Source organism: Papaver somniferum, chromosome 9 (genome assembly GCF_003573695.1).
Source record: "Papaver somniferum cultivar HN1 chromosome 9, ASM357369v1, whole genome shotgun sequence".
NCBI lineage: Eukaryota > Viridiplantae > Streptophyta > Magnoliopsida > Ranunculales > Papaveraceae > Papaver > Papaver somniferum.
Genome location: NC_039366.1, coordinates 52255721 through 52327809, shown reverse-complemented (window position 1 = coordinate 52327809; position 72089 = coordinate 52255721). Strand labels below are relative to the sequence as shown.

Genomic DNA, 72089 nt, shown 5'->3' with positions numbered 1-72089 from the left:
CAACGTGTGCTGAGGAATAGAAAAATCCCAACACAAGATCTGAAACAATATCAAATAAATTCAAAGAGGATTAAGAAGACAGCTAATGAAGAAGAAATGGCCGCAGTTCCAGAAGTAGAAGAAGATAGAATGGCTGAGGTTGCTGAAGAAGATGATGGAACAATGAGAAACGATGTGAAAGGTTCAGAAGTTATCGAAAGGATGGAAGGAGAGAAAAAGAATAAAGTGCTTGAATATTTCAATACTCATCCGAAAACGTAAGTAGCTTGACTCCAAGTAGGCTTGATTCTGTTATTGATTGTTGTATTTTACTACTTGATTCTGTTATCTTGATTGATAATAGTTTACTTATTTGTAATGCAGAGACATTACTTGGATGGAACGCAAAGAAGATGGTAGCGAGCTGTTTGATATATCTGGAGAACTAATGATACAACTTACAAAGAAAGAATCCTTCTTGGAGTCAGAATTCATCGCCTTCTCTAACAGCAAGTATGACAAGGCGATATTCCTGTCGCCAAAAGCATACGTAAGTACTTCGATATATTTAAAATCTTATTGCATTTATAATGTGTAGTATATGTTGTAAGATTATGATAACATACTCAAGATTTTTTTTCCAGTGTAAAACCCAAGGACCTATGTGTAACTTCTGTTTACATAATCACTTGTTCATTTGTAACTTTTGATTAAAAATGTGAGTTTGACATTCCAAATGGTTTTTGCAGATCTCTTACTTGAAGGATTACAAAGAATTCAAGAAATTTTGGATTCCGAAGCTTGCGAAGGAGTATGTCAAGTACAAGAACGATGCAGTCAGACTTTTCGCCCCAATGTGCAACAACAACACACACTACAAACTGCTGGAGTATGACTTGAGGAGCTCTAATCCTTGTTCCTACATGAACTCGTCAAACGTTAAGGAACTCAAGGGTGAACACCTTCTTCAAGCCAAGAAATATGCATTTGCAATTACTACAGAACTGAGACTCCGCTGTCCTTTTGCTCTTGGGATGAATGAAAATGCCAAGAATCTCAATGCGCCCCCACAAGGAACAATTCCTGACTGTCTTCCATGTGTATGCAATTACATGAAGATCAGGATGAAGAATAAACCACTTGACAAAAAATTAACCTCAACTATGATGTTATGGTGGACTGGCAAGCTGAACCGCATGAGAGGAAGCATGCTATACAAGATTCTTTCGGATCCATCTAGAGATGTGTAAAGCAGTCATTAGGATTAGAAAAAATTCTATACTCGCAAATATGTTGTTAGCCACAAACAGATGTTAGACTTGGAAAATATGTTGTTAGAAACTTTTAAATTTCGTCAGTTAGTAGATTTTAGCAGTTCTTAGTTTTGCAAAATATTTTTGGGTTGAAATTCTTTGAATTAAAAACTTTTATCTTGTTAGAACTACTACTGCTCTGTGTACAGGTTTCAGAAAGTATGCAACAGGTTAAGTAACTACACATCTTAATTTGATGCAGAAAGTGTAACCTGAGTTTACATATACATTTATCATGTGTAAGCTAATGTTACACATCCATATATTTGAGTGTAAACTGAAGTTACACAAGCCATTGATCGGATTGCCCAATAAATCAAAATAAAGTTACACCAGCATTTATCATGTGTAAGCTAATGTTACACATGCATTCACAGCAGTGTAACTTCCGGTTACACATCCATATATTTGAGTGTAAACAAAAGTTACAGAAAGCATTTGACCACTGATCAGACGTATACAATAAATCAAAAATAGAATAAAATGCATTTCAACTGTGAACTGACAAAATATAAAATCTGAATGAATCATCCTTACACATAATCAACGTTGAAGAAAAATAAAAACGTTTGGTCCATGAAAACCAACATGAAGAAAACTAAAAAAACAAATAATCAAAGATAAATAACAATCAAAATATTAGTTGCAGAAATGAATTTTGTTAGGCTCAAGCTAGTGGGGTGTGAACTTCCGAGGATTCCTGCAACCTGCCTTGTTGTGACCTGTTTCCTTGCAGTTGCTGCAATGAACTTTCCTCTTCACCTTCTTCTCGTGTTTACTTATAATCATTTTCCCTGGTGGTCTACCTGGTTGCTTCTTCACGGTAGGTGGGTTGACGGTGTCGTCTGGATGATATTCAACAGGCCTGTTGTAGTTGGGAATCGGCTAGATGGCATGCATATAAGTCTTCCTAAAATAGTCGCTTGTAAAATACGGTGAAATGAAATCAATAGCCTCACGTTTAATCTTGCGTATGGCTGCAAGAGCATGAGCACAAGGAAAACCATATACGCGCCACCTGGAAGAAAACAAAAAACAAATCAAAAATCAGTTAGTTGCACATACAAATCATAAAACACTCAAAATTAGCTAGCTACAGGTGCATGTACAGGATGTGTATCTTTAAGTTACACTTGCAAAATAAATTTGTAACTATTATTAACACATGCATATATCTAATGTAAAGTGGATATACACATTCTTAAAAAAAAGAACATACAAAGAGAAGAAAAAAGCATAAGAAACCAAACCTTTGACAGGTGCAAGTCTCGTGTTCGAGGTCCACCATGTGAGACCTTTCACTAATAACTTCAAACACGGTAGGACTAGCAACCAATACTTCCCAAGCCAAACCTTCATCTTGAAGAGCCACAAGCTTTTCTTCATACTCAGGGGTTAATGGAGTCATCATATTAGCACCAATTTCACGACGCTCCGCCATCAAACACATTATTTTCCTCCTAATCTGAAAAGGAGAAAAAAACTCATCAATGCATAAAGTGACAAAATATGAAATAAAAAGACAACAAAACAACAAAACACACACACACTCAATTAACATGATCAAGAAGAGCAGATGCAGGCATCTTCTTGTGAACCAGAACCCAGCTATTGACTGATTCTGCTAGAGTACTAGATGTTCGTCCATACCGACAACCTTTGAAATAGGCATTCGCATATGCTTCAGGTGGGATTGTCTCGATGTAATCATCCACCCAATCGCAGTTCAAATCTTTAATCTTTTGTATGGCTTTCGCATGGTTTTCAGGTGAGAGTGCGTATGTCGCCTCTCGGAAATGGTCCATCACAAGTGAGTACCTAGGATCTGTTGCAGTGATGGGTATATTCTTCGTCAAATGATAGTAGCAGAAGCTGTGGAACCCATCTGGATAAACAAGTGGAACACCTTGCAAGAGTCTTTCATGGCGATCCGAAAGGAAGGTGATTGGCCTCCCATCACCAACAACTTCTTTCAAATTCCTTAAAAACCACTCCCAGTTGTCGATCGTCTCAGAATCGACTAGTGCAAAAGCAAGGGGGAAAAATCCTACAAAACAAATTGTGCAGAATCGAAAGAATAATAAGTTTCACACATGCTAAAACAAATATGTAACTTAAGGTTACACATGCTAAAACAAATATGTAACTTAAGGTTACAGATGCTGTTTTCTTAGTTACACACTGAGTAAAGTAATGTGTAACTGTTAGTTATTTGTCAACTGAAGTTGTTCATAAAAAAAACACATAGAAAAAACATACCTTTACCACCATTGATCCCAGTAGCTGCCATCAAGCAACCTTTGAATGTACCAGTAAGGAAAGTAGTATCCAAGTATACCATTGGACGACAAAACCGGTACCCTTTGATGCATGCAGCAAATGCGATGAAAATCCGTTGGAACTGTTTATTTTCACGTTCAAACTTTATCACACTACCAGGGTTGGTTTCCCTTATAGCATCAATATACCATACCAAGTGCGAGTAGGACTTGACATCGTCGCCATAAATCGTATCATAAACCTTTTCCCTAGCATTATATGCCTGGTAGTACTCCATGTTGATCCCATAGTTGGTCTGGAAATCAGCAGCAATTTTCTTGGGCTTCTTGTGAGGATTTTTGCGAACTTCTTCCTCAATCAAACTAGACGAGAAGCTGGTGGAGTAAGTTTGGTTCAAGTTGCGTCCACCAGCACCACAAATGTGCTCAGGGTTATAAGACCTGACCTGAAGAGATTCATACAAAATATAAACAATTCAACCAAAACACAATATGGTGCCAAAAACATCATGTGTAAACCAAAGTTACACATACTGTAACAAAACATAACATATGCTAAGCATTAGAAAACATAACATAATATAAACAAAACATAACATATGCTAAGAAAACCTACCTGAAACATTTCGTTCCTTTCATCGATAGAAGCTGCATGGAATTTCCAGCCGCATTTTTCATCTGCACACTTAGCCGTGAACCTAGAACGCTCATTGTGAGTTACAATCATTTGGAAACCAGTGCGAAGACGATACTTGGTAAAAGCAACCCTGACTTGCTTAACTCCTTCAACAACATAAAATTCTTACCTAGATTTGTTGTTTTCTTTCTTCTGAAACAATGTTTATCTTGTTCCTCTTCTCAGTATCAAACAAACATGTGTAAGCATCAACAAAAACATGTGTAAGTATCAAAAGTGACAAAAATATATCGAAATGGTAAAATCAAAATCAATTGAATTTGAAAACTAAATCGAAATCACAATTCGTACCTATTTTGATTTATGTATTCCCAACTGTCTTCTTCCTCTTCTCAGACTCAACAAATTCGAAACAGAACAAAAATCGTAATCAGTAGAAGATCGAGATTCAAAAAATCGATGAGAAAACTAGTGAATCAAGCAACAGAAAAGCTAAAATCGAACAAACTTATTTGTTGTTCATCAATGCAGCTTCACTATCTCGTCAGATCTGAAAAACAGACGAATACACCTCAACGAATTGAGAGAAAATTCGTTTTCTTCTTCTTCTCGTTTATGTTGTTCTTCTTCTCGTTTTCTTCCTATCAAATTAACGAAAATCAGTATGAAACTATCAAAATTCACGAATTCGTCTGAAGAAAAATCTCCAATTTTGTTTCTGAACGAGAGCGGAGAGAAGAAAGAGCTGAATCTGATTTGGTTTTCAGTTTCTGGTAGGTATAAAACGTCTATAAATAGGGAAGATTAATTTCGGTATTTTTACTTTTATTAAAAATCCTGATGACGTCAGCAATCCGAGAAAATTGAAAACCAGGCCCCAAAAAAAAAAATCTGGGCCTAGAAATATCAAAAACGGAAAGTGTGGAGTTGAGGGTGTAAGATCCATTTTGTGGGGCTTGTATATGGTTGAACCCATATAGTAGGGGGTTCTAGTATTTTTCACTTTTATATACTCTGCAATTTTTCAAACTGCATAAGCCGACTGTTGCTTCCGAAGGAACCCAAAGTCAAGCCCACACATCAGAGCCCAAGTCTAAACTCCTGGATCGGTGAATCAGCTGAGTTAACTCGCCTGGGGTGAAATTCAGGCAGAGTTTCCCCTTTGGCTGTATCCCGGCCATAATTTCAGGCCATTTCTTTGCTTCCCTGCACAACCTAGCATTCATCTATTCAAAGTCATTCATTCTGCATCATTACAGCATACTCAAACCTGCCAATCCTATCTCACCTGCAGCTCAATGCACTCTGATTGCAAACCAACAACTCCACAATCTCCATAACCAGCTTCTGCAACAACACAATGTGAACCTCAAAGCTGTAGCTTCTCATCTTTCGCACCAACTAACGAGAATACAAACCACTGCCTTGTACACAACCAACCATCGGCAAAGACCCACTGGTGCGTTGTTCTCTTACATGTGCAACTACAATATCAAGTGAAAACCAATACCACCTGTAACTTCACAATTCAAGCCATACAGCCCATCCATCAACACAAATTGAGCCATTCTATTTGCAATTTATTCATTGATTCACTACTGCAACAACAGGCATTGTAACAGCATCGCCAGCTTACAGCTTTAACTCCAGCCGCTAACTCAAATAACGTCAAAACCACCATTTCAGTTCAGCTCAATTGCTGCAATTCATACATTTCACAACCACACAAGTCATCAGCTGCAACCAATTCCAGTTTCTCAATCTTTCTTGTTCACCTGCAATTTGAGCAGCAGCACAGTTCCTTGCAGCTCAACCATTGCTTCTGCAAGACTCATGTACTGCTGTGGTGCATAACTTGCACAACTCACTGTCTGCAACTCAGCTCAAACCATCAACCTTACTGCCACTTTCTACAGATCCTTATAACTTCATTGCTTGCCTCTGCAACACCAACACTCCTTATAACTTCTTTCTGTAGCTTCTGCAACAGCTGCAAGTCTGTAGCTTCCACATTTTCAACTCCACAGCACGAACATACACAGCTTCTCATTCATTGCCTCGAACTGAGCCTGCAATCTCCTGCCCTAACATGCATCTAATCCCAGCACCATCTCCTGCATTGCTTCGATTCAGCTGAGCCATTACCTAGTCATCTGCACTTCCATTTGTTGTAGCTTCTGCACCTGCAATTCCATTCAAGTACCATCTGTAGCTTCCCTGTAACAATTTCAACTGCAATACTGCCACCATAAACTGCAGATGCGACTACTGCTGCAATTTCAGTTCTTTCCTAACTTGTATCAGACCATATCCGCAGCACCTGCATTTTCGCACACAGCACACAAACAGTCCATTGCACATGAACTCAATTCAAACACCACTTGTAGCTTCATCCATGTAGTCTCAGCAGCTGTAACTTCATTCACCTGCCATAGCTTCTTATCTGCAGCCGTACACAATTCCACCATCATAATCTCTGCATCTCACACAGCCATTGCCCCTGCGAACAATGGCAGCAACATCTCACCTGACCCACAACTCCATCCTGCTCAGATAACCAACAGCAAATTCTTCTCTTTCACCATCTCAATCAAGCCACCAGGTCCTATGAGCATCAGCATCATGTCTTCTTCATTCTTACTGCAGAGACAACTCACAACTCCATTAGCAACAGAATCAGCATACTCGTGCTACAATTCATCTACACAGATTAATTCAAGCTCAATATGTCATAACCATTCATCAGTTGCACCTCAAAACCAAGCCAAACTCTCCAGATTTGAGTACACATTCTTCATGTCCTTCTCAAGCTTCTGTGTCGACAAAGCCTGACTAGTGACTGCAACACACTGCTTCTCCTCAAAACCCTTTATCTCTGCCATTTCTGGTTCTTCTTAGCTTCTCAAGCCATCTTCAAGTGCTAACCCTATAAACACAACCCACATAAACAGCTCCAATTTCGAGTCGTCACTCTGCCAAATAAAATTCAGCTCAAACCCAACTTTCCTTATCTTCGAATTCTTCTCTAAACCCTTCAATCTTCATTATTTCTGATGGCTGTAATATCACCATTTCCTCCAAATTCCTAATTCAACACAGACTCTCAATACCCATGACTTTCTTCATCACCTCCTCCATTTCCTTAACCTAAATCGACGACAGTAGCTTCACCAGATCTCCTTCAATATCCCGTAAACAACAAGTCCAGAAACCCCTCTCAATTCCCTCTCTAATTCTCTCCATCTTCGTTAACAACAGCAGCCACTGTCTCGCCCTCTTTCTTACATTAAGTTCCATTGTAATGATTTGGGAAGAGAAGAAATCTTCTCGATTTAGGGTTAAATGATTGGAATAGTTATCACCACCCCATGGGTTAGGATAAGGGCTGCCCAGTACCATTTGGCCTGTCAGTTCCACAGAACTGACTGCCTATTCTCTTCCTTTGATTAATTCTTCAAGGACTCCAGTTAGGTTGTCCCTTAACTTCGGCTTGGCTCCTAGTGTCACTTGCTTACAAAATGACGAATCTGCACTTTATGCTCAAAACGGATGATTTCTCCTTCTTTCGCTTCAAATGGCTCCATTGCACCTAATAAACTCAAAAGCAAACATAAGATACATAATTCACACGAAAAATAGCAAAGAAAGCATAAACAATAGATAATAAAATAAGGTGTTTACGACACCTATCACGACCATCCTCGGCAACCTTAGCAGCATTATTAGCTCTCTCAAGAGCCAATAAACAAGCTTCCAGAGACCTCTGAGTTTTCCTCAGATCATCCTCCAGCGAATATATCTTAGCAGCAGAAGTAGCATCACCCGACGAAGGCTACTGAGCAACAGCAAGAGCATACTCTTGACGAGCATGTTCCAACAGGGCACTCAAATGAGTACACTTAGCCCTATAAACCTTGAATAAGGTATAACCAACATCGATCTGCTTGCAAAGCTGCAAACAAAGGAGTATAAGGACGGACGAAGGATCAAATTAAGAAGAAAAACGATAAGGTAAGAATCACTTACTGAGAACGCTGAAAGACAAGGGAGGAAGTTGGCGTAGGTATCCATGAAAGCCTCCATCTCTTGGATGCTACCCCTACGGATCTCACCAAAGCTCTGACTGGAGCGGAGACAATCAGGGTCAAAGAACAAGTCTTTGGCAGCACGATACTGGGCAGATAACACGTCCAGCTGCGAAGCTATCTCGAAAGAACTACCAAGATGATGATGATAAACTCCAACAGAAAAGGGACCCTTGGAATCCCACATGATGGCCTCAAGAATAGCATCATCAGAACTACCTAAGCTCAAGATCTCCGGCAACCTACCTTGGCTAGATTCAGCGGAAACTCCCTCGTTTGTTTGAACACGAGCAAGGGGCACGACTGCTGAACCCTCACCATGACGAAGAGATGGCATGGTGGATGAGCTAGGAACAGAAAGAGGAGCTTGAGAGCCTCCCAAATCCATGTCACCGGCAGAAGAAAGTTTACCCAGTACGGTCCAATCTGGTGACGAAGGTGGGGGTCCAGCATCTTTGCTAACGGGGGAAGTAGAGACAGACTGAGCACTCCCTAGTGAAGCAGGAGCAACATTGAAGGAGAAGCTGGCTAGTGAAATCACAACCTTTTTCTTCTGCTGCGAATCTGAGCTACCAACCCTCACCGTGGGGGTAACAACCTTAGCAAACGAACCACTTGATTGAAGGAAGGTAGCAGGAGACGAAAGCAGACTTTTAGAAGCCCAACAGCATCTCTAGCAGCGAAGGAAGTAACGGGAAAAGCCTTGCTAGGAGCAGAAAACGAATGCATCTTCAAGGACAGCGTAGGTGCAGGGGCTTGAACACTAACAGGCTCTACCAACTGAGCACCAGCCCAACAAGAAGGTTCTCACCCTCAACTGAGGCATCTCGGACGGGACTAGGGTTATCTATGGCAAAATCCTCCTCGATATCATCCAAATGAGGGTTGAGGCCAGTATCCTCGATATCCTCCATGTCTTCGTCACCTGGTACCTCACCGACAGCCTTAGGATCATCATCCAAAGCATCAAGATCAATGACGGTCTTCAACTTACCCTTCCTCTGGGAAGACTATAAAAAAACACATGCGTCAGCTAAGAATCAGGGGCAAGGTACTAAGGAACTTACAAGCACAAAGGTATGATAATGATCCTTACCTCCGCAGGCGTTTCAACCAAAGTCTTTCTCTTCCTAGTCCTTGTGGCCACAGAATTACCAGCAGAAGAAGCAGGGGCAGACTGCAAAAAAAACCGTCAGAACAAAGGTATCAAAGCAGACAAAGATATTAAAGCGAATGAAGATATCAAAAACGAAGGTACCTCATGGGAAGGGGCAGGATTAAAAATCCAAGGCCGATACCCATCATACTTCTCGGGCAAAGAACGAGCTGAACGAGGAACTGAGGGATCCGCGGTGGTAAAACCATAAGCCCAAGGAACAACCACACGAAGAGGAGTACGATCCCGACGATCATCGTGATCAAGACGAATGCGATCAGACTTTGGTAAAGGCAGCCTAGCAGAATAGGGAATGGTAGTCAAACCATTCTTATCAATCCCCTCCAGCAAGCGAAGGATATTACCTTCCCTAATCTGCCTGATGGTAACATAGATACGACGAGGACCAACACTCCAAGGAAGAAGATTACTCTTCTGAATAGCATCAGCATAGGTAGCATTGAAGTTGGCAGGGGTATAATCCTCCCGCTTAGATCTCCCCTCAGAAAAGGGGTCATAAGACTTCAGGGTTGTTTTTCCCTTGCTACGGTACCAGCCTTCGCGAAGGGAACGCCAGTAATTACTAGTATATTGCATAACTCCTCTAACCTGAGTCTTGTTTGTCGGGTCATCCCTCGAAGACAAAACATCATAGTAGAAGGGATCCTTTCTACTAAACAAAGGGAGGAGCATACCTGCGGCCAATTGGCCAACGCTAATGAGGAGGTTATTCTCATCATAAGGAAAATCCCGGATGAGAGACTCAGTGAGAACATCAGGTCCATTGACGAAGGAAATCTCGAATTTAGGGAGGCGAAAAGACTTGGTAATCTCAGCAATATACAGATGAACAAAGTTGTCCTTGTCACGCAGTTGGAGCCTCTGAAGCTCATAGTGAGGAGGAGGAGGCGGAAGGTCTTCAACAGCAACTTCTTCAACATCAGGGTCCGCAACCCCCTCAGCAACCGTAGCCACCTCAGTACCAGTAGGAACCCAAAGTCCTCAGGAGGAGGAGATGGCGTAGCATCAGGATGATCCATTCTTGGAGGGGGATCAGTCGACGAAGATATATTCGGACCCTTACGCGTAGGTTTCTTTGGAAGCCTCATGATACCTAACACCATCAGGAAGAACATCTCCATCAACAATGGCGGAGGAAAATCACAGTTCATTTCAAAAGCAGAAAGGGGCAAAAACCGACATACTTTGGGCATGAGTTTCACTAAACCAACCAAATGAACGGTTTGAACACACCATAGGGAAAAAAATGAATATCATACATCACGAAAAGAAAAATTGCATGCAAGGAACGATCATGGCAGAATTATCTTCAAAAATCAAAATGGTTACAGCGCAAGCAATTAATAGAGATCAAAAACTCTCACATGCAGATAATAATCGCAACATCAGTAATACCTACTCAAAGAAGAAGACACAGGGCACGATATGAAGAGAATCAACACTAAAGAGACGAACATCACTTACTTGCACGATCAACTGTGAAGCCAAAGCACTCGGAAGATTGAAGGAGATAAAGAGCAGTTGGCAGCGGAAGAATCTCAATGAAATAGATAGAGGGCGACAGTTCGAAGAAGAAGGAGAAGGAGAATTAATAAAAACTCCTTCTCTTTGTTCCCTTCTTATAGGCGGCTGGAGAACAAAAATTTGGATGCCCCGAAATTCAAGGGGAAGTTAGTGCATGAAAGGACATGTGGGGACCACCAATCGATACGTGCAAAAATGGCGGCGTAATGGAATTTTTATTCCACTTCTACCAAACGGTAGAATATGAAAGAAAAGGGGAAAACTGTGATACCAATATTCTATGGATCACATGTCACGATCTTAGTGGCCGCACATATATTCAACTGTGTAGCCTTCGCTGAACTGAGAAGCCTAAGTAGCAAAGGATACCTCCGCAGATCTACTTTATCTCATCCCAAGAAAGAAGGCCTAAACGGTCAAGATAAGAATGGTAAAAGCCTAGTCTACAAAGAGGCAGATGGCGAGGGGGCAGAGGTAGATGACACATCTAATCATCATTAAATGCTCAAATCTCTCATCTACATGCATGAATCGAGGCACGTGGATAGAGAAGGCGTGGCAGAACCCGATTGGCGGAAGCTGGCGGTGAACGAAGGTACAACCTGTACTAAGGTTGGGTAGTTCCCGAAGGAACGTGGGCTAGCTGAGGTGGCGAAATACCACTGGAGAAGGTACGCGGTGGACGAAGTTACCATTGATACGAAAGGTATATCAGCAGACGATGGACCCAGAGGAAGCAAAGATATACCTGGAGCAAGAGGGGCTATATACCAAGCCTCACCAACAAACTAAGAGCATTCAATATCTAGGAGAGAAGATCTTGTCTTAAGCTTATACCTCTTTAATGTTTAGAACTTAAGTATTTACTTCCACTTGAGTTCTCTCTATTAATTTGGGAAGCATTTAAGATCTTTGTAACCACCTCAAACTTAATACAAAACAATCACTCATTACCCCGTGGACGTAGACAAATGTCGAACCACGTAATCTCTTGTGTCTCATGATAACTTAGAAGCTTTTACATTATATTTGTGTTCTTTGTTATTATTGTGATCTTAGATATCATTATTACTTAACATTATCAGTTCAACAGAGGTATCAATACTGCATAGTATCAGATCCTCAGAGCTGTATACATTATGTAGACTACGGGAAAACGAGTAGTCACAACAACCTAGAAATATCAATCACCTCACAATAATCTTAATCGTATGGTAGCGAAACAAGATATTGCGGAATCACAAACGATGAGACGAAGATGTTTGTGACTACTTTATATCTTGCATATCGGAGATTAAATCTCGAGCCAATCTCAGAGAACATAGTACTCAATCACAATGGAAACCAGCAAGATCAGAACACACAACTACAGAGAAAATAGTTGGGTCTGGCTTCAGAATCCCAATGAAGTCTTCAAGTCGTTAACCTACAGGGTTTTGGAAAAACCTAAGGTTAAAGGAGAATCGACTCTAGTCGCAACTAGTATCACACAAGGGGTGTGGGGATTAGGTTTCCCAGTTCCTAGAGTTATCCCTTATATAGTCTTCAAATCAGGGTTTGCAATCAATGCTACCTTGGTAACAAAGCATTCAATATTCACTGTTAGATAAAAACCTGATTAGAATCAAGCTAATATCTTTCAAATATTGTATCGAACTTAAATTGTTACACACAAATGAAAAGTGACTTCATATAAGTTATGAGTAACCGTACCTAAACGTGTGCACCTTTGTTGGCTCAACAATAGTTAACCAAAGTTAGCCATATGAACACTTTCATATCAACCATATTCATCTTAACCATAACTAGTTCAAATGACTCAAATGAAACTAGTTTTAGAGTTGTTCAATTGTTTATATTCTCATAGAAGTATACAAGACACAATTGAAGCAAAATCGATTTTGATTCGCTCGAATCAATTCATGAACTTTATAGCCACGGTTTGCAAAAGATCGCATTCCTTGATATATAAATTAGTTCATGAAAAAACCGATTTTAGAACATGACCTACTCAAGTATGCAAACGGGTACGCATACCTAAGTAGCCGGACTTGGAATGTGTTCGCCAATATGCAGAAGGGTACGCGTACTGTCGTTCACATCCGAACTCAGTTGAATATAGTGCGCGTACGGGTACGAATACTAAATTCCTAGACTTCAAATGACTTCGCCAGTACGCATACGGGTATGCATACTATAGCTCCCGGACTTCACCTGACCAACCAGTACGCACACGGGTGTGCATACTAGATTGTCGGTCTTCGACTACACATATGCAAGTACGCATACTGTGTTTATATCCAATCATGGTTAATCGTTCTAAACTCCCATTTCAAACATTGAAACATTCTCGAAAGACGAAAATAGCTGTTTCACACAAACTATTAGCTTCAAAGCAATTTTCAAGTGATCGAATGATCAATCCGAAACATTCCGAGTCTACATCAAATGACTGTCTCACTTAAATCATGTAAGATGTTACAAGGCGATTTTCACATGGTCATCTTTTGACTTTCGTCAAGAATATAAGATGAACTCGGTTAAAGCAAAAGCTTACCAACACATATTTCGAGAAATATGTAAGCGAGTTAAACTCAGCTTGAAATATCAAATGTGTATAATCGAAGTCTATGTAGCTATACGACTTTTGTCTCAAATAGGAGATAGAGTAGATAGACTTTTGAGTGATAGATGACTTCAAGTCTCCACATACCTTTTGTTGATGAAGTTCCACAAGCTCCCATTAGTAGTTCTTCGTCTTCAATCGATAAACGCCGTGAAGTCTAATGCTCAACTACACTTTCTATCCTAATCCGAGACTTAGCTATAAGTAGACTAGAAATAAAGACTTATAGTTTTGACAACTAAACTTGACAAACAAGCTTGAGATAGCAACGTTTGCGAGTTCGACCGAGAAGTGCTCTAATAATCTCCCCCTTTGCCAATTTTATTGACAAAACTATCAATACATATGGATTACAAAATAAATAAACTTTGTAACTTCTCATCCAAATGCTTGATTTCCTTGGTTCTTCAACATTACTCGAAATCTTCGTCACTTCCAAGTACTCCAGTGATTCTGAACGTGTTCAACTCAGCATCATAGTTGTTGAAGATCCGTAGCTATGACAATGAGAAAACGGTTGCTCTCAATCATTGTTATACAGTGCCATAGTATTATTATACAACATCAAAGTCCAATTGTATCACAACTTTGACAATAATATTATGGTGATACGTATCACTCCCTCTTAGTCAATACTTCATCTCACATGAAAACCACTCCCCCTTATATAATGATCCGTAAACCATATGTATTTGTAGTGTGAACTGCACATTAATTCTCCTCCTTTTTGTCAATATAAATTGGCAAAGGTACGAAAACTAGTGGGATCCTAATGAAATTCTCATGGAGATACTTCATGACCAAAATAAAACATATCAACTTTGTTTAGATGCAATCATATAGTCGAAACTAAACGCATTAATTAAGGAGTTAATAAAGATACAAAAAAACTCCTACAATATTCCACAACCGCACTCCCCACAAAGATTTGGCAATTAAGCAAAATTTCAATTAAGAACTCTCCCCCATTAAATGCCGTTACCGAAAGAACAACAAGAGCGACCTTACTTTTACAATAAAAGAAGGATTTCTTTGGACATTAACAAATCACATGAAACATAAATTTCTATCCAGAAAACTCAATTAAATTAACCACAAGAAAACCCGTGATTAATTTACTCGGATATGCTCACATAAGAGAACTTATGGAGCCGCACAGAATTTAGACAAAGATGTGGATCAAGAAAAGACCAATACTGCGGAATATTCAAACATTCATTCTATTTTTCATCAATATTTGCATAAAGACGTATAATTGACTTAATCTTTGCAGACAAAAGTTCATCATATCTTCATCAATATTTGAATAATGACATAATAAGCTTAACTTTTGTTGTCAAAAGTTCATTCTATCTTTTATCAATAAAGACATATGATAGACTTAACTTTTAAGCAAAATATGGGACAATCACAGTTCACGGACGCAAACACACATATCCCATAACAAGTTGCAATATATTAATATTGCAAAATCATCTTCCAAATAAATTTTAGAATTTAAATAAATAAATCTAAAAACATTGCAAGATAAAAATTGTTGGCAATAGCTATGTGTACTCACAATAATTGTTATTCCAAACCCTAGTTATCCTTCTTAAAACACAAGAATAATTTCTCATAGGAAGTTTCCTAGACATTGAGACCTCTGAAAAATTCTTTATCGTCCCCGAACTCCTTGTCATCAACAACTATTGGAACATAAGGTTCATGAAGATAGGAGTCAATTCCAACTTGATTGATGCCGAACTAGGGCCTTCTGAATTTCCAGAGTTCTAAAAACAATAGCCTTTATTTGCAAAATCTCCTTTCTTGTTTCCTTCAACTCTTCAAGAATACCAGGAAACTTCTGTGAATTTGAAGGAACAGGTCTTGGCTTCCTCACATTCCTTCTTTTTCTTTTCAAAGTTTGAGGTAAAGGAGATTTATCTTTTTCCTTCATGATTGATGGCTTAACAATCATATTAACATCTTTTCCATCAGAAGACATAATGCTTGGAGTCTCCATACAAGTATGAGATTGTGGGAGGAAATCACAAATCAATCTCAACAAGCAATCTTATGATAAAAAAGAGTTTATAGAGAAGTAAAAATGAATGTAGGGTTATGGAACCTTTAAACAACAAAAAGTCCACGTACGCACAACTCACAACCCTAGAGAGGGCAGAATTATCGATATTAACCCTCTTTCATGAATCAAACAGGGAAACCCTTTTCAATATCAATTAGATATGAAAATATGGAATAATTCCAAACCGTCGAAGACGAAACCAAAAAGAAAAAAAAAAAACAAAACAAGAAAATCTTTTCTCTTTTCCTAAAGCCTGAGGTGTGCAAACCCTTGTCTCTTTTGAACCAGTCACATGAGACAAGATACACAATCAACACAATTAAGTTATGCTGGGGTGAATAATAATATGTCCACCGTAACCTTCTTGAACGGAATTCCAAGAATCTTGTTTAACAGACTGTTTAGACCGTATTCTTTTCTCTAGGGTCTAATTTTTTCTTCGGAGAAGAGATAAGTTTGCATACCTCGGACGATTTCTGAACAAATTTGAGTTTGTTTGCTGATCGATTTGCTCTTCGTTGAAGTTTATTGACATATCTTATCTTATGTTTTTACTTGAAACAATTGGAGAGTTCATGACCCTTGAGAGTACAATAAGAACATGTCAATATAGAGGATGGTTTAGACGCCATAGTTGTGCAAGCTGCTAGACATACGGTAGAACCTGAAAAATTATAAATATAATTTCCAATAGACAAAGAGAAATCCATTTTATCCTCCAAAGTGGTTGAAGTTTCTCTCGGAAGAATATCGAGATTGATGTACGTATTACTACAATTATCAAAATCAATATTTTCACAAAGGAGTGCAACACTTGATTTTCCGTCTTCATTAGAATCATAGAGATCAAACATTTCATTAAGAGTTGCAGCAAGACCTTTGTTTCGAGTGTATTTTATACGATTTGGACAGTCATTTGCAAAATGACCAAAACCTTTACACTTGAAGCACTGTGGCATATCCTCGTCATCAGTATCGTCAGTATCCCTGTTTTTAGGAGGAACACGATTATGAGTTTTAACTGATGACTTAGGTTTATCTCTGGTGAACCGTTTACTTCTCTTCAAAAGAAGATCTCTAAACCGTTTTGTGATCAAAGAGACTGACTTGTCAAGATCTTCATCTGATGAATCAGTCTAAGAGGAATCATCTTCAGAGATGCCAACACTTTTACTTTTATCAAGTAATTTAATGTTCTCTTGTGCTTTGAAAGCAATATACTTTCCAGATCTGGATACATGCTCATGATCAAAGATCTTTAACTTCCCAACCAGAGTATTTCTGGATAAAGTATTAAGGTTATTTCCTTTAACGATGGCATGTTTCTTAGAGTCGTATTTGGCTGGTAGTGATCTGAGAATTTTCATCACAATGTTCTTTTCAGGAATAGTCTTACCCAACGCAAAAGATGCATTAACAATTTCAGGCACTTTGTGATTAAACTCATCAAATGAATCCTCATCATCCATACGAAGGTTTTCTCATTCAGAGCATTGGTTTTGAAGCATATCTTTTTTCTCAGAGGAATTTCCTTCGAATACAGTTTTTAATATATCTCAGGCATCTTTAGACTTAGTGCACGTAGTCACATGGTGCTGAAGATCTGAGGTAATGGCATGTATGATAGCATTTAAACCATCAGAATTTTGCTTTGCAGCAAGAATCTCGTTAGGTTCATATCTACCAATATCCTTTGAAATAGAGACACCGTCTATTGTAACCATTGGAGGATCATAGCCATTAACAACATAAACCCATGTTTGAAAATTACACACTTGAAGAAAGGCACGCATAGAAATTTTCCACCATGAGTAATTTGAGCCATCGAAGACTGGTGGTACGTTTATAGAGATAGCGCCTTTGTCCATAGAGTCAAATCGTTATAAACACAGACTTGTAAGATCTTAAACGTGTTTGCCTTCTCTCTGATACCAATTGAAAAACGGGGGTCTAACAACCACACCCAATATTTCGCTTAGCAATTTGTATTGACTAACTCCAACATACTTTCAAGAGAATCAACTAGACAGTCAGACTCAATCTTAAGAAAAGTATATCAAAGAGTTATATCTCAATTTCTATATTCAATATACAATCAAACAAATAGGATTTGCGAGCCCGATTGAATATAAGAAATAACTTGGACGGTATCAAAAACCAATATCCAATTGTAAATCAATTTAATCAACAACCAAAGGTTGGATTCAAAATTGATTTAACTTACGCACAACCTGTGATATTTCAATTATATAAACAAATATAATGCGAAAAAGAAATAACACAGACACCAGAAATTTTGTTAATGAGGAAACCGCAAATGCAGAAAAACCCCGGGACTTAGTCCAGATTTGAACATCACACTGTATTACGTCTCCGAATCCCAGCAGGACTTTACCCACTTTAGCTGATATCACCCACAACAAAGAGTTGTTACGACCCAAAGTCGAAGACTTGATAAACCAATCTGTATCACACAGAAAAGTCTATTGAATAGATAAATCTATCTCCCACGGATATACCTATGAGTTTTTGTTCCGTATTTTGATAAATCAAGGTGAACAAGAACCAATTGATATACCGGACTTATATTCCTGAAGAACGGCCTAGAAATATCAGTCACTTCACAATAATCTTAATCGTATGGTAGCGAAACAAGATACTGTGGGATCACAAACGATTAGACGTAGATGTTTGTGACTACTTTTTATCTTTCCTATCAGAGATTAAATCTCGAGCCAATCTTAGAGAAGATAATACTCAATCACGATAAAAACCATCAAGATTAGATCAGAGAAAATATTTGGGTTTGGATTCACAATCCCAATGAAGTCTTCAAGTCGTTAACCTACAGGGTTTTGGAAAAACCTAAGGTTAAAGGAGAATCGACTCTAGTCGCAACTGTGTTCGCCAGTATGCAAACGGGTACGCATACTGTCGTTCACATCCGAACTCAGTTGAATAAAGTGGGCGTACGGGTACACATACTAAAGTTCCCGGACTTCAACTGACTTCGCCAGTACGCATACGGGTATGCATACTATAGCTCCCGGACAACACCTGACCAACCAGTACGGGTATGCATACTAGATTTCCGGTCTTTGACTACACATATGCAAGTACGCATACTGTGTTTATATCCAATCATGGTTAATCGTTCTAAACTCCTATTTCAATCATTGAAACATTTTCGGAAAACGACAATAGTTGTCTCACACAAACTATTAGCTTCAAAGCAATTTTCAAGTGATCGAATGATCAATACGAAATATTCCGAGTCTACATCAAATGACCGTCTCACACAAATCATGTATGATGTTACAAGGATATTTTCACATGATCATCTTTTGATTTTCGTCAAGAATATAAGATGAACTTGGTTAAAGCGAAAGCTTACCAACACATATTTCGAGAAATATGTAAGTGGGTTAAACTCAGCTCGAAATATCAAATGTATATAATAGAAGTCTGTATATCTATATGACTTTTGTCTCAAACAGGAGATAGAGTAGATATACTTTTGAGCGATAGACGTGTTCAAGTGTCCACATACCTTTTGTTGATGAAGTTTCACATGCTCCCCTTAGTAGTTCTTCGTCTTCAATCGATGAACGTCGTGAAGTCTAATGCTCAACTACACTTTCTATCCTAATCTGAAACTTATCTATAAGTAGACTAGAAATCAAAACTTATAAGTAGACTAGAAATCAAGACTTATAATAACAATCTTGAGATAACAACGTTTGCGAGTTCGACCGAGCAGTGCTCTAACAAGATGTTAAACTTCTTTTAAACTCTTTCAGTTGCCAGAGTGTTAATCATGTTAAGAGGGGTAGCAATATCTTAGCTGATGTTATTGCTAAAAAGGTGAGAATATAGAAATTATTTATTGAGGAACTTCATAATATTCCTGGTTGTTTAGAAACTCTTATAGGTAGGCATATTGCGCCTACGATTAATTAATAAAATTACTCATGTCATCCAAAAAAAAACACAACTAGGCATCAAGTTCTACAAGTAATATGAACAACCGAGTTATTTTAATAATTCCCTAGCTCTTCTCATATAATCCAATTTTAACCTTGTCTTATACAGAAATATGAAAACAACATATCGTCTCTTTGTCGAACTTTCGAGCTCGTTTTAGTCTATTTTTCACATAAATCAATTTTAGGTTAAAACTTAAGAATCTTAGAGGACCTTTTCTAGTTTCCAGAATTGTATCATTTGCACGATTTGGGGTGGTATAATCACGGATATGTGGTCACCGAATGATATATCTTGAATCTGAAAAATATATTGAATGTTTGCCGAGACATATATATGTTCGGCATATGTAAATGTTAAAAATTCGCGTAGCAGTGGTTTTATATGTTAACATTCACATAAGGGTGGTTATATATGTTAACATTTCATGTGGTTATATTACACGAATTAAAATTTCTCTAAAGCTCAAAAACCTTATTTGTTTTTATTTTTCCTGACTTAGAGTTTGTTGTATGTGTGATCTTGATTAAATTTGGATGTTTGGTCTTAATTTATTTTTTTTGCTCGGTAAGGATTCAATTTATGTATTTGGTGTTGATTTTAGTTTGTGTTTTATTTTGATTCAAGTTATTTTTAATATAGAAAAAAAATATTAGGGAGTGCTAATTTATGAGGTTTAACTTTTGTAAACTAAGTATGGTTTTTATATTGACTGTACGAGTCACTTTAAGAACTCTAAAGTGGAGTTGACTCGCATGGGTGAATTTTTTCCTAAAACTAGGAAATTTTATAATGAATTTGTTGAGTGTAGATATATGGGTTTAGTTTTTTTATGAGACTCAACCTAAACATATATGTAAAAGATTTTTTTGTTATAGATCAGAAACAAGAGTTCTGCAACTAGGTTGAAGATCATTTATGGATCAGTTTGGGTTTATTTCTCTGGAAAATCAACTAAAAAAATTATATTAGAGCTCTCAAAAAATAATCTTTTTATAAAATGAATTCACTTTTATCTTGATCATGTTGCTCATAGTTATGATGCTATGAAAAGTATGGATATTTTTTCAAAAGACAAAAATATGCAATTGGTGAGTAATTTTGAAGTGGGTTATGGTTTGAAAGCGGGCAAAGACTGATGAGCAGAATGAAAGAAAAAGTGTTCACAATTTGGATTCTAATAACATTGAAAATCCCCAATTCACTTTCAGTTCAACTTAAAGTCCTATTTTCATACGTAATTCGGTTGATGAAGAACTATCAACAACGAATGTGATCCTGATAACGAGAGTGTAAATGCTAGACATGCAACCTTAATATTATCGAAAAAGGAGAAGATGGATGAAACTCAACAAGAATAATACAGACAAGAAAATCTTAGCTAAGCAGGATTCCTATCGAATTCTTGTTGGTAAGGAATTATTAGCCAAGATCGGGTATTCTAAAAACCCAATTTAATCTTTATTTTTATTAATCATTCCCACAAATTCAATCTTCAAAATTTTCTTTGTGATTCACATTACTTGCATTGTAATGGTTTTTCCAATAGAATTACTAGGGATCACATTAAGGATCTTAACATGCTACATAATCCTGAAATCATTTTATTATCAGAAACTAAGATTGATTGTGATAAAATTCTAAATATCATTCGGTACCAAATGAGAAGTTTTCTAATGCTGGTAGAATATAATAGTCATTTCAAGTATTAAGTTTCACCAATAAAATGCGGAAAATAAGTTGCGGGTGATGAGCGCCTCAGCTCGCGAAATAACTATCAAGATGAGATCCTGTGTCTTTCTAATCATCTCATGAGAGATATAAGTGTCCCGACGACGTATCCAGGAGAGGGGTCTTTCCGATGATTGTGGATGGCGGGTGCATATCCACACTCGAGAATTGAAATGGTGAGTATGATGTTGCATCTTTGGAAGAACGCACCCATTGGGATCACCAGCCCTTAAGCTCAATTTACTTAAAATAGAAGCCAGAATGCCAGCATTGATTTCAAAATCATGTTGTTTCACAAGATCCTTCATTTTTCTGTTCAAAGAAAAACGGTTAGAGCATTGCTCGGTCGAACTCGCAAGCGTTGCTATCTGAAGCTTGTTTGTCAAGTTTAGTTGATCAAAACTATAAGTCTTGATTTCTAGTCTACTTATAGCTATGTCTCGGATTATGATAGAATATGTAGTTGAGCTTTAGACTTCACGATGTTCATCGATTGAAGACGAAGATCTACTGAGGAGATCTTGGAGGAACTTCATCAACAAAAGGTATGTGGATACTAAACCTTATCTATCACTTAGAATTTTATTTTATTTTATCTCCTAATGATACTAAGTCGTATAGCAATATAGACTTTTATATTATATACATTTGATATTTCGAGCTGAGTTTAACTCGTTTATCTATTTCTCGATATATGTGTTGGAAGATTTTTGCTTTAGCTACGTTCATCATATTCTTGATGAGTTTAGTTGGAAACAAATTATTTGTTGGAAACTAAATAATAAGTCAAAATATGATCATGTGAAAATTGCCTTTAAACATCTTACATGATTTGTGTGAGACAATCATTTGATGTCGACTCGGAAAGTTTCGTATTGATCATTGATCACTTGAAAATTACTTATAAGCTAATAGTTTGCTATTGTCGTCTTCTAATGATGTTTCAATGATTGAAATGAGAGTTTATAAAAATTAACCTTTGTCTGGATACAACACAGTATGCAAACTGTTGTGGTATGATTCAGGTCCGGAAACCTTAAATAGAAGTATGCGAATGGTTTTAACTGTTAAAGTCCGGAACCAAGTTTGCATACCAGTATGCGAACGGTTCTACCTGAGTTAAGATCCGGGACAGCAGTATGCATACCCGTTTGCAAACTGCTGGACAAGACCAAAGTCTAGAAGCTATAGTTTGTGTATCTGCGCAAACTTAGTGGTTAAAGTTCTAAAATCGGTTAAGTATGTTTTCATACTCATGAACAAATAAATTTATGAAATAAGGAATTCAATCTTTTCAAACCGTGGCTTAATGTTCACGAATTGATTCTCATGAATCAATCCATTTTCGATTCAATTGGTTCATATATATTTCGGTGAAATACTGAACAATTGAACAACTCTATTTGAAACACAATTAGATTCATGTGATTATCTTTCATCATTGATTGATCATCATAGTTGATCTAGAAGTGCTAAATGAATGTGGTTAAGACAAAAGTGTTCATATGGCTAACTTCGGTTAACTATTATTGAGCCAACTCAATATACATATTTAGGTATGGTTACCCATATCTAAATGAAAGTATATTTCATTTGTGTGTAACAAGCTAAGACCATATAACGGCGGAGAGATATTGATTTGGTTTTAAGCAGACTTAACTAAAATCTTAAATCAGGTTTTCATCTAACAGTGAATATTGAATGCTTTGTTAGGAAGTTATCTTAGCTTTGATTGAAAGCAAAACCTGATCTGAAAGACTATATAATGGAGAACTCTAGCAACTGGAAAACCTAATCCTGGCACTTTCTTGTGTCCTAGTTGCGACTAGAGTCGATTCTCCTTTAACCTAGGTTTTTCCAAAACCATTATAGGTTAACGACTTGAAGACTTCATTTGGGATTCGTGAAGCTAGACCCAACTATTTTCTATGTTGTTACGTGATCTGGTCTTACTTGTTCTATCATATTGAGTACTATCTTCTCTAAGATTAACTCGAGATTTATCTTTGATAGGTAAGATATAAAAATTAATCACAAAGCTCTTCGTCTCATTCTTTGTGATTCCAAGATAACTTCTTCTACCACCATATAGTTAAGTTATTATGAGGTGATTGATATTTCTAGGATGCTCTTAGGAAGTATAAGACCGGATTATCAATTGGTTCATGTTAACCTTGATTTATCAAAAGACGGAACAAAACTTCATAGGTACTTCTGTGGGAGACAGATTTACCTATCAGAATAGACTTATCTGTGGGAGACAGATTTATTTATAGTTCTTAGACTTTGGGTCGTAGAAACTCTTAGTTGTGGGTGAGATCATCTAAGGGAATCAAGTGCGCAGAATCCGACGTGGTTCAAGAGGCGTAAGGAACGCGACTGTACCTTAATCGGTGTGAGACTTGGTTAGGGATCAACTACATTCCAGTCTGAAGTTAACTTGTGGTAGGCTAGTGTTTTTAACGGCTTAATACAGTGTAGTGTTCAAATATGGACTAGGTCCCGGGGGTTTTCTGTATTTGCGGTTTCTTCGTTAACAAAACTACTGGTGTCTGTGTTATTTCTTTTCCGCATTATACTTGTTAATATAATTGAAATATCACAGGTTGTGCGTAGTTCAATCAATTGGAAAATCCGACCTTGGTTGTTGGATAGTAATTGACTGGCACTTGGACATTGGTCTTTGGTACCGTCCAAGTTATTTCTCATATCAATCGGGCTCACAGATTTTTATCCATTCGATTGCAGATTGTATTGAGAAATTGAGATATAACTCTTTAGTATATTTATGGATTGAGCTCGCTTTTTAAGTTGGTGCTCTCGGAATTATATTGGAGTTAGTCCATACAGGTTGTCGAACCAATTATTGGGTGTGGTTGTTATACCCACGCTTTTTCAATTGGTATCAGAGCAGGCAAACACGTTAAATACCTCATAAGTCTGTATTTCTAGCAATCTGACTCTATGGACAATAAAGTCTCTATAAATGATTCACCTGGTTTGGATCTACTCAACTCCGAGTGTGTTCTAGAAACCATCGATGAGGTTAAGTGTCTTGATCTAGAGAAAATCATCAAAAATCTTTGTCGAGAAAAACAACGATTGATAAGGAAAATTGATGGTCTTCATTGCGAAATTTATATCAAAAACTCTGACCTTCGAGAATGTTCTGAAGAGGTAGTTAATCTCCAGAAGAAGTTGGATGAATAAATCCGGATCAATACTGATCTTGCTATAGAAATTGCAAAAAGTAAGGATTTGAAGCCTGTCAAAGTATCTTCAATGGATTTGAGAAGCTCCTTTAATCCTTCCCTAAAGGATTGTCGTAAGTCAGGAGATATGCGAGGTTTAGGCTTTGTGAAACCTGATGCGACTCAGAATTTCTCAGATGAGTTTAAAGATGTTGGTACATGTATGTTTTGTGGTTCTCGTGATCATTTTCAACATACTTGTATGCCTTTCAAGAGAAGTTTAAAGGTTGCTAGTGATCTTCACAAGAAAGCTGAACAACTGCTTACTGATCTAAAAAGGTGTACAATACTAACAAGAAAACCCAAATGGGATAGTAGTGTTAGCATGGGAGCTTTTGCTCTAAAATCAACATCACATTTTCAATGTTTCCTTGATAGTGGATGTAGCCGACATATGACTGGAGATCTTTCTTGGTTTGTGAATTACATCGATTTTTAAGGAGGGCTAGTAACATTCAGAGATGGAAGTTGTTGCTACATAAGCAAGAAGGAACAATCAAACTACCAGGTGTTTCCTGAAATCCATGATGTCATATACGTTAAAGGTATGACTGCTAATCTTCTTTATGTGAGTCAAATTTGTGACAAAGGCCATAAAGTTGTCTTCAATGCAAATGGATGTGACATTGTAGACAAAACTGGAAAAGTAATTGGGTTATTTGGTTTTTGGTACTTACATTTTGTCCAAAGTTAGTGTGTTTGGTCTAACATTTGTCCAACTTAGGGTTTGGTACTTGGAAATAACGTTGACTTTCGTTGACTTTGCTAAATTAAATTATTATCTAAATATTTAGGAATTTATTATTTTACCCCTGCACATACATTTTTTACTCGCTTCAAAAAAAACTTGACCTAACCCCATCTCATTTTCTTCCGCGTTTCTGCTTTATTCCATCTGCCGACCAGACTTTCACCATCCCCAGTCCCACCACCACCATCCTCCTCCAACAACAACCTTGATTAAATCAACCGAAAAACAGTCGGAAAAAAATCAATTTTCAAAAACACATATTCATGAATCGAAAAAATTATCAAAAAATCAATCCACACCTATCACCATCATTTCAATTTCTTCATGTCTTAACTAAAACATCAAACTAGTTTGGGAATTTTCTGTGTACGTACAAGCTTCACTCTTGAAATTAGTTATTTTCTCGTTTATTACTCCATCAACTGCAAATATCAGTATAGAAAGATTACCATTTATTTTTATTCACTAACTGATATTTACAATTCCTTCATTTTGTTTCGATCTTCTTCAAAAACCCTAACCTAAATTGGATCTTGAGTTCTTCAATTTCAGATTAAAATCAAATTCGGATCATAACCAATTGTGATTCGATCAAAACCTATTTACCAATTTCAAGAAAACTCTTCAACATCAATCTATTCCTCATTGTGAGTCTTATTCATATGAAACCTGCTTTTAAATTAATTCATTATGCACTTCACAATTCTGAAAACTCAATCCAAATCAGTGCCACGTCGTTACTGTTTTAGAATCATGAATAGGAAGCTAATTTAAAATTTAATCTTGATTAATCATCGCATTTAATTTATGAAATTGGGAAACTAATAACAGAAATTTCATCTTATTAAGAATATTAGGGTTTGGAGAAGGGATAGAAGATGGGTTGGCAATAGAAAAGAAACAGAGAAAGAGAGCAGGTGATTGTGATGGTTTTACAGTGGTAGTTATATATCATAAAAAGAAAGTGATTGTGGTGCGGCGGTGAAGGGTTTGGGGAAGGAAAAATTGGGCTTTCTTTCTTTTGAAAGAATCAGGGTCAATGAATGATAAGGGTGTACTGGTAAATGTATTTGGTTATTATATTTTATAAAAGAAATTTAATAAATTCTTAATGGAAGTCGATATTTAAGCGGTCAACACAGGTCAAACGTTATTTCCAAGTACCAAACCTAAGCTGGACAAAAGTTAGACCAAACCCTAACTGTGGACAAAATATAAGTACTAAAAACTAAATAACCCAAAGTAATTTTTCAGGGAACTCGTGGTAAAAATAACTGTTATCTCTTAGATACCAGTTTAATAATTGTTGCAATTTGACTAAGGTGGAATCTACACATCTTTGGCATGAGCATTTTGGTCACATCAATTATCGCCTTCTAACTAAGATCATTAACAAAGAACTTGTTAGAGGTGTTCCCAAAATCAATGCTAAGATTGAAGGTGTCTGTGGTGCCTGTCAAAAGGGTAAACAATCAAAGGTTCCACATAAATCATCTCGAGATATTCTTACTAAAGCTCCAGTTGATTTGATTCACATGGATATCTTCGGTCATATTCAACAACCTACTGTTGTTAGGAAGAAGTATGCTTTATTTATGGTAGATGATTACACCAGATTCACTTTGGTAGCTTTCTTAGCTCATAAGAATGAAACCCTTGGTGAATTCAAGATTATTGTTAATAGAATCCAGAACCAACAGGGTCGCAAGCCAAAGAAAATTAGAAGCGACAGTGAAACTGAATTCAAAGACACTAAGGTGTTTGAATTTTGTGCTAAACTGGGGATTATTCAACAATACTCATGATGAGTGCCAAATATTGTATATTTTTATCCCTTTTTGTTGGCAATTAACTCATCTTTTGTGCATTAATTCTACATTTTATCCCATATTCTGTATTTTCATTGTTTTCAAGAATAAATATTTTTCTTAATTAATTTTGCATTTTTAGGTACCAAATAAAGTCTGGATGATTTGTGGAGCAGAAAAGTAGTGAAAAGCCGGAAGAAATTACGCAAGGAAGCCGCAAAGAATGGAGCACACGTCCAAAAAGCTAGGAATGGGCTCAAGAAGGAAGAATTGTTCTTAAAGAAGATATGGGCTTGGCATACCCAAGGCCCAAAACCCTTACCCAAACCCATTTTCTATATCCATAACCGCCTCCATTCTCAGCCGTTAGATGGGACTACATAGAAATCCTACGGTCGCTCCTTCGTAGATCATCAAAATCTGAAGTCTCTGCAAAACACCACAGCGCTTAAATTCCAAGCCTTCAGATTAGATTGTAGTTGAATCCAACGATCGCTTCTTTGCCTGCGCATCAAACCTCGATACTTCCGCTTAACACTACAACACCTAACTCCATCTGGTGTCGTTAATTTTGTTGTATTGTATAATCCAACGGTCGCTTCAGGATCCACTTCATCTCACCGTCAGATTGATCTTTCATCTGCCATCTAATCCTTGCTGTGCTGCCATCTTGTGTTAACTGTTTTAGTTCTTTGTATCTGCCTTCATCCATCACTGCTTACTGCCATAGTGCTTTGCACCCATTGATAGCTTAGGAAAATTCTTGTATGCTCCCGCTCCCTGTGGACTAACTCTTTCTTATCCCTATATTATAAAGCTTGACCTTGTATACTTGCAAGTTTTGTGTGTTTTCCATTTCCACACCAAGTTTTTGGCGCCGTTGCCGGGGATTGGTGCTGTGTTTTTCTTGTAGTTTTATTAGCTATTTTTGCATTTCACTGCATAGCATTTGCATCTGCATCTGCTTCACTTCATTTGCTGTTGGACCTGCTGTTCTGAACCTGTTTTTCCTCTGCTGGGACGCCACCAAGGAAAAGAACCAAAGCCCAACTGGGTTTTTGCAACAATATCAGAGCAGCTGGGATGTGCTTAAAAGGTAACCCATTTAAGAGAACCCGAATTGTGGGCTTCCAATTTTTAATTGTGGGCTTGTAATAATTAACCCAATTTTTGGGCTTTTTATTTTCTGTTGGGTTTGTAATTAATTTTTGTGGGCTTGTTTGTTTAATTTGTGGGCTTGTTTAAATTCTTTCATTGGACTTGTATTTTGGACTCTGGGTTTAAACCCAGCTGAGCTTGTAACCGATTGTGGGCTTGTTTCCACTCAAGAGTGGACCTCGAAACCAAAGTTTTAAAACAAACGTCGGGCCTTAACCAACTGGGCCAAATTAAACTTTCAAAATTAAAACTTAGTGTTTCGTGGGCCGCAGCCTTCCTCCCATTCCATTAGAGGACCAACAGTGGGCTTGCTCCCAATTTCAAAAACCAAAAATTTCTCCCATAAAAACCAAAGTTTTCCAAATGTTTCCCTAAAAAACCAAAATTTTTCTTTTTCCCATCAAAGCCAAATGTCTCCCGACAAAACCAAATTTTTCCCAAAAAGTCCAATCCCATTAAAAACCAAATTTTCTTGTAGATAATGTGTTAGTTCAATTTCCTTTTGTATATATTTTGTGCTCATCCATTGTGACTCCGAATATGTTGGAGTTTTGCCTTGGATAACGGAGTTTTAATTCTGCTTTCGCCGAAATCGGGTATTCTCTTTCCTTTTTCTCTACTCAACATGATCCTCTTCATATATTGTTTTATAATTCTTTCCATATTTTGAAACATTGAGGACAATGTTTAGTTTAGGTTTGGGGGTATAGAGTAGATACCACGATAATATGCTATAATTGAAAACGAACTCCTTCTTCTTTTGAAAAAATCGAAAAAATTCAAAAAAAATTAAAAAAATGAAAAATCATAAAAATGGAGCTCATTTACCTTGAAATGTTGACTCTTGTGCAAATATGTAATTATTAGGAGTCTTAGTCTAGATATTTAGGCACCCTGATTCTAGCACAATTCACATAGTGATAAGAAATTTGCACGCGCACGATCTACCAATACATGTATAGCCTCGATCTTCAAGGTGTTTGATAGGAAGTCACGATTGCCAATCACTTTAGAATACTGAACGAAACTTGACTAGCTTGTTCTTTGGTTGGTTGGGATAGAAGGTGGAGGTTACATTAAGAAAAACAACCATCGAATTTAACTGGGTGCATCAAAAAGGGCTACCTCTTGCAAAATGTCATGTAATCTTTTGTTTCCTTTTGTATATGTATCAAAAGTGTTCCCTTAAAAAAAAAATAAAAAAAAAAAATAAAAAAATAAAAAAAAAATCATGTATTTATCAATTCCATTCTCTCTTGTTCCAAAAATAAAAGAGAGTAGTCAATGTAAATAAGAGTCATGTAAAGAATCATCTTTTGTGTTTTATTGTAATAAGCAAGGAGGGTGTATGCCATTGATGTACAACGCGAGTAATTGTGAAATACCTCCAACTCATTCACAATTCTCGTAAAGTCCGGACAGCTAGCTAGATTTCGACCTTGGTTCTTAGCCTGAGAAACTATCTCTTGGTGATTAGTAGTCATAACTTCAGATCTTTCTTTACACATGTGTAGATACACTTTACACTCTTATCACATGTCTTTTTTTGTTATCAGTGCTAGGATTGTGCCTTTGATAGCTAGATTGACATCTCCATTTTGCTGTGAGCTTAAACTGACTTGCACATGTCACATTTGATGGAATCTGAGCTTATATTTTGACCTAGAACTTTGTAGGTACGTTCTAGCAAACCTTCACGAGACTTAACTCGTCCACTAGGGACACTTAGTGGTTTAAAAGGCTTAGTGCATACGCTAAATGCATTCGAGAGACCAGCGACAGTGGTATAGGTAGGATTTCCTTAGTTTTGTTTTACTTGAGGACAAGTAAAATTCAGGTTTGGGGGTATTTGATGAGTGCCAAATATTGTATATTTTTATCCCTTTTTGTTGGCAATTAACTCATCTTTTGTGCATTAATTCTACATTTTATCCCATATTCTGTATTTTCATTGTTTTCAAGAATAAATATTTTTCTTAATTAATTTTGCATTTTTAGGTACCAAATAAAGTCTGGATGATTTGTGGAGCAGAAAAGTAGTGAAAAGCCGGAAGAAATTACGCAAGGAAGCCGCAAAGAATGGAGCACACGTCCAAAAAGCTAGGAATGGGCTCAAGAAGGAAAAATTGTTCTTAAAGAAGATATGGGCTTGGCATACCCAAGGCCCAAAACCCTTACCCAAACCCATTTTCTATATCCATAACCGCCTCCATTCTCAGCCGTTAGATGGGACTACATAGAAATCCTACGGTCGCTCCTTCGTAGATCATCAAAATCTGAAGTCTCTGCAAAACACCACAGCGCTTAAATTCCAAGCCTTCAGATTAGATTGTAGTTGAATCCAACGATCGCTTCTTTGCCTGCGCATCAAACCTCGATACTTCCGCTTAACACTACAACACCTAACTCCATCTGGCGTCGTTAATTTTGTTGTATTGTATAATCCAACGGTCGCTTCAGGATCCACTTCATCTCACCGTCAGATTGATCTTTCATCTGCCATCTAATCCTTGTTGTGCTGCCATCTTGTGTTAACTGTTTTAGTTCTTTGTATTTGCCTTCATCCATCACTGCTCACTGCCATAGTGCTTTGCACCCATTGATAGCTTAGGAAAATTCTTGTATGCTCCCGCTCCCTGTGGACTAACTCTTTCTTATCCCTATATTATAAAGCTTGACCTTGTATACTTGCAAGTTTTGTGTGTTTTCCATTTCCACACCAACTCACCACCCATTACTCCAAAAGCCAATGGAGTTGCATAAAGGAAGAATATGAACATTCAGGAAATGGCAAGGATAATGCTCCATAACAAAAACTTATCGTTAAAGTTTTGGGGAGAAGCTGTTTTTACAGCATGCTATTTGATCAACCGTGTCTATCTACGTCAAAGACTCTAAACACTTCTTATGAGTTGTAGTACGGTAAGAAGCCCAACTTACATTATCTCAGAGTGTTTGGAAGTAAATGCTACATTCTAAAATATCGAGAACAGAAAGGGAAATTTGATTCCAAAAGCGAAGAAGGTATTCTTCTTTGTTATGCATCTGACAGTCGTGGTTTTCGGGTATACAATCTCAGAACCCATGTTATGATGGAATCAACAAATGTTATCATTGATGATCTTAGCAATTTCCGTCATGATGACCCTCCTGCTGAATTGATTCCAACAGAGATAATTGAGAAATTCAAAAAAATCCCAGAATTAGTAGAAGTTTTTCCAACGGTTGTTGATCCTGACGTTTCTACTGACGAGGAGAGAACCCCTAGTCAGGGTATTCCTATTGAACGAGAACATGCTCCACAGCGACACCTTTGGGTTCAAAAGAATCATGCTACTAACAATATTATTGGAGGTAAAGATTCTACAGCTAAGACGAGAGGACAACTTCAAAATATGTGCAATTTTGGATGTTGTCTATCGCAAGTAGAACCAAAAAACATTGATGAAACTCTTAATCTTTCTGGGTGAATGCAATGCATGAAGAGTTAAATAAATTCCAAAGACAAAATGTATGGGAACTCGTACCTTGTCCTACCAATGTAAATTTTATTGGTACCAAATGGATATTCAAGAACAAGTCAGATGAATTTGGCACAATTGTTAGAATCAAAGCTAGACTTGTCGCTCAGGGATACTTACAGATTGAAGGGGTCGATTTTGATGAAACCTTTGCTCATGTGGCACGCCTTGAGTCCATTAGACTGCTTTTAGCTCATGCTCATTTTCTCAAGATTAAGTTATTTCAGATGGACGTAAAATCCGCATTCTTAAATGGATGCCTAAAGGAAGAGGTCTATGTTTACCAACCTAAAAGATTTGAAAGTTCAGAAATTCTAGATCCTGTCTTTAGGCTCAGAAAGGCATTATATGGATTAAAACAAGCACCTCGTGCCTAGTTTGAAAAACTAACCACTTCTCTTCTTAGGAAAGGTTTTTCGAGAGGTGGTGCTGATAAAACATTATTTACCAAATTGAGTGGAAAGGATGTTGTTATTGCTCAAGTCTATGCAGATAATATTATCTATGGATCAACCTCCGAGAAACTTGCAAAAGATTTTCAAGTCTCTATTGGAAGGAAATTTGAGATGAGCAATGTTGGTGAATTAAAATTCTTTTTAGGATTACAGATTCAACACACAAGGATGGAATTTACTTATCTCAATAAAAACATGCTAGGGATATTATAAAAAGGTTCGGTCTTGAGAAGTCAACTCCAAAACTTACTCCTATGCCCACTACTAGTAAGATGCATAGAGATGAGAAAGGTGTCAATGTGGATCAGAAACTTTATCGATCAATCATTGGAAGTCTTTTGTATCTTACATCTACACGACCTGATATTGCTTTTATTATTGGTTGTGTGCTATATTTCAGGCTAATCCAAAGGAATCTCATCTTGCAGCTGCAAAAAGGATCATGCGATATATTCAACATATTATCGGTTATGGTCTATCTTATACTTTTTATACTAACACTGATCTTACTGCTTATTCAGATACTGATTGGGCAGGATGTGTGGAAGAAAGAAAGAGTACATCCGGGGGTTTCTACTATGTAGGGTTGAATCTTTTGGCATGGCATAGCAAGAAACAAAACTCACAATCCCTTTCAACATGCGAAGCAGAATATATTGCTGCAGGTTCGTGTTGTACTCAACTTCCATGGATGAAACAAATGCTTGCTGAGGAATTGACACTGGCATAATGAAGATATTTTGTGATAACTTAAGTGCGATTTGTATCACTAAGAATCTTGTTGAGCACTCAAGAATTAAGCACATCGACATCAAGTATCATTTTATTAGAGATCTCTATGAAAATGGTATCATTAACATGGAATTTGTGCCTTCCGAACAATAATTGACTGATACTCTCACCAAACCTCTAGATACTACTACGTTTCAACACTTATGGTAGTCTGTTGGTGTTGTTTTGGTTTATTATGTTTCTAGCTGTTTACTTGCCCCTGGATCTATCTATATATTTTGAGCTATAAAAGCTTGAATCTATAGTATAGTATTGTTTCAATTTCAAATTTGTTTCTAGTAATTGTATTTTATTTATGTTAGGTATCAAAAGTTCCAAACAAATCCTTCTTTTCTTGTAAAAGTAAGGTCGCTCTTGTTGTTCTTTCGAGAATGACATTTTATGGGGGAGAGTTCTTTATTAAACTTGTGCTTAATTGCCAAATCTTTGTGGGGAGTGTGGTTGTGGAATATTGTAGGAGTTATCTTGTATCTTCATAAACTCCTTGATGAATACACTAAGTTTCGACTATATGTGAAATCATCGAAATAAAATTGATATGTTCTCTTTTAGTCATGAATTATCTCTTTGAGAATTTCATTATGATCCCGCAATTTTTGTCCTTTTGCCAATTAATATTGACAAAAAGGGGGAGAATTATTTGGTAGTTCAAACTAACATATGGTTTACGAATAATTATGTAAAGGGGAGTGGTTTTCATTATGAGATGGAAGTATTGACTAAGGGGGAGTGATACATATCACCATAGTATTACGGTCAAAGTTGTGATACAATTGGACTTTGATGCTGTGTACAGTAGAACCTCTCCATATTAATACATATCCATATTAATATAAAGAGGTACCGATAGAAAATGTAAAAAATTAAGTTCAATGTATGTGCAATGTATTTGTAGTTGTATTTAGATGATGTATATACATTTTTATAGTTCCAATATACAGGTGCATGTATATATCTTGGAATTTGTAGTTCCAAGAAGCTTCGAAGCTTTAAACATGCTTGATAAGTTGGAAATATTTTGGCTTCAACAAGAAGGTGTCTATTTTGATGAGATATTACGCATCCTCAAGTTAAAAGATGTTGTAGTAATCCAAAAAAAATTACTTATTTTTCTCAAAAAATTATAGATAAGTATTTTGTTTAATCATAAATTAAACTATAGATAAGTATTGTTATTCAAAGAGGTGTAGGTGCCCAGCTTTTCGCTCGGCTTCCCTCTACCGATGTGTAAAAACTATCTTATTTTGTGATTATCAATGTATAAAAAATCTTGACCATTCATTTCTTTTTTTATACCTCAAAAAAAATCATCAATTTAATGCTAAATATATAATTTTAATATAGTATTTATTATTGGAGGTAAATTCTCTAAGGCGGAACTGGAAAAATCATAAATATTAAACTGGAGAGGTTATTACTATTTCTCACTATCCCAAGTTGGGACCATAAATTGTTATTAATATGTAGAGGTTATTAATATATGGAGTATCAATATATGGAGATTCTATTGTAATAATACTATGACACTGTATAACAATGATTGAGAACAGATGTTTTTCATATGTTTTTTTACTGTTATGGTTACGGATCTTCAACAATAATGATGCTGAGTTGAACACGTTCAGAATCACTGGAGTACTTGGAGTGGCGAAGAATTCAATGAATGTTGAAGAACCAAGGAAATCAAGCATGATGGATGAGAAGCTACAAAGTTTATTTATTTTGTAATCCATACGTATTGATAGTTTTGTCACTAAATTTGGCAAAGGGGGAGATTGTTAGAGGATTGCTCGGTCGAACTCGCAAGCGTTGCTATCTCAAGCTTGTTTGTCAAGTTTAGTTGATCAAAACTATAAGTCTTGATTCATAGTCTACTTATAGCTATGTCTCAGATTAGGATAGAATGTGTAGTTAAGCTTTAGATTTCACGGCGTTCATCGATTGAAGACGAAGATCTACTAAGGAGAGCTTGGAGGAACTTCATCAACAAAAGGTATGTGGAGACTAAAATTTATCTATCACTCAGAAGTTTATTCTATTTTATATCCTAATGAGACTAAGTCGTATAACTATATAGACTTTTATATTATACACATTTGATATAGCTGAGTTTAACTCGGTTATCTATTTCTCGAAAAATGTGTTGGAATCTTTTTACTTTAGCTACGTTCATCATATTCTTGACGAGTTTAGTTGGAAACAATTTATTAGTTGGAAACTAAATAATAAGTCAAAAGATGATCATGTGAAAATTGCCTTGAAACATCTTACATGATTTGTATGAGACAATCATTTGATGTGGACTCAGAAAGTTTCTTATTGATCATTCAATCACTTGAAAATTACTTATAAGCTAATAGTTTGATATTGTCGTCTTCTAAGGATGTTTCAATGATTGAAATGAGAGTTTAAAACAATTAACCTTTGTCTGGATACAACATAGTATGCATACCAGTATGCAAACTGTTGTGGTATGATTCAGGTCCGGAAACCTTGTTTGTATACCAATATGTGAATGGTTTTAACTGTTAAAGTCTGTGAACCAAGTTTGCATACCAGTATGTGAACGGTTCTATCTTAGTTAAGGTCCGTGACAGCAGTATGCATACCCCGTTTGCAAACTGCTGGACAAGACCAAAGTCCGGAAGCTATAGTTTGCGTATCTGTTTGCAAACTTAGTGGTTAAATTTCTAAAATCGGTTAAGTATGTTTTCATACTCATGAACAAATACATTTATGAAATAAGGAATGCGATCTTTGCAAACCGTGGTTTAATGTTCACGAATTGATTCTCATGAATCAATCCAATTTCGATTCAATTGGTTCATATATATTTCGGTGAAATAGTGAACCATTGAACAACTCTATTTGAAACACAATTATATTCATTTGATTATCTTTCATCATTGATTGATCAATCATAGTTGATCCAGAAGTGCTAAATGAATCTGGTTAATACAAAAGTATTCGTATGGCTAACTTCGGTTAACTATTATTGAGCCAACTCAATATACACGTTTAGGTAATGTTACCCATATCTAAATCAAAGTATATTTCATTTGTATGTAACAAGCTAAGACCATATAACGGTAGAGAGATATTGCTTCGGTTTTAAGCAGACATAGCTTGAATCTTACATCAGGTTTTCATCTAACGCTGAATATTGAATGCATTGTTACTAAGATGTCTTAGCTTTGATTGAAATCAAACCCTGATTTGAAAGACTATGTAAGGGAGAACTCTAGCAACTAGAAAACCTAATCCCGGCACTTTCTTGTGTCCTAGTTGCGACTAGAGTCGATTATCCTTTAACCTAGATTTTTCCAAAACCATTATATGTTAACGACTTGAAGACTTCATTTGGGAATCATGAAGCCAGACCCAACTATTTTCTTTGTAGTTAAGTGATCTGATCTTACTTATTCTATCGTATGTACTATCTTCTCTAAGATTAACTCGAGATTTATCTCCGATATGTAAGATACAAAAAGTAATCACAAAGCTCTTGGTCTCATTCTTTGTGATTCCACAATAACTTCTTCTACTACCATGTAGTTAAGTTATTGTGAGGTGATTGATATTTCTAGGCTTCTCTTAGGGATTATAAGACCAGATTATCAATTGGTTCATGTTCACCTTGATTTATCAAATGACGGAACAAAACTTCATAGGTACTTCTGTGGGAGACAGATTTATTTATCAGAATAGACTTATCCGTGGGAGACAGATTTGTTTATAAGTCTTCGACTTTGGGTCGTAGGAACTCTTAGTTGTGTGTGAGATCAACTAAGGGATTCAAGTGCGCAGAATCTGGCGCGGTTTATGAGGCGTAAGGAACGCGACTGTACCTTAATTGGTGTGAGACCTGGTTAGGGCTCAACTACATTCCAGTCCAAAGTTAACTTGTAGTAGGCTAGTATCTGTAGCGGCTTAATACAGTATGGTGTTCAAATCTGGACTAGGTCCCAAGGTTTTTCTGATTTGGGGTTTCCTCGTTAACAAAACTTCTGGTGTCTGTGTTATTTGTTTTCCGAATTATATTTGTTTATATAATTGAAATATCACAGGTTGTGCGTAGTTCAATCAATTGGAAAATCCGACCTTGTTTGTTGGATAGTAATTGATTGGCACTTGGACATTGGTCTTTGGTACCGTCCATGTTATTTCTCATATCAATCGGACTCACCGATTTCTATCTGTTCGATTGCAGATTTCATTGAGAAATTGAGATATAACTCGTTTTTTAAGTTGGTGATCAGAAACATAGAAGTAGATTAAGTTATACACTAACCTTACACAGACACAATACATATCATGTGATTTCACACCCAAAAAACAATCAACACAAGCTGATGAATAAAATAACGACGACAACAACAACAACAACAACAAAATGACTATCAAAAACCACAAAATCAAAGCTAAAATACAATGAACATACCTATTTATCAAATTAAATACGCCTATTTAAATTTCTTCCTCAAACCAGTTCGAATTAGCTACACAAAACACATCAAAACTGAATAAATAATCAAAACATATAAACATACGAAAAAAAATCAAAATTATAATAAAAAACGAGACTAACAACAACAAGAAAACCAACCAAAATTAAATCGATTGATTGAAAGAATAATCTTCATTGTTCTTCTTTTGCAACATACCAAAAAATGAAGGGAAAAAAAATAAACGGAACTAAGAACAACAACAACAACTAGATGCGAACTGAAAACCTACGAAAAATGAAGAATTATGTAACCTAACCTTAATTAGATGTGAACTGAAAACCTAGATTCAAAACGAAGATTAAATCAATTAATTGATCGATATCAGTATAATTGATTTAATATTTTGTTTGTGTTGATTCAATTAACATGCAAATTCAGATCTGGATTCATTAAAACAATCCTCTCTTGTTCTTCATCTGCAACCTACGAAATCAACACAAAAAGATCAAAACCGATCAAACTAAGAAATTGGAACTAAAACCTAGAATCAAAACAAAGATAAATTCAAATCGACTGATTGTTTAATTCAATTTCGTAAATTAATTGATGATGAACATTTTAAATCTACTGAATCAAATATAATGATAGAGAAAAAATCGCCGGAGCTCTGCGATGAAAGAAAAAGATTCGGGAGATTTTGGTTTTCTTTCTTTTGTTTCTTACAATAAGATATATATATATATATATATATATATATATATGAAAAGGTTATTTTCATATATACGAATTTCAACGACGTCATCATCCGAGGAAAATCAAAACTAAGCCCCAAGACTTTTTATTTTAGGTTTACTAGTTGTATACACATAATTCATCATTCGCCACGTGTCCAGGAAATTACACGTGGAGAACACACAACTTGGAACATCAAAACACGACGCCACGTATCACCCAAGAAGCATCTGTCATCAGTATATGTTCATCATCGAACTGATCTGATGGCTAGGAATCATGGAGCACTGAAAGAACGAGCCACCGCGAAGCACTGAAGAACACCCAAGGATTCACTTTATTCCATATCGAGAAGGATCTAGGATCAACGGCGAGGGTTAGTCTAACTGACACGGATGTGATGGGAGCCACAGACAGCTGTCTGGCGCGTGCAGGCAGCCCAACCACCCGCATTAAACACTCTAGACATAGGGTACGTGTCAACCAACCTATGGACGAGAAAGACGTGACCCATCGTCACTAAGCATGACCGCTGGGGGAATCGGTTGAAGACGAAGATACCAGCGGGATCAGCATAAAGAACAAGAAGATAAGGTGGCAGTCGACCTTAGCAGTGGACCCCACGTGTTATCCCTATAAATACCCCTCTCCACTAAGAGAGAGGGGTGGACCAGTTTTAGTAACTAGAGAAGAGTATAAGAAAGAGAGATAGGAAGAGTAAGTATGAATCATATTTCCCCTTCAAGCATCGTTATTCACTTAAAGTCATTCGACTATCTTTGTAACTCCCCAATACATAGTGAAACACCAACCCCGTGGACGTAGGCCTTAGTGCTGAACCACGTAAATAATTGTCTTATTTACATTTTAGCACCTTACTTTCTGTTATTATTATTATGCTTTATGATTCATGCATCGTAACTATGTAGAATGGATGAATCGATCCCTCCCGACTAAACAATGACGAGTCCGAAGACTCTGAGTCGATGAGTCATCGTGTTTGGTACCATTTCACGTATGTTTTACTTCTTATAATGCTTTTATGTACAAATGTGAATGTTGTTTGTGAACACGTGGATGTCATCGTAATTTATGTGCTCACAATCTGGCGCTAGAAACAGAGACTCTGTCCCGGTAAAAGATTTATCTTTCCTGTGATTTTACCCTCTTTTGGGCTCTCAGCGCTATTCCATGTGAAATAGCGTCTTGAATAAGTCTCCATCGTGTTATATGTCTATTTTCAAAAATGATATTTCCTACATCAAAAACCCATCAGATCTAGTTTTTCCCTCAGATCTAGCTTCTCCCTTAAATTCTAAACCATTTTTAGTCAAACCATCAGGATTTATTCTCTTCAAGTTTGTGCCAAGTCCTTTTCAAACTTTGCTTCGGATCTAACATTGGTTTTGAAAAGATTTTCTTTGAACTCATTTGAACTCATCTATAAGTGCTTTTTTTGGATCTAATTCGTTTAACCTAAATAGATTTTCCTTCGGGATGTACCCTCTGTGGATCTGTGCTTTTTTCGTATTTATAAGTTTTCCTAATCCATTTAACTTTGTTCACTTAAAACTAGTCTTACGTTGTCATCAATTTTCAAACTCGACCTGGGGTATTTAAGAGATCCAATACCTCTGAAGAGGGGAATAATAGCTGGGTTATCTCTTTCCACCTTCGGTGTCAAGGTTATTTTCGTCAAAATAAACTCTGCTAACGGAACCTCTATGGATCATGTTTCTTCGTCTACATTTCATCTTTTGCAGATATATCAGAGATGGAGAAAATCAAAGATGTGGGAAAAGCGAAGGCCTCATCAAAAGAAACGTCGAGGACAACACCGGTTATGACCTGAAGCAAACAGAAAGGTGAAAAAGTGAAGGCATCAACCCAGAAGGTGGATACAGTGGAAATCACCTCACTACTAAATGCCAACGAAATAGCAGCAACAGCGGTCAAGGCTGTAGCAGCAAAAGATGATGCAGCAAAAGCAGCAGCAACTTCTCGTATCCATGAACAACGTGAAGGATTTGCGGAGTCAACAATGCAACAACTAGCCTTCGGGATGCCGCTTACCAATGATCAAAATCAAACTTTACCTGTCACCCTACCCTTGCTAACAACAAATCAACCAGCGAATCCTCATAACGACCCACCAGTAGGGACCACCGATCCGCCCATACCCCTAATCCAAACGGTTGATGAAGATCATACCATGGTGGATGGGGGGTAAAGGCAGGTTGGAACCCCAAATCAAGGATCAAATCATTCCACCCAGATAATGGCAGAGCTTGAGGAACTGAAGAAGAAACAGAGGGTAGCGCTGTTGGCACGGGAAAACCAAGAACTCAAAGAGAAGATGGCTCAGAGCTTAGGAGCGGCGCAACAAAATTACGAAGCCAATTCAAAAGCACCAGAGCCAAATCATGACCGAAGAATGATCGTGACAAACGAATCTAATCCCAAACCACTAAATCGAAGATCTGCCAGGAAATAGATTCTCAGATCTGGACTATACTCCCGAAGATTCAGATTATTTCGATAGTGAGAACCGAGGAGCGGGACGAACCTCCACAGAGGACGATCACAATCGCGCTATGGAAGATCTTCGTGCAAAGATGATGGCTGAAATCAAGCAATTGAAGAAAAAGATAGGAGGAGGAAGATTAGAAGAGGTAATGAGAGAAGCTAACACTACGCCACTAACTCCGCGCCTAGCCAAAGCACTCATACCAAAGAAATGTCCAATTCCAGCGTTCGAATGCTACGATGGATCCTGCGATCCCGCATCTCATCTTCGATATTATAATCGTATGCTAGCTCGATGGGATCAGGAGGATGTGGTCCTCTGTAGGCACTTCCCTCCAAGTATGAATGGATCGACCCTATCCTGGTTTGATAACCTTCCTCCCGACTTCATCAACTCCTTTGACCAGCTCACCGAGAAGTTTTTGAGAACTTACATGTACAACAAGGCTGTTCACGCCGGTATGGACAAGTTATTCTCGTTGGAAGTCAGGTACAAGGAGACAACAAGAGAGTACACGGATAGATGGCACAAGATCTGTCAAGCTATAGGAAATGTGGATCCGGTGGTCAGCATCAACTGTTATAAGTGGGGATTGGATAGGATGAGCCCACTATTTGTCGAGATTCACGGTAGTGTGCCCACAAATGAGGGAGACCTTCGAGTAATCATCGAGAAGCACGCCATGTTAGAAGAGATCCAGCGGGAGAATCCTAGAGCCCAGACTCAAAGATCCCATCGAACTAACTCAGCAGAGCAAGCTAGCGGATCAAAAAGAGCTAGTTCAACCGAACGTCCAACCGAAGATAGGAGAGGACGAAGGGAGGATCGTCGACATGATGATCGAAAATTCGAAGATCAAGTCTATACGAAGCTAAACACCAGTTATGCTCGAATCTTAAGAGAAATTAAGGGTCGGGAAAACTTGGAATGGCCATGGTCCAAAGGAAAGCAGCCCCCAAGATCCGAAAAGTCAAAGGATTACTACGAATATTACTGCTTCAATGGGCACCAGACCGATAAATGCAAGAATCTAAAGATAATGATCCAAAAGCTCATTGACGCGGGAGATCTCAAGTAGTATATACGAAAAGCAGAAACCGAAGATAGGGCTAAGCGAAGTAGGCAAGTTCAATTGCCTGAAGGAAACCGAATAGTGAATACCAATTCATGTTCCAAAGCTACTGGACCTTCACTAACAGCTCAGATAGGAAAAAGGCTACAGAAGCAATTTGAGGATTACTGCGAGCTATACAAAATCGATGAAGTAGAAGTGGACGAACATGAGCAATGGATGAACACGCCTGTGACCTTCGACTCTGAAGATATCCAGGAAGATATGGAAGATCACAATGATCCTTTGGTCCTCACATTTCCAGTAGCAGGATGCAATATCAAGAAGATAATCATCGATAGTGAGAGCTCGGTTAATGTTCTGTTCTATGATACGTTCAAACGTATGGATCTTAATGACGAACAACTAATGTCATCGTATTATACCATCTACGGATTCAACGGAGCATCAACGAAACCCTTGGGGGATATTGTTTTGCAAGTAGACGCGGGACCAATGAAAGTTGATACTCGATTCAGCGTGGTGGATGCTCCTTCCCCTTATAATGCCATCATTGGCCGAAGGTGGGTGCATAAACTCAAAGGAGTAGCAGCAACTTATCATCAATATCTCAGGTTTCCTATGCCCGAAGGGGTAATGGAAATAAAAGGAGATCAGGCCACAGCTCGAGAATGCCAAGCTATACAGAATCAACTCAACAACGAACAAGACGAACTGCGGAAATCCCGAAGAAGCCGAAACAAAGAGGCTGCCAAGGAGAAAGCCATTGACCTCTATCTCGAAGAGATCTCAGGAAAAAGTCTGACAAAGGAGGGAAATGTTCTAAATGTTGAAGCTAGTACCTCAGCGGCAAAGGGGGCTGAAGAGCCTACCAAATAGCAATTAAAGGACGTCCCTCTCCGAGAGGAACCAAAGCCAACATTTACGTCTTTGGAACCCGCGAAAGAGATCAACATAGGGACTGAAGAAGATCCGAAGATGATCAAGATAGGGACTCTAATGGATAAAGAAAGAGAGGTAGCCCTAATTAGATTGCTCATAGAATACGCGGACATCTTCGCGTGGAAGTTAGGAGATATGCCGGGGATCGATCCAAAGATAATTCAGCACGAGCTCCCTATCAAACCAGGCATGAACCCATTCAGGCAGAAGGTACGTAAGATAGCCCCAGAGTACCATCAGTCCATCGAGAAGGAGCTCCGCAAACTATTAGAAGCAGGATTCATCAAGGAAGTGAAATACCCAACATGGATTTCAAACATGGTCATCGTGCCAAAGAAGAATGGAGGAGTCAGGATATGCATCGATTTCACCAACCTCAACAAAGCATGCCCGAAGGACAGTTACCTGCTTCCAAGCATCGATCAGTTGGTAGAAGCCGTAGAAGGATACGAAGAAATGTCATTTATGGACGGATATTCAGGTTACAACCAGGTATCCCTGGCAGAAGAAGATCAACAACATACAACATTCTATACCCCGCATGGCCTCTACTGTTATACAAGGATGCCCTTCGAACTTAGAAATGCAGGGGAAACATACCAGAGGATGGTTGATGCAATCTTCAAACCATGGATTTGGAATACGCTGGAAGTATATGTTGACGACATGCTCGTGAAAATCAAGCTACGCAAAGACCACCATCAAGACTTGAGGGACATCTTCGAAACCATGAGGAAGCACAACATGAAAGTGAACCTTGAAAAGTGTACGTTCGGCGTCACGTCAGGAAAATTCCTTGGGTACCTGGTAACGAAGAGGGGCATCGAGGTAGATCCTGCCAAAATCCAAGCCATAGTAGAATTGCCATCTCCGAAGAATTTGAAAGAAGTCCAGAAGCTCAACGGATCCTTAGCTGCACTGGGTAGATTCATATCCAGATCGTCGGACAGGTGCAAACATTTCTTCAACATTCTCAAGAAAGGGAGCAAATTTGAATGGACGGCAGAGTGCGAGAAAGCTTTCCAAAAAATGAAGGAATACCTAGCCGAATTTTCGATCCTACAAAAGCCTGATCCCGACGAAGTTCTGGTTCTTTATATAGCAACTACGGAGGATACAGTCAGCGCAGTGTTGGTCAAAACAAATACGAAGATAGAGCAACCTATCTACTACGTCAGGAAGACTCTCAACTTGGCAGAAAGGAATTACACGAAGATCGAGCAACTTATCATGGCACTAGTGTGGGCAACCCAAAAGATGTGGACTTACTTCTTGACCCATTACATTCGTGTTCCATGCAAAGCACCATTGGATGTTGTTCTCAAAAGCGCTGGGAAGGTAGGAAGGATAGCAAAGTGGAACACACACCTTGACCAGTTCAACATCATCCATGAAATCCAACATTCCCAAAAATCGCAAGTATTGGCGGATTTCTTAGCATATCTACCCCTCGATAACGACGAGGAAGTAAGGGTCATGCCAGAAACCGAAGACGGGAAAGACCCAGTTGATATCCTCGAGCCCTCGAACCAGAGACGATGGGAGATTTTCGTCGATGGATCAAAAAACAGGGAAGGCGCAGGCATAGGCATCGTAATTACCTCTCCTACTTGGGACAGGATTGTGCACACATTAAGTTTGGAATTCAACGGGCATACCGACAACATCGTAGAATACGAAGCTGTAGTACACGCTCTTCGTCTGATAATAGAAATGGGATTCACGGAGGTACGCCTGACAAGTGATTCACAGCTAGTCATACGATAGATAGGGATAGAGTACAACGTCTACGATGAGACCTTGTCACCGTACATGGCTTTAGTCCAGACACTGGCAGCCCAGATACCTAGCATCAAATTCCGGCATTTATGCAGAAAAGAACTCAGGCACGCCGACGCCTTAGCATATATATCATTCATGTTAACAGATAAAAGCGTGAAGGAAATCAAGATAGCTAGGGTATACGAACCTTCGATCATTCCACAACAGCCCTTCGTTACAAATCGTGAAGACGATGTAGGGGAGGACATCGCTGATGATGATGTAGGGGAGGATATTGCTGAAGATTTCATTGAAGATGACATCGTGACAAGGGCGAACGAAGATGAGGATTTTACTAAGGAAGAAGATTGGAGAACCGAGATTCACCTTTACCTCAAAGAAGGTATGTTGCCTACAAACCTGAAGCAAGCCAGGAAAATAAAATCGAAGGAAGGAAGGTACGATCTTCGGGATGGAATCTTATACAAAAAGTCTTTCCTCAGACCATTGTTACGATGCTTATCAAGACAGGAAGGACATTATATCTTGAAAGAAATCCACTATGGGGACGCAGGAAACCATAATGGGATGAGGTCACTGGAGGATAAAACAAAAATGCAGGGGTATTACTGGCCACAGATGATACGCGATGCAGCTAGGATGTCCAGGAGGTGCGAAGAATGCCAGCGGTTTGCTAAGAAGATCCATGTTCCTGCAACAAACCTGAATTCTGTAGATAGTCCATGGCCATTCTCCAAATGGGGAATAGACATCTTGGGACCCCTGATCGAAGGGTCAGGGAAAAGACGATTCTTAATCGTGGCCACGGACTACTTCAGCAAATGGGTAGAAGCCAAGGCCCTGTATAGAATCCGTGACTTAGACGTGTTCACTTTCATCTTCCAAAATATCATTTGCAGGTTCGGGACCCCTGCAGAAATTGTCTCCGACAATGGCAAGCAGCTGCAAGGGAAGAACATTGACATGCTCTTTGATACCTTCAAGATCAGAAAGAATAAGTCAACCCCTATATATCCTCAAAGCAACGACCAAGTGGAAGCCACGAACAAGGCCCTTGCCCTTATTCAAAAGAATCAGTTGGACGAACACAAGGGACGGTGGTGTGATAAATTACACAACGTGTTATGGGCATACCGAACAACCCTAAGGTCAGTCACAGGAGGATCACCGTTCCTCCTCACCTATAGAACCGAAGCAGTCATCCCAACAGAAATCATCATGCCAACACGAAAACTGAAGCATGGGAGAAGAACCTCACAACTGACATGATGCTAGAAAGGCTCGATGGCCTAGAATAAAGAAGGGAGACGACACTACAGAGGATGGAAAACTACCAATGAAGATTAGCAAGGGAATACAATAAGAAGGTTAAGATTAGTAATTTTGTAGAAGGACGGTACGTGCTACGAACCATACCCCAATACCAGCGAGAGAAAAAGTGGGAAAATTAGCACCAACATGGGGAGGACCCTTTGTAATACATGACGTCGTAGGGAATGGATCCTACTACCTGCGTAATCTGAAAGGGGAAATCCTCAGACACCCATGGAATGCGAGGTATCTCAAGCTGTACTACCCCTAAGGCAGCGCAGCTCTGCATCTGCGTGAAGAGTGCCATAAGAAGAAGTCAGTGTATCCTCTTGACATGTCTCTATCTCTGGACGAGGCGTAGCAGACCTCAACCTATCAATTAAACGAACAAACTTTTGCAGAAATACTATTGGGGAAAGTAGTCATATACAATCTCTCCGGACTCCCCTATCAACGTCTATAAGTGTAGGACCATGGGGAAGGCATCCAGCAGAAAGAGATACCCAACCAATTACAAGGCAGCGGTTAAGAGGAATGGGTGCATGTAAATATTTTAATAACGCACCACATATCCGGGGACGCTGCCCCGACCCCCATCGTCTGGGAATCCTCTGGCCAAGGATTAGCCAGCGGGGTGACAGGTCCAAAGACGGTCACGAAGGTGCATATCTTCAACATTGTTATCAAACACTTCTTGTCATTATACTAAGTTCACTTTCTGCTAAATTTAACTCATTATCTAAAATAACAAACTGAACTAACGATGCAGGTAAAATTTGAATTGTGCATATTCAAACAAACGATGATCTATTCCATAAAAGTTGATTACAAGATCGGGAAACGTACGCAAGAAACACAAGACATATCAAAAAATGGCCCGAAGCCAAGTAATCAACAAAGATCAACTTTCTATAATAAACAAGGGAATCTACTTTCCTTTGGATGATTCAACGTGATCAGCTGGATTTTTATTTTGCGACGAAGGTATGCTTCCGCCCGAAGAAGGACCCGAAGCGTAAGTTAATGGCTCAGGCATAGGACGACGAGGGTAATTCTTGACGATGTCGTGTTCTGTCTGAAGATCATGCTCGATCCTGGTCAGAGTTTTGTTAATCTCTTCAGTCAGCTGAAAACGAGCCTTATAGGTAATAATGGTGCTCTTTCAGTTCAGCCTGCGACAATAGAGATGACAGTCGAGTTACTTCTTTGGCCGCCTCCTTCGCCGCTTCATCCCGAGACCCTGCTAAACCCTTGTAATACGTGATCTAGATCTCCTGCTGCACTAAGGAAGATTGAGCCTTGTCAAGTTTTTCATTTGCAGCGAGAAGCTGTCCCTCGAGCTCTGTAAAGAAAAAGGATAACACACGGGGTTAGAAGGCTGGAACTAAAGAACTACACACGACCAAATAAATGTATACCTTCGACATTAGCCGAGGCTATTTCATATTCGTTAACTACAGTGCCTCGGTCTTCGTCAAGGAAATCATACTCGTCTGATATTTTCTTATAATCCAATCGAAGGGTCATGCGAGCAAATTGACACTCATCTAACTCTACCTGCTTCATGGAGTCCAAATGACGAAGGTGATTGACTTCGTTGTTTATCTCTTCTATACCTTTATTAATCCTGTACATATTCACTTTAAGACTTCTCCCAGACTCGACTAACCAAGCAACATCGGCCCGAGACGCAGTTAAAGCATTACTAAGGGCATGGGCCTCAGCTCTAGCATCGTCCCTTTCCCGAACGAGCCGTTGTATATAGTCCTTAACTTCGGGATCATGAGATGAACGAGCTTGACGTAACTCCTCCTCCAGATGGGTTACCTTGGCTTCTAGATTAGAAGCATGCTCACGCGCCTCACGAAGATTTTCACATGTCCACAATAGAGTGTCATTAAACTGACGACGATCAGTATTGTAACTATTTTGCATATCGACCATCTGGGTTCGCCTTTCTCACCACTCAGCTACTAAGTTATTATGCTCATCGGCTCGAGCATTCCACTTAACAACCTCACTTTTAATCCTCTCTACTAATTCTTTGATACGGGAAGCTTGTCGAGTCCTCTTATTCTGAAGCCATATCAATTCTCGGACGTCACCCGCTGGAGATAGGGTGGGGAGACTCAGACATCACACTAAGAACACGAAAGGGAGAGACGAAGGGGAAGATAAAAAAAGACGAACCTTTTGAAGAAAAGCATCATTGCGAGCCTTCTCCAAATCACTACGAATCAGTGTAAGTTCGAGACGAAGCTTCTCCTCTTCGACGTCGAGCTGTTCTTTTCCTTTCAACCGGTTCTTTAGTTCAAGTATATCTTTATCTTTAGCAGAGATAACTTCCTCAGCAGCGGACAATTCTTCTTCCCTATGACAAAGCTTGACTTCCAACTTGAGGGATTTTGCCTTAAAAAACTGATACAGGGTGTGGTTACAGTGTTCGCTCCTCATCATATGCGTTTCAAATAGATAGATGATGATTATAAGAAATCACAACAGAATACCATGCAATTTTTAAGGAATTACGACGACTTACGTCAAGCATCCGCTGCTGAGGGAAACCATATTGATACCCATCAGCTATGGCCATCATATCAGCGACGGCAGATGGGGAATCAACTATAAGGCTAGTAGAAGTGCCCCTCAAATCCTTGTCCCACACTTCTGCAACTCTCCCTTCAGAAGATAGTTGCATCATCCGACGAGTGAAAGCATCGGAATTCTTCTCACCCGGAACTATTGGAGCAGGATTGGGAACGAACATCAAGTTCTTCTTCATTAACCAATCGAGGATGGCATCATCACCGTAATGCATTAAGGATTGTGGAAAATCCTCCGAGGATGACTCAACATAAGCCTCATTAGCAACAACATTCTTCCCAGCGTCGGAATTTTTCTTAGTTTCGGATTTCCTCCCAACCTCTGCTTCCTTATCAGCAAGGGCATCTGCATCCTCGCCATCAGAACTCTCTTCCGCTTCAACATTCTTCTCACCAACGGTCTTACCAAGAACATACCAATCATCGTTTGGGAAAAGCAGAAAAAACTCTGAAGCAAGTTCCTTAGCAGTGTTCATATCAATTGGCTCACCCGCGGAATAGATCTTTCCAAAGGAGAACTCTTGACATACAACATGAATTGATGATGGAGGACCAACGTCTTCGTTCTTTTTTTCAGTAGAAGAAGTAGACCCGATGCCACCACCGGGGGCAGCTTCCGTTTCTACAGCTCCACTACCTCCAGTGGAAGTTTCTTTTTCCACAGTTCCACCATCGCCAGGGGCAATCTCCTCTTCAGCAGCACCATCACCAGTATTCCTGCCATCCTCGTGATTATGAGGAGAAGTATCAGTACGTTCCTCATCATCAATAAATTCTTCTTCTTCCTCGATGAACTCTTCGTTCACAGGGTTTTTAACCTCGTCAAGAATCTCTGTTTCCTCAAAGGCAGCGGTAGAAGATTGAAGTGGTCCAATCTTCTTCTTCTTGGTCACCTAGAAATATGACATGGAATTATTCCGAAGGTTATTTCCTCATTACTTTAATTAAAAATTTAAACCAAGAAAGAAAGGGGCAAATATATGGTATAACAAGAAGCCATACCTTGGCAGCAGCGGTACTCTTCGAAGGAAGGGTAACATCAGAACTTTCTTCTTCATCTACATCAGCAGCATCGGAGGCATACTCAAAATTCATGCCCTCAAAATTCAACTGCCAGGGGCAGAAATTACCATAACGAGCCGGGGCACTCTCACGAGCTTGGCTACCAGCGGTAGGGCGTCTTCCATGCGGACCAACTACCCAGCAATAAGCCCAAGGACCAACAACATCAAGAACAGTGGCATGCCACTCATAGTCATGATCACGCTTTAGCCGCTCACGAGCAGGAAAAAATTTCCGCTGAGAAGTCCCTTCGGTACCAGGAACATACTTCAGCTTTGAATCACTCACTTCGCTTAAGAGACGAATCTCACCACGAGGAGCAGCAATGGTTCGTAGGCCAACGCTACATGGCTTACGATTCCTCATTAACATAATCTCCGAAAGAATTATTGAAATTCTCAGGAGTATATCAGTCTTTCTCAGCAGGATTGGGAACGTAGCAGGTCATCATCGTTTCCCCTTTACTCCGAAGATAGCACTCCTTAAGTGCGCGAAAATAGTTTCCAGTCAGCTGCACCACCGAGCGGCAATGGGTGTGAGGAATGGAACCCTCACGATTAGCCAAGACATCGTAGTAGAAAGAATCGCCCGACTTGTATAAAGGCAACATGAGGCCAGCTTCGAAGGCTCCCACCATAGTTAACAAGTGGAATTCATCGTACTGATAATTTAAAATCAGATCATAAGTAAGATCATCATCGGGAGCATAAAATCTAACTTCAAAAGCTTCGAGTTCATGCTTCGCTTTGAAAGCTGCAAGATCTACGTGCTTGAAAGTAACCTTCTTTTTACAAACTGTGACGCTTCTTATAACTGGGGCAGCATCCGAATCGTCAACATGATCTGATGAGGGACTCTTCGGGGGACTCATATCTGAGGCTTTCCTCTTAGTGGGTAGATTCTTTGATAGATCGGCCTTCGATGCAGCACCTTTAGCAGATTTTCCTCTCGTAGGGACCGCAGGAGGTGGAACTACAAATTTATGTGAAGGCATCGTGGTTGGAGTAACAGAACGAAGAGGTTGTACATCCAACGGCTCAACATGATGGGGAGGAGGAGGCTACGTATTCACTGGTCCAGCACGTTGAGAAGCAGTGGGACGGTTGACAACATACCTAGAACCATGAGGACCCTTCGTTTGATCCCCTCTCTTGACAGATGAAGATCTTGGACCATAAGTAGATCAATTCCTCTGAGCACGAGGATCTAATTTCATACATGTATCAAAAGCTTTATGAGTAGAGCGAAGACGATCAATGAGAAGCTGTTGAACAGCGACAACAGTCAACCTCTGAAGATCCTAAGAAATTTTATCCTAAGTAACACCACCAGAAGTTAAGAGCAAGAAAACAAGAAGGGAGAATTTTCGGACTGACAAGAGAATGAAGAGGGAATGAAATTTATTTCAGTAACCTCATCTCTCTTATTTATAATCCAAACGATACAACTGCCCCGTGTTTCAAGGAGAAGTTAATATTGAGAATGGGAAACGTGCCCTAAGGATAGGGATGAGTTAATGAAGAGAGTGGGGTTGACTGTGAAGACAGTTTTCCCCCAAACTTTGATCATTAATTCAAACCTTGGAGAAAAGGGGCAAATTGTATACACATAATTCATCATTCGCCACGTGTCCAGGAAATTACACGTGGAGAACACACATCTTGGAACATCAAGACACGATGCCACGTATCAACACCCAAGAAGCATCTGTCATCAGTATATGTTCATCATCGAACTGATCTGATGGCTAGGAATCATGGAGCACTGAAAGAAGAGCCACCGCGAAGCACTGAAGAACACCCAAGGATTCACTTTATTCCATCTCGAGAAGGATCTAGGATCAACGGCGAGGGTTAGTCTAACTGACACGGATGTGATGGGAGCCACAGACAGCTGTCTGGCGCGTGCAGGCAGCCCAACCATCCGCATTAAACACTCTAGACATAGGGTACGTGTCAACCAACCTGTGGAGGAGAAAGAGGTGACCCATCGTCACCAAGCATGACCGCTGGGGGCATCGGTTGAAGACGAAGATACCAGCGGGATCAGCACAAAGAACAAGAAGATAAGGTGACAGTCGACCTTAGCAGTGGACCCCACGTGCTATCCCTATAAATACCCCTCTCCACTAAGAAAGAGGGGGTGGACCAGTTTTAGTAATTAGAGACGAGTATAAGAAAGAGAGATATGAAGAGTAAGTATGAATCATATTTCCCCTTTAAGCATCGTTATTCACTTAAAGTCATTCGACTATCTTTGTAACTCCCTAATACATAGTGAAACACCAACCTCGTGGACGTAGGCCTCAGTGCTGAACCACGTAAATAACTGTCTTATTTACATTTCAGCATCTTACTTTCTGTTATTATTATTATGCTTTATGATTCATGCATCGTAACTATGTAGAATGGCTGAATCAATCCCTCCCGACTAGACAATGACGAGTCTGAAGACTCTGAGTCGATGAGTCATCGTGTTTGGTACCATTTCACGTCTGTTTTACTTCTTATAATGCTTTTATGTACAAATGCGAATGTTGTTTGTGAACACGTGGATGCCATCGTAATTTATGTGTTCACACTAATAACAAAATTTTATAAATGTGGGACTAGGAGGGAAGGATCCATTTAAAAGGATTTCTTAATGTTGAACCCATAGAGTATGGGGTTTATAATAGTTTTCACTATGAAGTATGAACTCGACCGCCTCAATGTACCATCACCACACTGGCACACTCTCCTTGAGTCGACCTTGACCTTTTTAGCTAACTTGGACCAAGATAATTATGTAGACTTGGGCTCTAGGTAAGCTGTGAATTGTGTACCAAGATATTGCCACAGATTGATGCCCTAATCATAAATCTCCCAAAATTTATAAACCCTCGCCCGCTAAAACTAAAATTTCACAACCATCTTCATCATCAAGGATTGTAGCAAGTACTCCAAATGGCAGCAAGGCACTTGCAGAGAATCTCGTCAGTTTTCCTTCGAAATCAAACTATTAACCGTAAGTTTTACATCTTTCCTTTCCTTTTAACCCTAATTCCGACTTGTTTCTTGGATTGATTTACCCTAATTTGGTCTGTCCGTTTTTTTCCCTAATTTGTGATGGCGTACAGGGAAACCAATGCCAATTTTTCAATCTACAAGGATAATCGATCAGTTCTGCTCAGATAAGAGAGCTATTCAGACTAAATCAGAACCTGCGGACACCAAGAAAGTTGCTGTTGAAGTGGAGGAGGTACAAAATAACTCGATTAAAGCTATTGACGTCAACCAGAGCACTTCCTTGAAATACTCAGTAACTTCGAGCATGAAAACCTCAGCTAGGCATGATCTTGCGATGGTTTTTACTTGCAAGGTTTGTGAAACAAGATCAGTTAAGACTGCTACCCGAGAATCATATGATAAAGGGGTTGTAGTAGCTCACTGCGATGGATGTAACAATTACCATTTAATCGCTGACCGGTTGGGTTTTTTTGGAGAACCAGGAAGTATTGAGGAATTTTTAGCAGCTCGTGGCGAAGAAGTTAAGAAAGGTTCTCCTGATACTATTAATTTAACTCTTGATGATTTAGCTGGAATTAGGAAGCCCCAGTGATTTGTGGTCTTTTCCAATTGTTGGATTTTTCTGCACTACTTGCTGATATTCAAAGGATCAAGCTTGATATTGTGTACTGCTAATTTGGAAAGTTTTGAATGATTATGAGAATTTTTTCTATCATTTTGTTTGTTGCAATAAATGTTACACATATGCTTAGTTTCGATTTTAATGGGGAGAATAGTGGGTACAGTCCAATACAGATTATAAACTGCTCATTTTATTCTATTTATAGATCTATTTCAGGGGTTTTAGGCAAGGATTTATACAGACAAGAGGTATTGAAATTCAAAATCATATGGCATATTTTCGACACTGTGTATCTTCCCATTGTTGTGGCCTCTAATGCAATCCACCATTAATTTTCTCAGAGAACCAGATGCTGGTAATTGTTGGCAGACCCATTCTACCAATGATTCCATATCGACTGCAAAATCAACCATGTTCCGGAGCAGAAGCTCTGGAATGACGAGCCTTTTTGTGTCAGTCACTGCAATTGAAGCTTGTAAGTACTCTAGTTTTGATCTTTCTAATTCAGCTGTAATACCTTCGGCCGTGAATATCCGAACCTACAGAAAATTACATTGATCACTTCAGAATAATGTTAGTCTCTGTAAATTTACTAGAAAGATACATAGCAGAAGAGTATTAAAAAGCTGTTTTACGTACCGATGGAGAAGATCGAGTCCCACAACACAGAGCAAAAGTCACATTTGGCTCTGGAAATTCAAGTCCATACGTATTGTACATAGTTGCGTCTTTCTTAGACTCCTCACTCTTCATATGGTAAACCCAAGTACAAAAGAGAGTAAATTCACATTGACAATAGAACCTCACCTCTTGAACATATAACCTAAAGTTAGTGGACATATATGCTTACAGTTTTCAAGCTGGAAGAAGATTGTTGTCTTAGTATGGTTTGCTCAATTGTAGGTGCACTTATTTTGTTGCCACCTATTGTAACTGTTGCCTGTATCTAACTGTTAGATAGGATAAACGGAAATAAGAAATCAAGTGACTTCTAGTTAGTTACGGGTAAGACTCACACCTTGTTCATCAAAATAAGCAGTTTTTCTGGAGTAGAAGGCACTCCATAGAGAAGAAATCCCTGTAATCATTAATTATATGCAATGTGAGTGTTTAAGAAAAATAGATGGAGGGAGACAACAAGGAAAGAGATTATGGTAGGGCATACTGTACATGCATGATACACGCATTATACATGTTGATCCAGAAAGCCAACTTCTGTTGGTGAGTCAAGAATCGTAAGTCCACATTCTGGAGATTGTTCAGTAAGACCCTAATTGAGATAGAGTAATGGAAGTAGGTAAGCACGAATCATATAAACCCTAAGTAGCGATGTAAGGTCATCTTGTAGTAGTTTTCATTAGTTATCCAAAACACTATAAATTTCACCCACCTTAGCTTTTGTAGTAGTGGAACGGAACTAGAACTTGAAATGCTTTTGTGGTCCAAAGAACTTGATGTGAATCTAACAAGATTCTTGTAGGGGCCAATATCTCTTGGAATAGAATCGTCAATATCGAATATTCCATATGGGTCTTGCTGCCTCGATTCCTTTTGCAGCGAAGTATTCAAAGAACTGGTTTCTACTCTAACGCTTCTCGAGCTGAACGATGAGTGAGTAGACCTTGAAACTGTACTCATTTTCTCTAGCTCCAGTGCTCTTGATGTTCTCATCAGCCTTACAAATATGAAAATCAAACACTTCATGATACTTTCTGATAGTTTGTTAGGTTGTGATTTGTGGCTGTTAATGTCCTGTAACGGTGATGGACTCTGTTTTTGTAAAGATTTCAGTGGAAGGTTGAAGGAGGTATGCTTGGCGAGTTCAGCAGACTGAGAAAAACATGGTAAGTTAGGTAATAATCATGCTATAGTTGTAGAACTAATAAGATGAACACTATTCCTGAACCTTACTAAACTGTCGATTTAAGTTGGTTAGCAAAAACATACCTTGGATGTTTGATTTCTCGGATGTCTCATTGGGGATAAAGATAGCCTTTGCATTCCACTTCTCGCGGGAGTGGCCTTGTCATGAAGTAACCCAATCTCTTGATCATTTCCACTGTTTTCTTTCTTGTCATTTTTGGTTGCTGAGATTGTTCCCATTCTTTCCTTTGCATTTAACTCATCGAGTTTGTTATCGCCTTTTATGGCTTTGCTTATGAAATGCAATGCCTTGGCTTCAAATGGCATCCTTTCATATGCCCATTGATTGTTTGTGAGCTTTGGATTCTGTTGGGGCGATTGGAGATCAAACTTTATGTTTTTCATTAGATTTCCTTGCTGCCACTCTTTAGATTTTGATAATTCCTTACAGATTTTCTTTTCATGACTTACACCATTTTCAAGGTTTCTTACTTCCCCTTCAAGTTTAGCTATCTCATCCTCAACCATCGCTAACTCTGTCAATAATTCCTTTGTCTACATAATTAATGGAAGTCTTCATTAATACACTCAAGTAATTGTCTCACTTAACTGGTGTTTTTGTGCCAAAGTGTAGTACATATTATTAGGGATGGAGAACAGATACCTGTAGTGGAAGGAAGCTGGGGATGGGAAGACGGGAACCATGGGATCGATGCATGGCATGTTCTAGAATGTCGTGTACCATTTCTTCGTGATCAAGCATTTTGTTTAGTATAGAAACCTAATACATGCATGATATATGCAATATTAGATCAACAAGCCTAAAATTATTCATGTTTTCAAATTACAAAGATCTAGAATTAAAATGGATGATACTATGAATTTCGTAAAGGTTTCTTACCTCTTTTTCAAGTTCTTTCTTGTTTTGTTTCCCATTAATCTTCTTTTTTCTCTGGATGACGGCAAAACAACAACAAGATATTGCATCAAAAAATCCCTGTACTCAAAGTTCCTTCAGCATAAATTGCATTTTATCACTTTCAATATTCCAATTTAACAAGACCAGTTATATTTCATATAAGAAACGAGTCTTCAACTACCAACCTACAAATACTTCTCCTCAACCCTAAGGATAGATTGAATTAAGTCATGAAACCCTTGTATGTAAGATGAAACTTAAGAAATAAAAACATGTAACAACTTACTCTAACTAGAGTTGGGACATAAACCGAAGTGTCAGCTTCACTAGCCATGAATGTAAATGAAGTGATAATGAATTTCGGATAGCTAGACAATCCTGAACAAGATGAACAAACATTATAACCTTTTTCACCTGAATAAGTTGATTGCTTATGATGGCAACACTTGGTATTCAAGCAACTTCTGGTTGTTGCAGTAGATGTTGTTGTTGTGGTTGTTGACGATTTGTTGTTTTCGTTTGGTTTGAATATGTCGGAAGATGATTCGATGTATATGAATTAGAAGATGAAAAATAACTCTCAGAAACTGTTCTCTTTGTAAGAGATAATTTAGTCGATTCTATTTGTTTATGTGTGAGAGAGACATCATGTATTACTATTGTTAGTTGTGGTTTCTGTTCTTTGAGTAACTTGCAATTGCAGTTTTTCCTAAGTTTATTTCATTTGTTAAACATCTCTTTTATGAAAACGATGCCCGACTTAAAAAGTCAGGGCCAGGGCTGCATTCTTTCTAATAAGCTGATACAATTTATTGTGCAGGTATTAGCTACACTTCACATATTGGTTATGAGTTAGCAAGATATTTTTTATTTATTTAGAGGGCAATCGAAGAATTGCGTGACTGCTTATCTTCATGCATCTTCATCTTGATTCTAGATACTTAGACATGAGCTGAAGTTGGGTAATCTTTTTTTTTTACTTGTACATAGAACACTGGGTTCCTTTCACTACTGCATTTACATTTAGGATATTATCCTTATCACAGGGGTTTGATTCCCGACCTCCCTCTATGGTAAGAGGGAAGCATGAGAATTACCGCTTGATGGTTTTCCGTAAAGTCAAAATGAAAGAGCGAACATAAGAGAGGCTATTAAAGATAATATTTCGGTACTCCATGTTGTAAAAATTGAGACTTATTATGATTATGGTATTTGCATAAAACATGAGAAAAGAAAATTAAGTTTTTTTTCCTTACCTAACCTTAAGTATTAAGACTTTAATTCATCATATCTCATAGACTTTAAAGTAGTTAATTGTAAAAAAAGATTGTTTTTTTTGAAGCAAAATTGTAAATGATATACTGTTAAAAAAATTGTAAATGATAATTGCGGAACGAGCTTAAATAAAATTTTATTAACAATAATTATTAGTAAGAATTTGTTCGGAAAAATAACATATAAAAATGAAAAATGCCACTTATCTTGGGACAAAAATAAAAATAAAAATCTCACTTATTATGAGAGTGGAAGAAGTACCGGTTTAAGCTGGTATTGATTTCACCATATATCCCACCAGATTATAATTTTATTTAAATTTAAATTGTAATGTTAATATTCAGATTCTCTAGATTGTAAAAGTTTACTTTGGTTGCCCTAAATGCACTGCCACTTACTCACACGCTGAGTTGGTTGGTGATGTGGCTTAGTGATTTGATTTTTCTGTATTCCACGTTAATACTTAACGTTGAAGAAAGAGAAATTGGAAAGTGAAATTTTCTTCATTTACCAAACTAAATCGATTGATTCTTGAACAATATTCGTGATTGATACTATGCGTGTTTTTTTATTTTTCTGAACAATACCTGTGATTGATGTTGATATTATTGGTTAATCAAAAAATTGAAATATTAGATTTTCCTGAAGTTTAGAAATTCAGGGTTTGATCTTATCGAATTTAGATATATATTTTATTTGGTGTGTTTGTTGTTGTTCTTGTTAGTGATGATGATTTACTCTAAATATGTTGTCATGAGATTTGAAGATACAATATATTCACTGGAAGAATATAAATTTCAAATATTGGTTAATCTTGAAGAGGAAGAATATGAATCTCATTAGCTGATTTGGTATACCGGGTGATATTAAGATGTAACTCTTGTACCCATTGAAAGTTCTCATTGATGTCCAAAAGAATTGTTGGATGCAGGGAATGTGGTGGAGAGCGGAAGCATAAAATATAAAATAGGGCATAAAAGATAACTTGATATTAACGGGTTATTTGGTTTTTGGTACTCAGGTTTTGACCAAAACCTGGGTTTGGTCTAACATTTGTCCAGCGTTTGCGTTTGGTCTAAAGACCAATGTTGACCCGCGTTGACTCGGTTAGATATTGACTTCCGTTTGGTAAGTATTAGAAAAAAAATAATTAACGCCGGTAACGACACCGTCAGCATGTGTCAGATGTTGTTTTATTCAAAATAAATCCATCTTCATATCTTTTTTCTTCTTCTTCCTCTCGTCTGTTGCAGAGAAGAGTGTTTAGCAGAGTTTTGTGATGGTTGATTTTAGCCGAGATATAAGATTTGAGAAGGAGAGATCGAGAGCTATTGTTGGTGGTGCCGCTTAAGGATCTGATGATGGTAGCGGTCGCTGATGGTGGTAGAAACGATATGAAGAACTGGAATCAGTTAAAGAAGCAGATAACCTGATGATGGTAAAATTAATATGGGTTTGGTGGAAAAGGTAGAGATAAATCAAGAAGAAATAATGAGGTTTTGGTGGAGTTTCAAGATAAGAAATTAACCAAGAAATGGGATCTGATGCTGTTTAAGTTAAGATGGGTTAGGAGAAGAAATTCGAGATGCTGCAGTTGAATTAATGGATGAATGAAAAAGTTAAATGGGGATTTTGAGTTCTGGCATGTCGAGAACATTGGGTTGTAACCTGATTTCATGATTGAGGAGTATGGAGGGATCTGTTGGTGGTTGATTTAGAGAAAGAAATAAATTTGTTTGAAACCGAGATGATATTTGTGAGATTGATATTGTTGCCGAGATGTATGTGGATTAGTGAAGAATTGATGATGAATTAGAGACGGGTTTCATTTTGATTTCAAGATGGTAGTGAATGATTAAGATGAAGTTACAGTTAAGGAATTAGGGTTTCAAAATTAGATTTGAATTGAAATTGGGGTTGCTGTGATTTCAGTATGAAGACAAAGGTGATGAACAGAGGAGGTGAAGGCTGTTGTTGCCGTGAATTGCAGGTACAGTGGTGTTTGCTGGAATAGTGTAGAGAATTAGGTTGATTGTTTGCTGGAATATGAGATGAAAATTGTTCTATGTTGGTTGTGTTGTTAGAGCAAGTCTTATGGTGGAAGAGTTCCATCTTCCATCTTCCACGCCACCTCAGCATTTGGAACCGTGGATGGAAGTGCAAGTGTAGTGGTGGAATAGTGAAAACGCTATTAAGAATAGCGTTTTTTTCTCAGCCGTTAGATTTCAACAACTCATTCTAAATCTACGGACAAAAAAAAACGCTATTCTTAATAGCGTTTAACGCTATTCTTATTGGCGTTCAGATGGATTCCACGAAACGGTGGAACCTTGCTTGGATTTTCTGTGAAAAATCCCAACTTGGAAGCCATTAGACTTGACATTCCATGGTTTTTCCACACTTGGAATATGTTGGATTCCACCATAAGACTTGATCTTATAAGATAGATAAACTGGAACTCCAGTGAATAAATGAAGTTGTTATGAATGTCATAGATGAATACTATGAATTTGCATGGAATGACCAAATAGAATGGCGGGGAATCGGCCAGAAATGACCAGAAAACAACTCTCGTATGTTAATCTAGAAAAACCACAGAGCTACAGTGCACTGTTAGGACAGGACGAGTAATTGTTACTGATCTTTGATTTGGTTTCGCAATTTCACATTTAGTTAACAGAATAAGTGACACGTCATGCTGAAACCGAGTCAATGTTGGTCCTTAGACCAAACGCAAAGGCTGGACAAATGTTAGACCAAATTCAGGTTTTGGTCAAAAACCAAGTACCAAAAACCAAATAACTCGATATTAACTCCTGTTTTGACCATTTTAATGCATATGGAACTAAAATAGACTTGTCTCATTTTATAGGAAAATGATATAGCTTTGAACCTAATTAACCTAAATTGAAAAATTAGTAATTCTAAAAGCAAATAAATTCTAAAAAGAAAAAATACTTAAAAATAATAATAAAAATATAAATCCTAGATCTAAGAGAATATATTAGGCTCGTCATCTTGGAAAGAACTCGTCCCGAATTAATCAAATCTTGAAGAACACTTGCTACATCGGGCCTGCCATCTTGAAAAGAACTGAACCTCAAGTTCACCAGATATTGCAAACGACCCGTCCATTGAAACAATATATTTTGAATAAGTTGTTGATCGTAGAATATTAAACCATACAACAGATCGTTGAACACAAAATTTGATTTCAGCACGGGTAATAATCTAAGTAGTAGTTTTCTAAAAGTACTTATGTTCTTCATCAATCGGTGCACAAAACGTTTTAAATTGGGTATTAGGCGACTCATAAGAATAAAATAGTGTCCCAGGTGTTGATGTTAGCGAAACATCTTCATTACTATATGGGAGAATAACTGCTCAACATAAAAAATTTAAATCTACTTCACCATCAGGAGCTTGTTGAGTATCATTGTAAATAGGTTCATGCGCATCATTCAAACTCAAAAAGCATCCAAGTTTGTCGACATTAATTCAGGTAAACGTTGAGTCATGCTACGTACAATATCGTCAAGATTAGAATAGATTGTTTTTGCCACAAAAAATCTTGTTTTGGTTGGCTTGTTCTTACCAAGGAGATATAGCTTTCTATAGGAGAAAATGGGAACGTAAATAAAGCAAGATTGTATGTATAGATATACCTTTTACATTAAAAGTACTTGAAAAGATATAAGTAGGAAAAAAATTGTGTTTAGAAACTGCTCTCTATAGGAACAACCAAATGAGCTTGTCCATATGCTTCCCACTTACCAGTAGGAAGGCCCTTGGCATTTTTTATTTTTTTTAGAAATTTAGACATCTTATAAAACCAAAATGAAAGTATTTAAAGAGGATATCAATTGTGTTGGTTTCCCTTATTTCATTCTACATATTTGAAATATTGAAATCCCTTTGACATAATTTGTTCCTCGGATGTTGTAAAATGACTTGGATATGCATGCTTCCTTGATTCACTCATTTAATTTGAAATGCATACCCAATGTTTAACACCAGTGAGTCAATGATGGACATGATTCTTCTTTCCTTTTTTTTTTAATAAAAAAATTTATCAACTTATCGCGCCAATTTTGGAAGGATAGAAGTCTCTTTCGGTAGCGAGAGCCAGACACTAAAATTATCCACCATCCACCCACCATAGTTGAAAACAACCACAAATTATGATCCCAGAAGCATTATTATCTGGAATATGATTTGTTTACATGTTGCTTGGTTAAGTCGGTACTAGATATGGATTTCTTTTTTCTTATACATCAATTTTTTATTTGTTACATCAAGAATTAAAATGGAAATTTCAATATTTGTTTGTTTCCATAATGTTGAGACCAAGTTGGAAATTTATATTAATCACAATAGAAACATTAAAAAAAAAACAGATTTTATTGTAATGTATGGGTAAATAGGAAAAATATATTTAACAAAAATTTATTCCTCCGTGATAGGAATTTAATCCCACCTGAGTCGTCAGTATTCTATTCCGAAATTACCGAGGAATCCCAAAAATATGAGGAATTGACTTTCTTCGGTTATTACACATCCCAAACACGTAGAATATGATTTTATAACCATCAAACAAACACGCAGTAAGTGGTTTAGATTTTCATTCGTTCGGTTGAACAATATGACGGGAGTTTGTCAGCATATATTTTTTCATGTAGTAGACTCTTGATAAATACTTTTATTAATTATGTAAAAATATATAAAAACACCTATGGAAATTAAAAAAACAAAGCTTAATTTATCTTATTTTTGAAGACATGCAGTGATGGTTGCCATAAATTTAAATGATTCCCCATCTAGAAGTAAAAAAACAGCTAAATAACGTGAAATTATGAGCTAACATTTGTTTGTTTTTATTTCAGATGCGTATATATTTATTATTATTATTTTTGATAACCAGGGGTACAAACAAAAAACCAAGAGAAAACCAACAAAAGAAAAGGAACAAAAGAGCTACTGAAACCGCAGGCGTCAGAGAGGATAGAAGAGATTTGAGAAGATGTCCACCGTTGATGGACGTTATTCTTAATAGCATATTAGCGAGCTTGTTAGCCATAGAGTTGACATCACGTTATACAAAATTGAACTCCACATTAGAGAGAGATGAGATGATTCTTTGAATGTCATCAATAATTTTTAGAATTCTCCATGGGGGTTAAGAAGACTTGCAATTGAGGATACTCACCACTCTCTGGCAATCACCTTCAACAATAATACGGTGAAAACCTTCGTCAGAAGCCGTCTTGAGAGCAAGTAGAAAACCATCAGCTTAAGCCACCAGGGGATTAGACTGGTTTGCAGGGTTGAGCCACCACAAATAATGGCACCATCAAAATCAGTAACAACAATTGAACTGGAAGAAAACAGATTTTTGCCTGTTGCATGAACATTGAGCTTGATAAAATGTTGTCTTGGAGGAGACCACTGAGTCGTAGTTGGAAGCGCAACTATAACAGTTGTACCTGTAGTAGAGATGGGAGCATGTTCTCCATCCAGACTATTATATTTGTTGAACCAGAATAAGCCTTCACGAATGATGGTGTCAATCTTGAAAATATGATTATCGAAGCCGAAAGCATTCTTGACTTTCCATATAACCAGAACAGGCAAGCTGCCAAAATACTAACCATTACATGTTCTCTTAAACCAAACAACAATGAGTTGCCTAATGTTAGTTTGATCAGAGCCTGAAATTCTAAGGTTTAGAGGAAACCAAATAAAACAACTTGGGAGACTGGACACTTTAGAAACAAATAGTCAATAGTTTCGGTTTCGCATTGCATTGCATAATTTGCAGTTCAATGGAACTCAATCTATGAACTTCTTAATTTTACTTGAAACCCCAACGCCATCATGCAACGTTCTCCATCTAGCCCAGATGCGTATAGTTGCTTGACACAAACATAAATTAAGTTGTAACAGAGTAAAGACTTGCATTATCACTTTATAATATTAGCCGGATGGGCTTTTAGACATATACGAGGATATATTATCCATAATAAGTTAATTGGATGCAACGACAATCCAAACCATCTTAATTAAATAATTTGTGAACCACTCTGCTAACTGGTTGTGAACAAATATTTTCTCATCCTATTGTAGATGGTGGATTTTCGATAAGGGTAAAATTGTAAGACCACACTCCAGATCCGGTAATCGGATGAGTATTGAGATTCATGTCTTTTATTTAAAGCATGAAAGCTCATGCCATAAATCTCTGACTGAGAAGGTTGTCTCTCAGATTATATGTAGATGTGTAGTCTCCTAGATGAGACCACGACACATCTCATGAATACTGAGCAATTTCAGTAATTATACATGCTCCTGATCCGACAATCGGACGAGTATGGAGATTCATGTCTCGCATGAAAGCTCATGCCATAAAATCTCTGACTGAGAAGGCTGTCTCTCAGAGTGTATGTAGATGTGTAGTCTCTCAGCTGAGACCACAACACATCTCATAAATACTGAGCAATTTCAGTAATTGTTTTATAAAGAATCGAAAGATTGGACGGCTCCTACACAGATTGCATGCTAGTATAGAGCGATAACGTCTTCAGGATGCAACCTGGTTTTCCCTGAAATATAAGAGAAATATAACGCTCCAGCAAGCTCATATTACTCTACCCTTAGATAATTAATGCTCCTAGACAGCATGCCTGCTAGTATAGAGCCATCAAGTTAATTATCTCTAATCGTCTGAATATCCAGCAATATTCTACGATTCTTCGTAATATTTTGTCACTTCAATTAGTGGTTCTTCCCAGCAGAATTCCATGGGTTAGTGATAAATATTCAACGCACAGGCATCTGAACACCGAATAAGCCCTGACTAAAATGGTGCAAGTGTACTTAGCAATAATGCACAGACCAGCATTTGAATGCGCAAACGAGCATCTCAAAAATATGAATGAATGAGGAACCTATGCAAAAATAGGAAGGAAAAATAATAATAAAATATTAGCAAAGACGCCATGGATTGGGCTCACCAGCCGGCTGGTAATGCTGTGACCAGTCCCATGCCCAATTTTATATTTTATCATATTTTATTATTTTTCCCTGATCTCATAAAATTCTCTCATTCGCGCAAATCTCCTTCGTTTCAAGGAAATTCTCTAATTTCATGATATTTCTTTATGTCAAGGAAAATAATAAAATTAGGGAAAGGTGCCATGAGACCGAGCACCAGCCGGACGGCCATGCCCTAGCCGTGGCCGGTCCCACACCTCACGGTTCCCCATTATTTTATTATTTCCCTCAATCCATGAAAATTCTCTGATTTCATGAATTTTCCCTAAAACCATGAAAATTCCCTGATTTCATGAATTTTCCCTAAACCCACAAAAAATATTATAAAATCAAGAAAACTCGTGGGACCGGACCCTAGCCGGCCGGTCATGCCCTATCCGGTCCCACACACCTCTTATTTTATTATTATTATTTGTTTTGCTTTCCTCATTCCATGAAAACTCTCTGATTTCAACAAAATACCTTGGTTTCAACAAATCTCTTTGATTTTATGAAAATTCCCTAAAATCATGAAAATTACATAAAATTGGAAAGAGTGCCCTGGGACCGTGCCCGTTGGCCGTCCGGTCATGCATTGGCCATTGCCGGTCCCACATTCTATCATTCCCTATTTTATTATTATTTTATTTCTCTCATCTCAAGGAAGTTCCCTAATTTTATAAAACTCTCCAGTTTCATGGAATTTCCCTTAATTCAGAGAAAATACATAAAATTACATAAAACTGGGAAAGTGTGGGACCGTGCTTGTCAGCCGGCCGGCCATGCCCTAGCCATGGCCGGTCCCACACCTTGCAATTCCCTGTTTTATTTATTATTTTTCATCATCTCATGTATTTTTCCTAGTTTCAGCAAAACCCTGGATTCTGCATATTTTCTCAAAATGATGCTCGAACGCACACCAGAAAATATCGAAACCCTCAGGACTGAGACACGAACATCATGGTGACACGGGCACATCCCCTTGACCGACCAAGGATGACCCTAAGGCTTGCAAATGGCCGGTCCCACGTATTTTAGTTATTTTAACCTAATTTTCTCAATTGCTCATATTAGGTTCGAACTTTTTTCAAACAATCAGGGGTTCGCTCAAACGACCATCAATTGGTTCCATGACCACCAAGTGCCGGTCTCATGATCTCTTGGTTGGTCCCTCATCTTTTCACGGCTAGGTTTTATTATCTACCGCTCACACGAGCATTATTTTAATAAATGATTAAACCAGCATTTAATCATTCTTTCACCAACTGGTCCTCAAGAGACTTTGGTATTTTTCTCATTCGAGCATCTGGGCGTTACATGGTGGAGCCATCATCCCATGTAGCCGGTCCCTGCTTCACTCGGCAGTTGATTTTGAATAAATCATCATTTCATTAAAATTAGGGTTTTTGAATCCAGGGCTCTGCAAAAACATGATTCTGAGCAGATTAAAAAACTGATAATTTTATGTTGATTCCATGATCAACATTTTTATTTATTATACTCGACCCAGCAGTCAGTATCTTAGATTAATATTTTATTTGGTCCTGCTACCAACAATTCATCAAATGAGCAATATTCGCTCAAACCGGCAGTATTTGCTCGAATTAGAAATATTTGCTCAGATTCAAGAATATTGGTTCAACTATCAATATTCAACAATTCAACAACACAATTTGCTCGTCTTTGGTAATCAACATAATAATACCTCGTCTCAGGAGACATATTTAATTCATGAGTTTCTAAACATTTGCAAATCATGTTCAACTCAACAATACACGGACTCATCGTCCCATAAAGTCAGCAACTGACTCCATAATCACGAGATATCAATCGTGTCACATGGGGGGATATTAAATAGGGTTTTGGTCTGGCGGTCTACGGCAAGTGTGTTCACCCACGACGAGAATGTGAGAAAGTCGTGCAATCAGTTGGAAGAGTCAGCAAAGTAGTGGGTGGAAAATTAACCAAGTCTCCGCACGATGAGCAATTGGTTTTAACACGATTTCCCACTTCCACACTCTCTGATTCCAGCAACTGTCACACTTCATGGGATCATGGTGTTTTCAACTCCGGCATTATAAAATGTCTCCGAATCCTGATTGAAAATACACGTTTCGAATACTCGAACATTCGTCTAAACAAGCATTTTCTCGGCAAGTTCATACAGACAATGTTTCGTCTACACGAACTCATCGTCTGAGCAATCACTCTCAATTGAGTAAAATTCAATCATTCAAAGCGTTCTTATGCTGAATTCACAACACACCTACAATCTCAGATCACCATTGATCCCACACATTTCTCAGCTTCCCTCCTACAGATCAACCCATCCTCTCTTGTGACCGAATTGACTCTGGAACGACCATTGTTCTTGGTTAAGGCCGGAGTCCTACAGATTGATCTCTCGAACTTAAAGTACTCCCTTCTTGCAGTACATCTGTGTGAGGTTCAACATTTTTCTCAGTTCAAGGAGTCTCCACGTGGACCTCTCCTCAATTCCATAAAAAAACAGCAAATCGTTTTTCCCCACAGTGGGAGATTAATCTCTCGGTTGCAATCTCGCAATTTCACAAGATGGCTGGTCTTAGGTCTGGGCTAGTTACATGTTCCAATACAAACGACGCTAGCACTAGCAACAACAAAAATGAGGATATCCCGGAAACCATTTCGGCCTCTAACACTGACGGTGGTGATGTTATTCCTCTTCATGCTAACACAGAACGTCATCCTCTGTTCGGCCGACTCCCTGAGGAAGTCAGAGGAAACCCACCGCCTACCATGGCTGATCTCATCAAAGTGCAGGAAACTCTTGCTAAGAATCAGACTGACATGGCTGCTACACAGAAAGAGTTGTGCAGTTATCTCAAAACTCTTACCGACAAGATGTCAAAGAAGACTCAAGGAAAAGGAAAAGAAACATCCTCAGATGTTGATCCTGAAGTAGTTCCAATTCATACAGTGGATGACAGCGAAGTCTGCAAAGCTGCAGACGATCCATCAGCAAAGGAATCATCAAATTTCATTACTCGGGAGGATTTGGAACGCCTTTTGGAGAACCGTGGAAAGGATAAGACATCACATGTCCATCGTCACCAGCCTCCATATCCTGCTGCTATGCAAAGGATCCCTCTTCCGAAAGGCTACACTTCTCCGACTTTCACTCTGTATGATGGAACTGGCAATGCTCGAGAACATGTCTCTCGTTTCCTGGAAGCCTTGGGAGAACATGAACACAACCATGTTGTTCGCCTCAAGGAGTTTTCAAAATCTTTGAAGGGCAGGTCATACACCTGGTACAACAACATCGCACCAGGGACTATCAACAATTGGGGAGAAATGATTAACGCCTTCTACATGAAGTACTTCTTCGTGTCAGAGCAAGTCACTCTATCTGATCTTGGAAGAATGTTTCAGAGGGTCACTGAAAATCCCAATAACTACGTGAAAAGATTCAGAGTCCAAGCTCTGGACTGCCATGACCCAAATGTCACGGAGCAACAACTAGTAGACTTATGTATCAACGACATGATCCCATTATACAGAGATTTATTGGAAAATTTTCATTTTCATACCTTTTCAGAGCTTCATGAAGCGGCGAAGAGATCGACAACTGCTGCGCCCGCTTTACTGAAAAGAATAAAGGCTACAAAGGCTGAAGAACCGCGAGACACTCGAGGTAGCAGACGTCTGATCAACAAGCAGTACAACCTCCAGCCTTCCACAAATGCTGTTGCAGAAGGGAGCAAACGAAAATTCGAACCGCCGCGCAAATTTACCTCATCTCCTTCAAAAGCACAAAGGAAGGATAAGCAAGATGCACAAACCTCGACCTAGCATCAACAAACGGGAAATGATCAGACAGACTCACACCTCCCTCTTTACAATGAAGAAGTGATCGAGTTACCGGAAGTCTAGGTTCAAGATGATACAATCAAATTTTTGTTCATCAAAGAGAGCCAACTGAAGCAAAATGGAGAATCCCAGGTGATGTCACCTTCATAGATTCATCAATCATCCAACAAGCAACTGCAATTTTTTGAAGCACATTTTCAAAGAGAAGGTTACTTCAACTGGGGACTGAAGGAGCACACAAGAATCTTCTCCCAATCAGAATCTTTACAATCTCTGAACAAACTATCAAAGAGGTAGTGCAATCCTTGGTCAAACGTGGATTGCTCTATCTGTCGAAGGCACAAAGGAGAGACATGTTCACAGCACTGAACTACATCGTGTCAAGAAGTACATTCCGGAAATACTTCTTGAGCCTCCATCCACAGACCAAGACATGTACGACTGGGGACTGCTTACCACGGTCAATCTCAGAAGAAACGAATTTGGAAGAACGTTGATCGATGATGCCACCGCCATCAACAACATTCCATTGAAAACCATCGGATCCACATGCATCAATCGACAAGGAGATACTCATGCTCCTATCTCAATCAAAGACCTTGAAGGAACGCTCAGAAATACTTATGGCTACATCACTCTCAAAGTGAACATAAGTTCGACCTGGACGGAAGCCAAGTTTTACATAATCAGGAAAATCCAGGATATGAGATGTCCTTCAAACGAGCGTGGATCCACGCTGAAAAGATGGGTACTTACAAAGCACCTTTGGTTACACATCTCTCCAAATAAGAAATTTCTGATCCAGAATATTTGGCGGACATTCCATCATCAGAGCACTTGGAGGAATTTCGAACTTTGACGAGGTTGAAACAAGAACCTGCAAAAGATGCATAGACATTCACCCAAAGGTCCTGCACTCAGGCAAGTCTCATTCCTCCATGTCTATGTAATTTATTTCCTCGGATACTATTCTAGCATGTGGACTCAATTCTGTTAGCATCTCTGCTATTGCAAGACGCTATAAGTGGGTAATCTCACTTCAGCAATATTTTACCAAGTGGTTGAATATGACATTTCTCCGAATCGAGCATCTCACTGAGACATACATTACTGAGATGGTGTTCAAGCACGAAAAATAACAATTTGGGCGTTTCTCCATAGCCTTGTACAAGTGTCCTTGTGTACCACAAAATCAGAAAGCTCTGATGTCCGCACAAGTGTTGAATCCCACTACCACGACGAAAGGAATGTTGAATCAACAGAGGATACTCGAGGCCGAGACGATCAAGCCTACGACATCTGACGCTTAAAGGGGGTGAAGCCTCAACACTCGAGCATCTAAGAAAATCCTTATAACAGGTGTCAATCACCTACTTCTCCAAGGCCAACTGAAAGTCAAAAACCTCTCATCTCTGAATGCTACCTTCTTCAGAAGCTTTCAAACTGTACTCCCAATCAAAGAGTACACCTTCGATAATAGCTCCTCTATCTTCAGCACAATATCTCTATGGTGACACACTGATTCAACACCGACACGATCAAAGTTCAATCGATAGGTCTTCATTATCCCGTGATAATACTTCTGGAGCAGATGCAACGTTGGCACAAACTCCTTCAAAACACTGGGGACTTGATCTTATTGGAATTTGCAATCTGATGTGATTTCATGAAACTTCATCAACGGAACCTCTCTACATCACAAGCCTTGTACGACCAAGGAACTTTTCTCCTCACATCCAGAATGTAGACTGCCGATGTTATCTGCCACAACAACATCGATTCCATGACGAATCCACTTTAGAATAAAGTCATATCAGGAGAATTTGGGTTGAAATCCTAGAACATCTTCATCTTAGGAATGCTCGACTCACCAACTAGTTTGTGCATGTAAAGACTCACTGGATGGAAGAGCAAAGACTATCATTTTCGGTCTCTGGAGCAACTCCAACCATAGTATCAGCATCAACAAGGACATGTGGAAGAAACCCATTCATGGTATCAACATCAACAAGAATTTCTGGAGGAAATTCAATTGTGATCTCATCAGTCTCAACATCCGGCTTCATCAACTATACATTCTATGAAGCGTTACTCTATGGATCGTACTTCTTCAAGCCCTAAGGATTCATGTCAAAATGTTTAGACCTGAAAACATGAACGCCTTTCCAAAGCTTACACGACAGACGGGCACAAACCAAAGTCTTCTACAAGATGTTCTCATCGCCTCCACAAAAGAGATACAACACATTTCAGGCCATGGGTTTAAAAAAACGTACCAATGGGTGAGGAATGGGACAATGCTTCCTCAACAAAATATGTTCGTCTATGTCTCTGCTACAACATACCAAAAGGGCGCATCAGTCGGACATACGAGCTGAAATATACGACCTTTACCGTCAGGTCTACGAAATCTAAAAAATTTCCTCTTAGCTTCAAAAGTTGGGGTCAAGCATCGAATTCCGACGTCGTGTGAGATTCCCACAGTTTCCAGAGCATACAACATGCAAGAATCAATTCTTAGACAGGATTCATAACTTCCACAGTCGATCGGTATCCACCAGGTCATTCCGCTAAGTCCTTCATCAAGGTACCTCCAAATTCGACCACCTAGGTCTTTACATCAATTTTTCTACCTGGGTCCTCTATCTAGGTCTTGCCAGAAGAATGGAAAACAAAAAGAGAGATTTAACAAGATACTGGGGACTGACGATCCACTGATCATGGCTATCAGTTTCACAATCCAAGACTCGTGACACCAGACTCTCATGTGCTGGTCCTTTATCATAAAAGGAATGCTGCCACCGAGACATGCAATCAAGGTCATTGCATCACCCCCTATTGAGAGCAACCTCAGTAGTGGTCCCGTGACCAGGGTTTCGGAAGTGATGTTTCTACGACTGACAGAAACAAGATGGCACTGCAAGCACCATGCTCATGTATCAATCAAGGAGTCCTGATCTCAATTAAATCAATGACATCAAAATCCTTCATCAACCGTTCAAGACACAAGCGAATGGTCTAAAGACACGACATAGGTGTTTTACAACAAGCTCGTCTGAGATGATTTTACACTTTCCTGTACAAACCGACGAGCTGGGAGAAATTGCTGAAGAATCTAGGAATGGGTCGTATACCATTCTCTTCGTATGGATGTCCTCTACAACATATCCAAAATTCACAGCAATTGAAGAAACGAGCAAGGAGATGTGGCCAAAACATTGGACAACATACAATCTGAAAAGTTCTGAAAATCTCCTGGAAGTTTACTGTTTCGCCTTTTTCAGGCCCTAAACATGCTCGCAACCAAAAAATCTTCTTAGTTAAAGCTTGGAAATTTTCTGAGGATGAAGAAACATGGGTAGATCACGAAAATCCGACATCGGACGAAGATTCTACAGCATTTTTAATGAAGACCTGAATTCTGAATTTTCTGATGACGAATTATGACGAAATTCTTCATTCATCTACATCTGAATCAGAAACTACGCCTTCCGCGCGAGATCAGACTTCATCTTCAGCCGCTAGTCTCATTTGTTGAAGCCGGCGGCGTTTTGCTGACAAGCCTTTCATCTTCCGCTTTGGTTTTTAGTAATAACTCATCTCGTCCCTGCTTCTCTTCTGCATCCGCTAAGGCTAAGAAAGCGTTGATTCCACCACGGACGACTCCCAGATGATCGAAAGACATACAATGCATCAGCTTTCCAGCATCTTTGAAAGGTTGATTCACCTCGGCATGAACATCTGCAGAAGTCTTCATCTTTGACTTGATATTTCTGGAGTGTTCCTCGGAAGGGCCAGAAGAGTGGTTGTAACCAGAAGTCACCACTATCTGAGGCGAAAGACATGGAGTCATAGATATACCAATAACAAACGCGTAACAAAATGGTAACAATCCAACTTTTA

General features: G+C 38.4%; 4 protein-coding genes across 5 annotated transcripts; 3 read left to right on the top strand and 1 right to left on the bottom strand.

The window, feature by feature from the left end:
* The first annotated feature begins 40913 nt into the window (after nucleotides 1–40913).
* On the top strand, nucleotides 40914–41924 carry LOC113311942. Its single transcript, XM_026560723.1, has one exon. It carries the CDS (start codon nucleotides 40914–40916, stop codon nucleotides 41922–41924), a length of 1011 nt encoding a protein of 336 aa, XP_026416508.1.
* Nucleotides 41925–42182: 258 nt separating this feature from the next.
* LOC113311941 lies at nucleotides 42183–42797 on the top strand. The gene has a single exon (XM_026560722.1). It carries the CDS (start codon nucleotides 42183–42185, stop codon nucleotides 42795–42797), a length of 615 nt encoding a protein of 204 aa, XP_026416507.1.
* Nucleotides 42798–52422: 9625 nt separating this feature from the next.
* On the top strand, nucleotides 52423–53341 carry LOC113310080 (DNL-type zinc finger protein). The gene is made up of 2 exons (XM_026558632.1): nucleotides 52423–52624; nucleotides 52737–53341. The coding sequence occupies exons 1-2, from the start codon at nucleotides 52564–52566 to the stop codon at nucleotides 53216–53218; spliced, it is 543 nt and encodes a 180-aa protein (XP_026414417.1). The 5' UTR covers nucleotides 52423–52563; the 3' UTR covers nucleotides 53219–53341.
* On the bottom strand, nucleotides 53311–56461 carry LOC113310079. 2 transcript variants are annotated; one of them, XM_026558630.1, is made up of 10 exons: nucleotides 56317–56461; nucleotides 56013–56063; nucleotides 55776–55892; nucleotides 55196–55666; nucleotides 54639–55078; nucleotides 54419–54518; nucleotides 54267–54326; nucleotides 54099–54188; nucleotides 53888–53995; nucleotides 53311–53787 (listed from the first exon to the last, which is right to left on the bottom strand). In XM_026558630.1, the coding sequence occupies exons 1-10, from the start codon at nucleotides 56362–56364 to the stop codon at nucleotides 53482–53484; spliced, it is 1791 nt and encodes a 596-aa protein (XP_026414415.1). In that variant the 5' UTR covers nucleotides 56365–56461; the 3' UTR covers nucleotides 53311–53481. The 2 variants fall into 2 exon arrangements, with proteins under 2 accessions (XP_026414415.1, XP_026414416.1); XM_026558631.1 differs by having other exon boundaries at nucleotides 56013–56123; nucleotides 56317–56332.
* Between the last annotated feature and the right edge of the window lie 15628 nt (nucleotides 56462–72089).

Bases quoted from the DNA above. Each gene is read 5' to 3' on its own strand.
- LOC113311941 (XM_026560722.1), top strand. From the start codon at position 42,183: ATGGAAGATCACAATGATCCTTTGGTCCTCACATTTCCAGTAGCAGGA.
- LOC113311942 (XM_026560723.1), top strand. From the start codon at position 40,914: ATGGAAGATCTTCGTGCAAAGATGATGGCTGAAATCAAGCAATTGAAG.
- LOC113310079 (XM_026558630.1), bottom strand. From the start codon at position 56,364: ATGGCTAGTGAAGCTGACACTTCGGTTTATGTCCCAACTCTAGTTAGA. The intron at 54,519-54,638 runs GTGGGTGAAATT...TATCTCAATTAG, and splicing joins CCACTACTACAAAAGCTAAG to GGTCTTACTGAACAATCTCC. The intron at 54,327-54,418 runs GTACAGTATGCC...TAATGATTACAG, and splicing joins ATAATGCGTGTATCATGCAT to GGATTTCTTCTCTATGGAGT.
- LOC113310080 (XM_026558632.1), top strand. From the start codon at position 52,564: ATGGCAGCAAGGCACTTGCAGAGAATCTCGTCAGTTTTCCTTCGAAAT. The intron at 52,625-52,736 runs GTAAGTTTTACA...GATGGCGTACAG, and splicing joins TCGAAATCAAACTATTAACC to GGAAACCAATGCCAATTTTT.